The sequence below is a fragment of the Carassius gibelio genome, chromosome B19 (assembly GCF_023724105.1).
Source record: "Carassius gibelio isolate Cgi1373 ecotype wild population from Czech Republic chromosome B19, carGib1.2-hapl.c, whole genome shotgun sequence".
NCBI classification, from domain to species: domain Eukaryota; kingdom Metazoa; phylum Chordata; class Actinopteri; order Cypriniformes; family Cyprinidae; genus Carassius; species Carassius gibelio.
In genome coordinates this window covers 17,360,891-17,432,979 of record NC_068414.1, presented here as the reverse complement: position 1 = coordinate 17,432,979, position 72,089 = coordinate 17,360,891, and the positions used below count along the sequence as shown (strand labels likewise).

Here is a 72,089-nt window from a genome sequence, read left to right as displayed (position 1 = left end):
ATACCTTTGTGACAACTAGCCCCGGTCTCCTTCATATGATTTTTCTGCCATTATTTTTCATTGCAATTAATTGGAAGCCTCTGTATTAATATAATATTCAATAAAAATGTGCTCACGGGGACTCTGGATCATGTCCCGCTCCTGCTGTCCCTCTCTCTCTCTCTCTCTCTGTCCCTTTCCCTCTGTCTTATCTAATAAAAATAATAAAAGAGAGAGAGAGAATCCCTCCCTCAATCCTAACAAATTGACTGAACCCCTCGACACAGAGCCCTGTGTAAAACACGTCACTCACTTCTAATGTAAAACATATTTCTAGGGAACCTTTACTATATAATATTTTGAGATTCATATCTGTAAATCAGGTCATATTTTTTAATTTGTTGAAAATTACCAACATTAAGAATGGCATTCATCGCTTTATACGACTTTATACACTTTAAGTGAAGTCAGTATTTATGTAAAGGCTTTTTTCACCCGTCAAGCGAAGGAATATTTTGAAGTGCCAGTGTTATGTCTGTTGGTGGCATGTGAAAACAGACTTAGCATTGAACGTACTTGTCTCTCTGTGAGGTCAAGGTTGACAGCGATTTCGTAACGTCTGAGCCGTGTCAGATAGTTGTGGTGAGCGAATTCTGATTCCAGTTCTCGAATCTGTTCCTTGGTGAAGGCTGTGCGCTCCTTCCTAGGTTTACTGCTCACGTCTGACTTATAGCTCCCATCCTGGGAATCTGAAATGAAAAACAGATCACTTTCCAGACGCTGTAAATGCATAGAAAAAGAAAACGAGAAAGGAAAAAAAAAACGTTAAGGGAAAGCAAACGGGTGAAAAAATAAGATGGTGTGATAAACTGCAGGGCTCTGAAATAAAATAAACGAACAAAAATAAAAATGAAAGCGGAACAATTTGGCCTGCCAATCACCCTCTATTATGGCGATACGGCTCTGGTGTTTTTAGCAGGCGGAGAAGGGCCAGAGAACGGAGCACATGCTCTCAAATCAGGCTTCGTTCACACTCTCCAACAATCAGATCAATTTACTCTTTATTTTCCACACACGTCTCCTTTAACAGAATACATGAAGCTTTCCCAGGGAACATTTATGATTGGTCCAAGAATCATCAAAATTCAACTCTTTAAGTGTTGATTGAAGCATGTTCTGCAATATATATTTAGTTACAATAACAAATAAAATGTTATGAAGATGTGTCTATATTACTGGGGGAAAAAACAGGAATCTATAGGGTATAAAATCAGAGTTTTATTCCCTAATTTTTTAATTCATTAAATACTAAATTTAAAAATATTTTTTTTTTTTTTCTGCCCGAAGAGATTCTTTAAAACAACATTGAAACTGAATAGATTGGAATGAGCAAAGTATGTAAATTCTTAAGTAAGTTTTATAATTTGTTTTTGCAATTGGATAAAGCAATTATTAAAAAGTACTTTATTTGGCAGCATCTAAATTAACTGATTTTATTCAAATCAAGAATATAATTTAATGTCCCTAAATCAACCTAAATGCATTAGGTTTTTTCCAACCACACTCAACTCAAGGGATTGATCAGTCTGAAAAAGGTTTTTAAGGGTAATAAATCACAGGTCACCACAGTGTATCCATATGTGAATAGCAACCAAAAACATTCACAATATTACACCATGCCATTTATTTTAAATACATTTTCTTTTACTATTAGTAAACTACTGTGAGTTTGAAATTCATATGCAGCCTTTTTCTTTTCTTTTGTTACCCCACTAATTTTTCCCTGTCAAAATGTTTACTTTTATAATATTTAGAATGAAGAGTGTAATACACTTAAACGGTGTAATGCAAAACAATCAGTTAAAATGTAGTTAATAGACTGAGAGACTTTGAAACAACATTACAAAAAAAAAACACGATTTAAAGGAAAATATGTTTCCAATGAATATCTTTTAGCTTGGCATTCAGGGACGGGTGTGATTTAGATGTCCAATTTTTGGCTCCTTTGAATCCGTCATAAAAATACAACTGCTATAGAAATCCAAGGTTTTTATAGAACACAAGATTATGGGCTTTAAAAGGCATATTTCATATCCAACATCACTTTTGGGAATAATCTCTAATCTGTTCAGCCTATCGCTGCAACATCTCGATATCTGACACGGCTCAAAATGGAAACCACACTGGCTTTGATAACTGCCAACAGACTGGAGGAAATTGGATTTGGTATAAAGGCACAGCAAGTGCCAACAGGAGCCTTCTGGAAATTTCTACCACCATTGGACCGATCCATCAGTATGCCATAAATTACAGGCACCTGGATAATAAGATTCAACATATAGACCCCCTTCACAGCATGACTAAACAGACAGAAAAATATCTTAGCTGTACAGAATAAGCTAGGGTAATTCAGTTCATCTACTGTAAAAGTGAAAAAAGTGAACAAAATCTTCTTCTTTTTTCACAGCGGTGACTTTTTTCCTGTAGACATTCACTCTGATTCCACTTTATACGACAAAATCTGTGTAATCTTGCAAATAAAAAAATAAGTTGCTTTTTCTGCACCGCAGTTTTAAAGACTGCATGGCACTGTCAAACAACGACCAGGTGTGACATTTTCTATTGTTCTTGAATTTTAAGGTCACGTTTTATATAAAAATTGTCCAGCTGCAGCTCTAACTGTTTTTCCCAGCCGTAAATGGTGCGTATGTGTTTGGGGTGTCTAAAGCGCAGCTGCGGGCAACGTGAACATTTAACGGCGGCTTTCACCTGTGGTCTATTAAAGACCTGAGGGTAAATGCCAGAGTGACTTGCACCTCTGAGACTGATGAGAGAAAGAAACAGGGCAGCCCCACAGCTCCAGGCCCTGCCACTAAAACACTGCTGTGCCGGATTCTGCTCCTGTTTTTTGTTCAGTCAACCTTAAATTTATTCTCAGGCAGCATTTTCTCTACTAAGAAATAGCAAGCTGCTTTTGACCATATTAATAACTACTGCTCAGTTTGACTTATGTGTAAAGTTTGCACACTTTTCTACATGGTTCATAGATGGATTAGAGCGGTTTGTGTGTGTGTGTGTGTGTGTGTGTGTGTGTGTGTGTTGATCTGATCTCAATGTCAAAAGTTAATCACACTTTTCTGCTTATTTCTTTTCTAGCAGACGACAGTTGTATTAAATTATTCTTAGCATAAAGTTAAATACACAGTGAAATTTTTTTTTTTTTATATGATTTACGTTGAAACGATTTCTATTCAGAAACTGCAAGTTCATTTAACAAATTCCAAACAAATGACAAGTAACACATTAAATTAAATGTGAAACTTTGAAGTTAAAAAAACACAGAAAAACAGAAATGAAATTTTCTTGCAAACTCCAAAAAAATCCATTTTTACAGTGCAGTACAAATAAAATCCATTTAGTACATATAGAATGATTTTTGTTTAAAAGTGTCTTGATATGGAAAACTCTTAAATGCTATTTGAAATGTAAATTTCAGTTAAGTTCTTGAAATCTCTGATAATTATTTTCCTAATTTATATCATTTTATTTATGTCAAAATATAAAGGTACACAATTTTTTTTCAATTCTTACTGAAAATTGCAAAATAACCTATTAAAACAAATCTAAGCTATATTCTAAATAATACATTACACTGAACATATAATTTGGTGCATGGATGAATTTCACCTAACTATTTATTAAAACATATTATCAAAATTAAATTCCAAATCCAGTCCCAATGACAGAGAATAGACAAAACAACAAATATCACTTAAACTGAATTATTATTATTTTTTTTTAATGATAAATAACACATAAACCGAATGCTATATTACTAAATAAAGCAAAAGTCTTTTACTTGTGCTATTCTAAATAAATCTGATGAGTAATAAAAGAGACAATATTCAGTTCTCAAGCCACGGAAAAAAATTTGAATTATTTATACTGCAATAATTGAACAAAAATCAAGATAAAAAAATAAAATCAAGTTCACAATGCCTTTTCTACTGAACGCATATGTACATGGAAGAAAACCTTTTGAGCTGTGTACCTGAACTGTCACTCTTCCCTTTGCTATTCCGTCGCTCCGGCTCAACGGGGGACATGGTCTGTCTCCCGTATTCTCCGGTCACACATGATGCCCTAGCAGGGTCACTTCCAGAGAGTGCTGGGTTACCAGCGCAGAGGCCCTGAGAGCCGCACAGTTCTGGAGCCGCGGCGTCAGGGTGCGGCAGGCAGAGGCCGTGGCGCTCGCTGTCAATCGAGGGCATCTGTGGCACGTGCCAGGAAGGCTGATGCTGCGAGAGGTGTGGATGCTGCGGAGCAGGGTGAACTCTGTGATGGGGTCCTCCGAAGCCGCTCTCCTCCCCCACGTAGCTGCAGGGTGGCGAGGGTCCCGGGAGGTCGGGGTAGGAGACGTGGTCGGAGCGGCCGTGCAGGGCCAGGGAGGACTGGGTGAACGCCGGGTGCAAGGCTTGGGACGGGGCATGCGGGCTCCGAAGGCATCCGAACAGAGAGTGATCCATGTCTCTTTAGTATCTACAAATCCACTTAACTCCGTGAGCAGGAAATCACACAGTCTCGCACCCGTGGCTACCGTAGTCCAGGCGAAAGGAAGAGGGAGCGGACAGCGATGAAAGGCAAGGCCTCTGGTAATCCTGAGCATGCAGCCCCGTTGCCAGGCCGAAAAAGAGGGTAAACACACACAGCCTGCAAGAGGAAGCTCGGGTGACAGACGGGAGAGAGAGAGAGAGAAAGAGAGGGAGAGGGAAAGACTTAGCCGTCTGGGCCCGACTGGATGCAGTGCTTCTGGAGAAGTGGAGTTGGAGCGAGGGAACGAGGGAGGGGGGGTTGAACGGAGGTGCTGGAGGAATGGATGTTATATATATAGGGCGTAACATGAGAGGGAGGTTGGGTCGAAGGCTCCTCGCTACTGACCACATGCATACGATCTTCCTCCAGAACAGCAAGGTACAATAAATCTGAGCCCAGCCAACTAGTTCCGGCCCCGCGAAAACTGGGGTACGATATTTTGGACCCGGGCTATCCGATACCACAGACACTTTTCTAAGAAATAAGTTGTGACCAAAAAGTGAGCTTGGAATGGACCGAAGAGGTTATGGGGGGTCTTAGGGGTGGGACGGTGAATGGGGTGAGGGGTTTTGGGGTACTATCTGGTGTCTGCTTGTATGCATGTTTATCCACATTGCCAACATCCTTCGGACTATGAATAGGATCATTTTCCAATAAAACAACTGCAAAAGTGACAATATTTGATATAACAGCTTAACTGCATGAGAGACACGTTAAGTTTGCACGGCTAAAAATGGCTTATATTTTGAATAAAATCTGTTAAAAGAGCAATCATATGAATTTTGATTTAAATTCATTAACATGACTAATCAAATTCGATACTGACAGTCTGTCTACCCTGCAGTATTTCAGAAATCTATAACTAATCCAAATGGCAAGCAGGCAAGCTGTTTCAGACACAAAACGAGAAGCAGATTTCTATAAATCTCTGTAGCAATAGTTACGCTGGAGTGTTGCTGGTCACTCGCATTAAAAATATCATTGAGAACACAGATGCTGTTCATTCTCATGTGTATTTCTCAGATGGAAAACCATAATTCTCTCCCAGAAGGCTCCATGAAACTGAAGACTTGAAAGAGCGTTTTTGCCTGTCACAAATGTGTTTGGTTTTGAGGCATGAAAACTCATTTAATGACCGAAGCTGACAGTACAGGAAAAGTACATATTTTAATGAACATGTTACTGAAAACAAAAACTATTTTATTGACATTTAACTCAGTTTTCATACTGCAAAAAAAAAAAAATCAGAACAGTCAAATGAATGTTTTTGGTCAGAGCAGCAATTCATTATTATTTTTTATTTTTTTTTTATGTTTAATTTCACTTTATAGATTTCAACCACAATGAAATAACAACTCACAGCAATGCAGAGATCATAAAGGATCTCGTTTTTTTTTATGTGGTGGAAACTTGCTGAAGAAAGTGTTGCCCATGAATGCACTGTAATTACAAAAATGCGGGATTTTTTTTTTTGAAAACTCCTTTCAATGTCTAAAAAAGCTATTAAAATACAGTCTTGTGGCAATTTCATTGTTTATCATTTCAGAGTATTTTTTTTTTGCAACCCGTGTCCATGATTACTTAAGCTGTACATTTAATTAAAAATAAAAGCCATTGGAATTTTTCAGTGGATAACAAGAATTCTTTTATCCCAGTTTTACTCAATCCAGAACTCGCTTGGACTGGAAATGTAACACTTTTATGATCGGTGTAGCTCAGCTGGTTTAAAAACATAATAATAATAATAAATCAAATAAAAAGTAGTGGTAGACTTTCCACCCAGCAGTTTTAACTTGAAAGGCAACAGTATATTAAAAAACGAAGACATTAGCAGTTTCTGTTTTCGATTCACTAACGTATGTATTAGTAACAGTAACAGTAACTTATGTATTATGTGAAGTTTTCTTTACATTCAGCACTGTCTCTACATTTAGATGCCTGAGGTGAACCGAACACGCACATGATCCTGAACCCAGAGAGGAAATTAGGTTCATTTTGAGGGGAAATGACTTTAGCAGACCACCAAAAATCCGATGTGGGTGTTGCTGCTCGGCTCAGAGCGACTGCTATGTCCAGTGGTCCTGTATTAAGCTACAAAAGAAAATATAGTGTTTATTTAACAAATTAGGCCAATTAGTCGTTATGTAAAGTAATCTCCGAGAATGGCCCCCGGGTGCGTATTAATGTTCATATGATTTGGGTTGCGCCATGTCATTGCCCCCAGGCCTCTGAGCGGTTATGTGAGTCTGCTGTCTTTCGTTCCTCATTCTCTCTCTCTCTGCGGGTCCAAGGCTTAAGCCCCCATAATAGCTAACTGCTAATTTGACAGTTCCCCTGGGAAAAGGGATTTTCTGCAGGTGAGTCCTCTCACCTGGTGGTCAATCGTCGAATGTGTGTGTGACACAAGGTTGAGCTTGTCTGACAGGCTAATGCTTATTAGATTTCGTTGGATTTTGAAGAGGCCTCTCCAGCCTGTCGGAGTCAATCAGACATGTGCGAGAGGAAACCCAGACAGATGATTGTTAAAATAGAGCAACGATGCTTTCCAATATTTTGTTGTTGTTGTTGTTGTGGAAGATAATTGGGAGTTTGAGTGATATAATATATGAGACTTCTAGTTATTTAGTGTCATGTATTTTATTAAGTTATTTGTAGATTGCATCAGTTTGTCATACTATACATGGTAATTTTCGTGTCACTCTGTTCGGTTCATTTTAAAACGCTTTCTATTTTTAAAAGGCCCCGTGACGTTCATTAGCTGAGTGGAAAAGGAGCTCAGAGACGAAACCACTAACTCTGGTATCTGTTAATGCCAGACCTCAGACAGACATTTCCAATAGGATACTCTAAGCGGCTTTAGTGTGTGTGCGCTGCTTTGTAATGAGAGGATGAAAGGAGTCAAAGGAGGAGGAAGTGATGCGTTTCATATTAACACACAAAGACTGAGAAACTATAGAGTCTTCAAAAATCCCTGCTACGCTTGAGTCACTTCATAAGAGACTGTTTAGGAGCTTTACTGCTATTAAAAATAAAATAAAAAATGCTGTCATCTGATCCAACAAAATCCATTCTTCAACACTTTGATATTCTTTTTAGTTATTATTGGACTTATTCAACATTTGTTTGTTTGTGCGTATGACAATAACTGAATATCTAAAATAAATACTATTATAGATAAAAGATTATTCGGTCCCTTCATTCATAAACACAAAATTAGTAAATGGCCAAAAAATAGCAAATGTTGGTTCGTAAAAGTAAAAGTAAATCTTGAAATAGATATCAAATACATATGCAACTGAAGATCATTTTTAAATGTTTGTTTAAATGAACACAAAAGCACAATAAAACATGATGTATTATAATGATGAAAATATATTATAGAATACTTTAAATAAAATTTAAATGCAGTTTTATGTGTATTTACAAGACAGAAAATGTGACTACATTTTATAATAGAATGGTGTAAGGAGCCAGATTTCTTTCAATTTAAATTCCATTAATATTTTGTAAATATTAAATATTAAAGGTGCTGTATGTAGGATTGACACTGAGTGGTTGAACTAGATATTGTAGTCCAAATTCAAAAAAAATAAAAAAAAATAAAAATGTTCACCTGGCCCCTCCTCCTCAGACTTGACACACGCAGGTTGCCAAAATACAACTGGGTAAACTTGCAGTGGGCGGGTTTCACAAACCAAAAAAACACAGACATTCTGGGCCAGAACACATATTTTCAAAGGAGAATAACTGACTGTAGCATTGTTTTTCAGATATATATGTTAACTTAGCATGTTTCTTAAATATCTGCAAACATATCATGGCATTTTTATGCTCGAGTCAAAATATTACATACAGCACATTTAAAAATGTAAATATATTCAAAGAATTTAAATGCGCATACAGAGAAATATCAGTCAAGATCAAGATTCACTACATTTTAGCAAGATTACTTTCCTGACATTTATGTTATGTAACGTTTAATATTTTAATTTCTATCTATTCTTTTATTTTTACATACTGTTTAAACAATAAATAAAATCCAGCTGCTTCAACTTACATTTTTAAGAATAATTAAACTGGCAGTACAAGTTATTTTGATTTAAATTACGTATGAATTGTTGGGGAAAAAAATCAGCTGAAATAGTTGAATAACTTATATATATATTCCACCAACCCATTTATTATTTATTAAACCATGAGTTTTGATTTGCCATTTAGATACCGAACCTGTTACTGATGAATTTGCTATGGCCACTGTGCTACAAGAATTACGATCTAAAAATTTAAATTAAGCATGAAAAAAAGGGTATCCAATCAGAGTTGATCTGAAACTCACTGTGTTTTAAAGAGCCTGAAATGCACATAACATGTGAGGGTATGTGTTTCCTCAGCCAGACTATCTGATTGAGCCTGTAGAGTCAATGGGTCTGCACTCATGACATGCAATGCCTTTTAAAACTGAATTTGTTTCTGGTGGCCACAGAGAAAGAATAGTGGCATATGTTAGCAACTGAAAATGAAAAAAGAAAAACTATTCCAGCTTTGCTCTCTACCTCCAGAGCGACACATTGTTCTAATATTAGAATAATTCTGAAAAGTGAAGTTGACATCCTATGATTTAATGGCTTCCCTTCTCCTATTAAATTCTTCATGCAATGGCCCAGATCCTAAACTAGATTTTACTTTGCCTATGGGTTTTGTATCACTATAACATTTTTTTTTTCTTCATCTCCAAACATTTTTAGTCACAGAATTGACTCTAATGATTTTCATACATATGACTTTAACAGGCGCAATCTCAGATTTTTCCTTGCTGGGATTCTGCTGCCACGGCATCAATCTCTATTCAAGGTTATGTGCCTTGATCATTCTTGTTCATTACTAAAATCCAGCCACCAGGACTCTTTAGCAAACCATGAAGGACACATTACCTCACTGCTCTTCCACAGGGAGTTTTCCTTGGAGATTTACTGACTTAGGATTTGCTTGTTAAAAAATCTACTAACTGTGAAGGACAATCACTGTCACACTACTGATTATTAGGCCCGGAGCTATTATGAATATTTTTGTTATAATTTGACATTCACTGTAAAAATGAAAAAAAAAAAATGTAAAAGCACTTTTTTAGGTCCCTCAGCCAGCCTGGGAAATTTTTTATTCCACACACTAAATAAAAACAAAAACAAGGTCATTGCAACTTTTTATCCCACAATTCTGACTTTTTCTTGGCGGGGCCGAGAGCCATGGGGACGGAACGAGGCCGGTGGACTGATTGGGAAATGACACCTGGAGTGACACCTGCTCCACTAGCCGGTTTCGCGTCCCACGGAGGACATCGGAAGGATACAAAAGAGGATCGACGACAGTGAAAGACGAGAGAGGACCAGGCCTGGACTTTTTATCGTGTGTTTTGGTTTTGTTTGTGCGCGACTGTCATCCGCGAGGGAAAAAAAGTTGCAATTCTGAGAAATAAGGTAGAATTGTGAGATATTAACTTGCAATTCTGAGAATTAAAGTCGAAATTGCTTGATATAAACTTACAACAAAAATTGTGAGATTTAAACTTGAAATTTGGAGAAATTAAGTAGGATTGCGAGACATAAATTCACAATTACAATTATAAAGTCAGAATTGCTTGATATAAACTCAGAACAAGAATTGTGAGATTTTAACTTGAAATTCTGAGAAATAAAGTTAGAATTTCGAGATATTAATTTGCAATTCTGAAAAATAAAGTAGAATTGCTTGATATAAAATTACAACAAGAATTGTGAGATTTAAACTTCCAATTCTGAGAAATAAAGTTGCAATTCTGAGAAATAAAGTCGTAATTGCGAGATATAAACTCACAACAATAATTGTGAGGTTTAAACTTGCAATTTGGAGAAATAAAGTAGGATTGCAAGATACAGTATAAACTCACAAATGCAGTTATAAAGTCAGAATTGCTTGATATAAACTCACAACAAGAATTGTGAGATTTAAACTTGAAATTCTGAGAAATAAAGTTAGAATTTCGAGATATTAATTTGCAATTCTGAGAAATAAAGTAGAATTGCTTGATATAAACTCACAACTAGAATTGTGAGATTTAAACTTGCAATTTGGAGAAATAAAGTTAGAATTTCGAGATATTAATTTGCAATTCTGAGAAATAAAGTAGAATTGCTTGATATAAAATTACAACAAGAATTGTGAGATTTAAACTTCCAATTCTGAGAAATAAAGTTACAATTCTGAGAAATAAAGTCGTAATTGTGAGATATAAACTCACAACAATAATTGTGAGGTTTAAACTTGCAATTTGGAGAAATAAAGTAGGATTGCAAGATACAGTATAAACTCACAAATGCAGTTATAAAGTCAGAATTGCTTGATATAAAATCACAACAAAAATTGTGAGATTTAAACTTACAATTCTGAGAAATAAAGTCGTAATTGCGAGATATAAACTCACAACAATAATTGTGAGGTTTAAACTTGCAATTTGGATACATAAAGTAGGACTGCGAGATATAAACTCACAATTGCAATTATAAAATCAGAATTGTTTGATATGAACTCACAACAAGAATTGTGAGATTTAAACTTGCAATTCAGAGAAATAAAGTTAGAATTGCGAGATATGAATTTGATATAAAATTACAACAAGAATTGTGAAATTTAAACTTACAATTCTGAGAAATCAAGTTGAAATTCTGATAAATAAAGTAGAATCGCGAGATATAAACTCACAATTGCAGTTATAAAGTAAGAATTGCTTAATATAAACTCACAACAAGAATTGTGAAATTTAAACTTGCAATTCTGAGAAATAAAGTCGTAATTCTGAGAAATAAAGTAGAATTGTGAGATTTAAATTCGCCATTCTGAGAAATAAAGTCAGAATTGCTTGATAAAAAATCACAACAAGAATTGTGAGATTTAAACTTGAAATTTGGAGAAATAAAGTTAGAATTGTGAGATATAAACTCACAACAATAATTGTGAGATTTAAACTAGCAATTCTGAGAAATAAAGTTAGAATTGTGAGATATGAATTTGCAATTCTGAGACATAAAGTCAGAATTGTGAGATTTAAAATCACAACAAGAATTGTGAGATTTAAACTTGCAATTCTGAGAAATAAAGTTAGAATTGTGAGATTTAAACTTGCAATTCGTAGAAATAGAGTTAGAATTGCTTGATATAAAATCACAACAAGAATTGTGAGATTTAAACTCGCAATTCTGAGAAATAAAGTCATAATTCTGAGAAATAAAGTAGAATTGCGAGATATAAACTCACAATTGCAAGTTATAAAGTCAGAATTGCTTGCAATTGTGAGAAAAAAGTCAGAATTGTGAGATATATATCACAATTCTGACTTTATATAACTTTATACAATTTGTAACTCGCAATTATGAGTTTATATCAAAATTCTAAGTAAAAAAGTCAAAATTGTAAGATACAACGTCACAATTACCTCATTTTTGTTTTTATTCCATGGCATAAACGAGCTTCCATAATTCAGTTTCACGTGATCCCTCAGAAATCATTCTAATATAATAATTTGCTCAAGAAACATTTCTTTTTACTATCAATTTTGAAAGCAGTTGTGTTGGATAATATTTTGTAAACTCTGGAAACTGAAAAACTGTGATACAGTACATTTCAGGATTCCTTGATGAATAGAAAGCTCAAAAGAACAGTGTTTAACTGAAATAGAAATGTTTATGACTGGTATAACGTTGTTAATATTATAAATGTCTTCACTGCCACCATTTTCCATCCTATGCTCAATAAAAATCTAATTCTTAAAAAATAAATAGATAAATAAGAAAAAAATATTTCATGTACCATAAATGTTTCCTTAATGATGGGGTTACTGAAGCACAAATTATAGGAAGCTCAAATGGTGCGTCAAGCATCTTTTCATTTTTACTGTGTGGACTGTGTAAATTAACGGGGAAACACTTTGATTGTTAGACCTTTTTTCAGGCTTCGAAGAACATTCAGCCTAGAACAAATTTCTAGTCCAACTATTATTTATAAATATTTAACAAAAACAAACTGTGTTTAAATGTTTCAAACCAGAACAAAATGTCTTCCATGGAAATCGCTAATCTTTTTGACACAGTGACAAACCGAACATGCATCTCTAGTGAAAGAAACCTAGCAGAAGATACCGACAGATGCTTTCCTCATCCAGCAACAAGTGTTTACATGGCAAAGTTTAGAAAATCATGCCTTTTCAAACAGCGTACCAACATAGGCTAAACCCTTCATTCGTCCAGCTAATGACTGCTTGCATTTTTTTACCACATGTTCAGTTGTTCTGTAATCAGGCCGTAATTTACTATTTTAGCCCTCTGAGCGCTAATTCTGTTGGAAGATTAAGTGTAAACATTATTTGCGGCTGGCACCATCCTGCTGCAGCGATGCTGGGGCATATAAATATGTGAGCTCTTAACAGAAAGCCACAATCACATTGCTCTGAATACACCATTTTCTTTGCTAATGAGCCGTGTCACACCACCATGCCATGTTTACGTGGAAAAGGGTTCACCTCTTGTGGTCGCTGATTAATCTGGAAGAAAAAAAGAGGAGAGAGCGAACCACAAGTGTAACACACGCTCCATCTCTGTCTTTTTTATACTGTACACAAACAGTCTCTATCTGCCAATGCCTTCTCCATTCACTTTGTACAAATCTGTCAACGCATATACAATCAGTTACAGACACAAACACACATACATACACAGGATAAAGCTAGATTAACCTGATGATGTGTTTACATTACATAAATCTGAATAGGAGAAAATCGACATAATGTTACTTATATCACGTTTGTTTTTAATGTCTGTTATGTTTCTGAGAAAGTCACACACAGTGTTGTTTTTTTTCTTGCCTGTAAATTAATCATTGCTTTAGAAATTTTTTTTATGAAGATTAATGAATCTATAGGGAAAAAAATTACATCTACTTTGTTGTTATTTGCAGAGTGTATAAATGCTCCTTTAGGAGTCTTTTAGGAGATTTATACACACAAATTGTATATATATATATATATATATATATATATATATATATATATATATATATATATATATATATATATATATATATATATATATATATATATTATATATATATTATTTTTTTTCTGCTACATGGAAAAAGAAATAACCCAAGCATCTAAATGGAAAATACAGAAATTTTAATCCAGAAAAGAATATCTCAATGATTCAGAAACCCCTCGCTGGCCCCTCCATGTCAGAACATGTTTTTCATGCAGAGACTGAGGGCTAGATTTTATTACACATTTAATGAGACATTTGATTCATGTGCCGTGAGGGAAGTACAGTTGTCTTGAGCCTTGCTGTCTCAAATATTCCAAAAAATATGTTTATAATTATGAATAAGGTTTCCTTTAATATTATAATCCAAAACATCATAAATGTTCTGAATTGCTTGAGCTCTAGAATTGCACCCAGACTGCAGCTCTCGATTGCACAGCACCACCAAAGCCATTCATTTTCCCTGACTGCATGTATTAAATTCATGAATGACATGATGCCTTAATGATCCAGTGAGCCTCAACCACCAGAGCAACCAATCAAAAACACAACACAACAAACTGTTTTGTCACTGATAATGTGTGAGGAGATCAACGACAAGGCAGTGTAATTTTCCCCATAATCAAGTCCATGTCTACAAATAGATCTCAGTGCCTAAATGTATCAGGTTTATGCGACCACAATTCTCTATGCTTTTTATTCTTGGTTAAATCCAAAGCGTGGCTATGTACGTTTTCTTAGTGGCAGACTTTCCAGTTATGGAGTTGACACTCAGGACTGTATTTGTTGTGCAGTAACTTTGTAAACTGTTAAATGCAGAACAAACATATAATTTGTTGAGCAAGTATATACAATTTGCACTGAATTTCATTCCATAGAGATATAATTAAAGCCATGAGGGATGTGATGAAAAACAATCAGACAAAGCTGTAAAATTTGGGTTTAGTATAACAGCCAATACTGATTTACACATTTCTTCACAGCTGGAGTCAATATCAGAACACACCAACCACTGGCCCCATGATGCATCCGCATTTCAGACTTACTCCTCTATCCCACAATCCCTCTTTCTGGCCCATGGATGGTGGAAGCAGTAAAAACCTGACTGCAGTTCTTGCTAAATACTGCTGCAGTGCTGTTATTTGTCTCCTACAAAAACCCACAGTCAGCACGCTTTCAAAAATACTAATATGTAAATTTAGCGGTAAATCGTTTAGCTTTTGTTCCTTTGTATCTTACATTGTCCTAACTTTGTGCCTTTTTTCTGATAGTGTAATTCTATTTAGTTCTTATGCATTTTTTTGTATTATGCTAAATATGTAATGCGTATACACAAAATTTTATTATTTAAAAAAGAAACATTCTAATATAAAAATGTAATACTTAACCTAATCTAAGAATATTTAGCAAGAAGCTTTAGTAATGAGCTGGACCTCGGCAACAGCAGACGTCTGAGAGACTGTAATGTTAAACTGAAACCAGAGATCAGTTTCTCCGTGCACCATCATGCAAGCGAGAGAACGTGCCAAACAAGTAACATAAACAAACCGATCATTTATCTGACTGGCGAGATGTGCACGAATGCAACAATGTCAAAGCATTTCTGTATGGGGCGTTTATTCACATGCACTGTCTGTGTCTTCAAGAACCTGATTATTTAGGAATTTGGCAACAATTTGAACAAGTCCTCAGTATAAAGACTGTTCTAGATGCTCAGTTAAGGTGGATACAGCAGACTACAAAATCTGTATCCTCTGATCATTTGTACTGCAAACGTCAAACATTTGCACAAAAGGAGGTGTGTTTGCACGGAAAAGAATCACAACTAAACCAGTGCAAACAAGCATATAGTTAAACTGGACTCGAGATCATCAATGAATAAGACCCAGGTTTTGATACTGTGCTGTAAATTGGCAAAAGAGTTTAAAGTATTTGCCCTATGACAGTTTACAATATAGCACTGAAAGTTTGGAATACTGACATTTTTACATTTTAAAAAGTCTTATATGCACACCAAGGCTGCAAAACAGTTTTCAACATTGATAATAATAAGAAATGTTTCTTGAACAGCAAAACAGCATATTAGAATGATTTCTGTAGGAGACTTCTTACTTTTAATTATTTCCAATGTCCACCAGTGTAAGTGCACAGATTCTTTTAGATTGTATTCTACTCATGTACAGACCATTTGGTTTAGGGGTAGACGTGTTACAGAAGACCTTTGTTCCTGTGACATGATTAGAATAGATTCACACATGAAGACACTGATACACTCCTTCTTTCCACCTACATGTCCTTAAATTTCTCCACAGCTTTCTCTCTTGGCTCCTCTCTCTCTTTCTCTCTGTCTATTTCTCACTTCTCGTGCTGTGGTAAATCTGGGAGACCTTAGGCCTACTAGAAGCTTACTTATGTCCCTCAACGGGCCTCTTTACCCAGTCTGTAATTAGACCTGGCCATACACACACACACACACACACAGTGAAGTCAACTTCATATATCCAAATGTACCTCAAACCAGGATATGACATCAGTGTCGGTTAGAAAACATACCTCAACCAAGCAAAGAAATAGGCTGGCATTGCTGTGATGTAGACGAGAACTAATTTTGAGCCTATAGATCTATTGCACACTTCCCATCCCAGACATGTGTGGTGGAGCACACAGCCTTGACCAGTCGCCCATAGGCACCACAAGGTCAGCCTACCATTAATCAACACTGCGGAGCGGCAGTTAGACATCCATTACCGATAATGTGAATCATAATCTAGAAGCTAGGGCAAGGTCAGGTTTGTGGGAGTTAACTAGGAGTGTGATAAAATGGACATGGAAAGCTGAAAAACAAGACATAAAGATGTTTTACAGCAGATCGGTCTAAATTGTAACATACTGTGGCAGTGAAATCTCTGAGAAACACAATGTAATCTTGGAATGCCATTCATATTATGAGTTGCCTCAAAGCCATACAGATGATGTTGTGGCTTTGCATCATATTCTTATTAAATGAACTGCATTGCGTCCCCTTTGAATTATAAGGTTCTATCTGATATTTTAGTCAAAATTGAGTTATTCCCATATTGTTATTCTGTGACAACTTAATTACATTATGTGATAGTTTTCTTTATGTTGTATACATTATGGGATTTCTATTTAAAAAACAACAAGGCTCTATCTACACAGTTGAATGGAATGCAAAAACTTCAATATCTCAAAACTAATCGGAATGCAGATAGAACCTTATAATTCCAAGGGGACGATTGGTGTTTGAGGCTGAGCTGTTTTGGACTATTTTGTCTCATGCTCTTTATTAGTGGAGTCAAATAATAAAATAACACTTATATGCTAAATCTAATTTAGAATAAAACAATCTGAATTAAAATAAATTAATTAAATACAGAAAAACAAATCGGTTAACATTATTGCAATTTCTAATATTGGTTTCCTATTTAAATATTCATTCAAATATAATTTATTTTTGTGAGGCAGTGCAGAATTTTCATCAGCCATTACTCCATTCTTTCTGTCAGAGTCCTTCAGAAATCACTCAAATACACTTATTTATTGTCAGTGTTGAATCTGCTGTGCTGCTTAATTATTTATTTTTTTTGCGCTTTTTTTTTTTTTTTTTTTTTTTTTGGAACCTGTGAATTTTTATTTATCAAAGAATTCTTAAAAAAGTATCACAAGTCCACAAATATTTTTCCAAAATTTTCCAGTTTCCAGCAATGACTATAAATCAGCATATTACAATGATTTCTGAATAATGTTTTGTTTCTAATTAATAAATTATATTTTGAAAGTACGTTTAAAAAAATAGAAAACTGTCATTTTAAATTGCAACAATATTTCACAAAATTGCAGATACAAAATACAAGATACAGCCTTGATAAATATGAGCTTGATAAGTATAATAAATAATAAATATCTTATACTGTGTGTGTGTGTGTGTGTGTGTGTGTGTGTGTGTGTGTGTGTGTGTGTGTGTGTGTGTGTATGTGTGTGTGTAAATTACACTTACAAATTATGACAAAATGATACTAAAACAAATGCTATAAATTACTTTAGATATTTTTATTTTTATTTGCTCTAATGTCAAAGTAAATATATTTGTTGCTCCATTACCAAACTTTACTGTTTAAAATATCAATATTTTCTTATTTGAGCGTTATTTTTTTATTTATTTGCACAGTTAATGACGAAGCAAATATATCTGTTGCTCCATTACCAAACTGTACTGTTTAACATATTCATATTTTCTTATTTGAGAGTTCATACATTTAAATACATACTTCATATTCATTCTGAACTGACAACAAGAACCACACCATTTAAACATTTGCAATTCCATACAAGCATATTTTTGTAAACAAAATAACTGTGTAATTAATTAGTAAATCTGAATTACCTGGATTGTCTGGAACACGCTGAGCTGGAAAACACTTTTATTGTGTATGTTTAGATTGCTCTCTGCTGTTTAAATGGAGCACTGCACAAGGCTGAAATACATTGCAATAACTAAATATCGCGCCAGGTGTCACCCTTATGATATGATATGCCACCATTGAGGATTTGAACTGAAAAAAAGGATTATGAAACCCAAAAAAGTACAAAACATAAAAATGGGTTAGTGTGCAAATTAATATGCATGCTGTCTTTCTCAAACAGGTGTGGAAATATTTACATTTTGAGTTTTTATTCTGAAACTAATGAGTGTTTGAGTTCTTATTATTGCAGTTTATTGCTCTCTCATCAGTTTGCCAACATTCAGAAATCTGTTGATTAAAATTCCTTAATGTGCTGGACATTGTGGCCACCTATCGGCTCAAATGACAAATTAACTACATTCTCCAGGTTGCATAATCATTTGTTTGAAAGTTTTCTATTTTTAGAATCTCTGATGTTGATTAATAATCTGAAACCCAATCAGGGCTACTGTTTGTTGGTTGTTGTTGTTGTTGTTGACCATTTTAGTATAATTAATGATAACGTAGAACAATATCCGACATTATATGTATTAAAATAAACACATTTTCTGGTTTGGTGTTGTTTAAGCTGTGCTTGATCTTTTCTGATGGGCATGTGAGGAAACACTGCACTAATGGTTTGCACCATTCACTTGTAAGAGATCTTCATTTGTTTGGGTTATTATTAGACAAACCCACACTAAACTGTTCCAGGGAATTTAAATAGCCCTGGTAAACAACACTAAAACACATCCAATGACTGCAGAAACACCCAGTGTGCTCACCTGTTATTGCTCGCACTCGTGAAATTATTCCAAATGTTTGTGCAAAATGGTCTTTAGTTGCTAGGAGACATGTATACCTAATTACATTAATTACATAGCAACGAACAATCTTTCCGCAGTTCTGCTTTGATATGACTGATTGTACATCTGAACATATCAGCACCGAATAGAAATATCAGACATAATATTTGTATGCCAATTAGGTTTGGCTTCCATTTATATCCACATTTCAAATGGATGGGAAACTTTATAGTCTATGCTTTTTATCCATCTTTGACCCTTCAAACCAGTGGAAAACTCCCCAGGGGCCTAAGTTACGGTGGCCAAGATAGCTCAACGCTCTGCAATTTAAGAAAACACATGCAAATTGAAAAAACACCAGCAAATAAAAAAAAAACATCTTCATCAATTTGACAACACGAGTGTTGCAAATCATCACAACACATGCATATAATGAAACGCACTACAAATCCTTCACAACACATGCAAATTAAGAAACGCTGCAAATCCTGCTACAAATAGCACTGACCACAATGGAAATGTTACAAGGAGACCCCCAAAAATGTCGGACCCGGCTGGGATTTGCTTATCGTGCAGTGGCTATGGTCAGTGGAGTTTTTTTTTTTTTTTAAACACCCTGATTGCATGATTCCTTTATCTTTTGGATATTATTAGCCTAAATAAGCTGAATAATTACATGATTAAATGTAAAACATTACTTAAGATGGCTAACTTTAAATCCTCAGCTACATATAATTTCAAGGCAAATGTAAATAAATTTGCAATGCTTCATTAATTGTTTCTTAATGTGCATGTGTTGTGATGATTTGCAGCGCGTTTCTTTATATGCATGTGTTGTGATGATTTGCAGCGCGTTTCGTTATATGCATGTGTTGTGATGATTTCCAGCGCGTTTCGTTATATGCATGTGTTGTGATGATTTGCAGCGCGTTTCGTTAAATGCATGCGTTGTGATGATTTGCAGCGCGTTTCGTTATATGCATGTGTTGTGATGATTTGCAGCGCGTTTCGTTATATGCATGTGTTGTGATGGTTTGCAGCGCGTTTCGTTATATGCATGTGTTGTGATGGTTTGCAGCGCGTTTCGTTATATGCATGTGTTGTGATGATTTGCACCGCGTTTCGTTAAATGCATGTGTTGTGATGATTTGCAGCACGTTTCATTATATGCATGTGTTGTGATGATTTGCAGCGCGTTTCTTTATATGCATGTGTTGTGAGGATTTGCAGCGGGTTTCGTCATATGCATGTGTTGTGAGGATTTGCAGCGCGTTTCGTTATATGCATGTGTTGTGAGGATTTGCAGCGCGTTTCATTTATATGCATGTGTTGTGATGATTTGCAGCGCGTTTCATTTATATGCATGTGTTGTGATGATTTGCAGCGCGTTTCGTTATATGCATGTGTTGTGATGATTTGCAGCGCGTTTCGTTAAATGCATGTGTTGTGATGATTTGCAGCGGGTTTCGTTATATGCATGTGTTGTGATGATTTGCAGAGGGTTTCGTTATATGCATGTGTTGTGATGATTTGCAGCGCGTTTCATTTATATGCATGTGTTGTGATGATTTGCAGCGCTTTCGTTATATGCATGTGTTGTGATGATTTGCAGCGCGTTTCGTTATATGCATGTGTTGTGATGATTTGCAGCGTGTTTCATTTATATGCATGTGTTGTGATGATTTGCAGCGCGTTTCGTTATATGCATGTGTTGTGATGATTTGCAGCGCGTTTCGTTATATGCATGTGTTGTGATGATTTGCAGCGCGTTTCGTTATATGCATGTGTTGTGATGATTTGCAGCGCGTTTCATTTATATGCATGTGTTGTGATGGTTTGCAGCGCGTTTCGTTATATGCATGTGTTGTGATGATTTGCAGCGCGTTTCGTTATATGCATGTGTTGTGATGATTTGCAGCGCGTTTCGTTATATGCATGTGTTGTGATGGTTTGCAGCGTGTTTCGTTATATGCATGTGTTGTGATGGTTTGCAGCGTGTTTCGTTATATGCATGTGTTGTGATGATTTGCAGCGCGTTTCGTTAAATGCATGTGTTGTGATGATTTGCAGCGCGTTTCGTTATATGCATGTGTTGTGATGGTTTGCAGCGTGTTTCGTTATATGCATGTGTTGTGATGGTTTGCAGCGCGTTTCGTTATATGCATGTGTTGTGATGATTTGCAGCGCGTTTCGTTAAATGCATGTGTTGTGATGATTTGCAGCGCGTTTCGTTATATGCATGTGTTGTGATGATTTGCAGCACATTTCTTTATATGCATGTGTTGTGAGGATATGCAGCGCGTTTCGTTATATGCATGTGTTGTGAGGATTTGCAGCGTGTTTCGTTATATGCATGTGTTGTGAGGATTTGCAGCGTGTTTCATTTATATGCATGTGTTGTGATTTGCAACACTTGTGTTGTCAAACTAATGAAGATGTTTTCTTCATTTGCTGGTGTTTTTTTCAGTTTGCATGTGTTTTCTTAAGTTGCAGCGTGTTGAGATTTCTCGGCCACCATTCTAAGTACTATCTAGTATTAAAGGGTTAGTTCACCCAGATAGCAAATTCATGTAATTAATAACTTACCCTCATGTTGTTTCAAACATGTAAGACCTCCGTCTATCTTTGGAACACAGTTTAAGATATTTTAGATTTAGTCCGAGAGCTCTCAGTCCCTCCATTGAAGCTGTGTGTACGGTAAACTGTCCATGTCCAGAAAGGTAAGAAAAACATCATCAAAGTAGTCCATGTGACATCAGAGGGTCGGTTAGAATTTTTTGAAGCATCGAAAATACATTTTGGTCCAAAAATAGCAAAAAAGACGACTTTATTCAGCATTGTCTTCTCTTCCGTGTCTGTTGTGAGAGAGAGTTCAAAACAAAGCAGTCTGGATATCCGCGAACGAATCATTCAGTTCACCAAATCGAACTGACTCGTTTTAAACAGTTCGCATCTCTAATACGCATTTATCCACAAATGACTTAAGCTGTTAACTTTTTTAATGTGGCTGACACTCCCTCTGAGTTCAAACAAACCAATATCCCGGAGTAATGCATGCACTCAAACAGTACACTGACTGAACTGGTGTGAAGAGAGAACTGAAGATGTTGAACATTGACTCATTCACGAGTCAAGAACCGTTTCTGTCAGACGCGTCCGATTCGTGAACTGAGGAGCTGATGATACTGCGCATGTGTGATTCAGCGTGAAGCAGACCGACACACAGAGCATCTGAACCGAACTGATTCTTTTGGTGATTGATTCTGAACTGATTCTGTGCTGGTGTTATGAGCCCAGGTAAACTGAAGGCTTGAATCAAGGGCAATCATCGCAAATGACGCCATTACGTCGAGCGCAAAAGAACCGGTGAACCGTTTTCTTCAATCAGTTTATTGAATCGAACTGTCCAAAAGAACTACTGATGATCCGAATACCGATGCAACTGGTTCTTGACTCGTGAACGAGTCAGTCTATTGTTCGTTATCTGGCTCGGCTCGGTGTTCATCTTCAGTTCTCTCTTCACAGCAGTTCAGTCAGTGTACTGTTTGAGTGCATGCATTACTCCGGGATATTGGTTTGTTTGAACGCAGAGGGAGTGTCATTTGTGGATTAATGCGTATTAGAGATGCGAACCGTTTAAAACAATTCAGTCTGATTTGGTGAACTGAATGATTCGTTCGTGAACCGGATATCCAGATTGCTTTGTTTTGAAATCTCTCTCACAACAGACACGGAAGAGAAGACAATGCTGAATAAAGTCGTCTTTTTTGCTATTTTTGGACCAAAATGTATTTTTGATGCCCCTCTGATGTCACATGGACTACTTTGATGATGTTTTTCTTACCTTTCTGGACATGGACAGTATACCGTACACACAGCTTCAATGGAGGGACTGAGACCTCTCGGACTAAATCTAAAATATCTTAAACTGTGTTCTGAAGATAAACGGAGGTTTTACGGGTTTGAAAAAACATGAGGGTAAGTAATTACATAATTTTGCTATCTTGGTGAACTAGCCCTTTAATGCAATAATACTAAGTGATATATAAGTTAGACAGTTAGGGCTGCACAACATGTTCGTGCTGCTAGAAATGTAAAGGAATGTTTATTAAATGCTCCATCAGATTTGAGGTGTTAAGTTTAAGGGTCTGTTTGGCAACTATAACATTGTCTTATTTTACATAGCCTTACATACAGTATAAGGTTTGGAAGTGGATTTATATCTGACGCATCCTTTGATATTAGTGAATGAGGTTGTTCAGAGCTGGCATCACTTTTTTTGCGTCATTGTGTTTTTACACAGAATTTGGAGAAGTCACAGTCTTAACCTGGCTGTATAAAGAAACCCTGAGGAATAAACAAAGTGGGACAACCACACACAAACTCGCTGGGGTACACAAGCACATTGCAAAACAAGTATGCGCATCACTTTGCCAGAACATTTTACTAATTTATTTTGGAAAGAGAGAGTATGCATTTCTTTTCAGCAAAACAATGGAAAACACAATCAACAATAATCAGCTGATTGGAGTAGATAAACAGAATTTAGCAATACATACACAAAATGTTCCATGCTATGAATATGAGAATGGACCTCACAAAACGGCAACAAGCTCTGAGCAAGTCTAGCAATTAACAAACAACACGCATCGCCGTCATTATCCTGACATCAGGACTGAGCATGCTCAGAAAGCACGGACATATTCAATGGCTTTGATCTTCAAGCACACCGTGAAGATCTAAAAGACAGATAATTATAACATGCTCTGAATGGAAGGCTTTTAATGTCAGTGATTTATTTATTTTCCACTTACTGTATCCGAAAAGACACGGACATGCTTGTTTCAAGTTTGAGATGTTATTATAGTCGATTTGACTGGGGGAAAATGGTTTGAGTTGTAAAGGACTACTCAAATTATTGCATTAAACAACAAGTACTATTAGATAATAATAGTGTTGTGTTGGCGCAGTGGATAAGACACATGTCTTCGGCATTAGAGACCCAGGTTAGAATCCACTGTGAGACACCAATGTGCCCCTTAGCAAGACACTTAAACCCTAGTTGCTCCAGAGGCGTGTGACCTCTGACATATATAGCAATTGTAAGTTGCTTTGGATAAAAGCATCAGCTAAATGTGATAATAATAAAAAAAAAAAAGTATATTTATTATAATAGAAAATATACTAAAAAGAATGTGATGTTTTCAGATACTTACTTCCGTGTCAAATGCAACTGAATTAAATTATAATTTGATATCAAATGCAATTAGCTTTATAGAATTTTTTATAGAATTTCATAATTTCTTCAATCGCCTGAAATACGGTTAAAACGTACTGGCAAATGTACTGAGAAGCATTTGTTTAAACCAAAATACATTTTAATTTCTGCTGAAACTTAGGTGTCGTTTTTTTATATTATATTCGTAATAACACATTTGTGATGAGGCTGCGATTAAGATCATTTAAAATATATTAACTTTAAATGTAATTTGAATTACACACTACAGTTAAAATTATGATCAAGTAATTTACCTGTGCTTTAGTATGTTAATTAACACATCAAAATAAGTGTACATTTTAAAGCATGACAAAAGATTATTAAAACTATGATTTTATGAAGTAAAACTTTCAATTAGACTTTTACAAAGTGAATTTTTAAAATTGTTCTTAATTGTGGTTATGAATGTTTATTCTCTATTTAAGTATGCATATGTGGCCTTGTTATATTTTACCATAGAAGGGCAACATTCGGTAAGCAGGGGTCTGGAAAAATCTAACAAAATAATTATATGGAAAATTTGTAAAATAACAGTCAAAACAGTCAGATCATAACTGCACATCCCCTTTTCTGTATGAATTGTTTTAGCAAACAGCATTGCTACCAGATGGTTGCCAAACTTTATTAAGCACTTCTGGAATGAATGCTCCTTGAAATGAACATTTGAAAATGATCAATATGATTTACAATTTTTTTACTGCAAAGTGATTTAATGTTCTCAAAGAAACATTAAGAGAGAAAAAATCATCAATGAGATCATTGACACTTTAAGAAAATAAAAATGAAAAAAGATCAGCCAAAGTGTCCTTGCGAATCTCTTCTCATCTGCTTCCAGGAGAGCAGCGGACCAAGACACAGAAATCCTATCCATGACCTCTGTGGGTGGCCACAGAACTTGACAAGAGGAGATCCAGCCAGGTGATCACATAGTGGTCACAAAGTGTGCACCAAACACACACAAACACAGTCCCCATGAAATCAAACACACATTTGCAGAGCTATCAGTTAACGATTTGTCTTTGAAATGATTCAGAGTGCTTTCCCATGATTTCCTAATCTAAAATTTGGAAATTATACACATCCCAGCCCATAATATGAACTGGGAGCATTTTCTGTTCTTTTCTACGCTTCTGTGGACTATTCATTAAAATGCTTCAAACAACAGAGGCCGGATCTGATTCTATAGGACAATATATGGTTTGGCTTTGAAATAACACTTATTCTGAATCCTTAAATCCATTCCCAACCTTTATAAAACACTTTAATGAAGTGTTGAGCTTCACTACCACGGGAGAGGTCACTGGGGGCAGCTTTAGTCTCTGTCTGGGTCTTTTCAGTGTGGATAGCAAGGTTGGGTGAGGTGAGCGGGTCACTTGACCTCAGATCTGTCTGTAACCAGAGACTCTTCTAACAGATCAGGTTTAAGGTGTTTTATCTTAACCGTTTGACCAGCTGGAAGTGTCGGGCATGTAAACATCACAGCTTTTCACTCCACGGGTTCAAAAAGTTCAATATCTCTTCAAAAAGACCTTGTTTACACCTGGTATATAGATCTGTTGTCAGCCAAGATGCATCACTGTTTACACCTGGTAGTAACACGCGTCTCCCATGACCACTTGTGATCACATTTCTAGAGGACGGCCTCTGATTTCTTGACTACATGCATCAGTCACTACATCAGTGTGTTATTTAAAGAGCAAGAAAGCAAAGAAGAAAGCATAAAAAAAATAATGATTCAGAATTCGTGACAAATGGATATTTTGAGCTGAATTCCTGACTATTTTTAAGTCTCAAATAGAACTTTACAGTGACAGTCTGTTTAGTTGTGGGTATATTTAATGTGATTCATGTCATGGACATCACACTTTTTTTGTGCATTTAATAAAACAAGACAGTGGTAAAAAAAAAAAAAAAGAAAAAAAAAAAGAGTAAAGAATGTTTTTAAAGGTGAAAATCTTTTTACTTGTCTTGACTTTAAAGGCATCTTAAAAACCCAGCACTCATGCTTTAAAATAAGGGAGATATGCAATAACCAAAGACATTCTTCTATAAGTGTTAAATTCATCCATGATTTACTCACCCTCAAGCTATCCTAGGAATATATGACTTTCTCCTTTCAGACTAATACAATCAGAGTTATATATATAGTTATATATATATATATATATATATATATATATATATATATATATATATATATATAATGTTATATGTTAATATATTATATATATGTGTATGTCCTGGCTCTTCCAAGCTTTATAATGGCAGTAAATGTTGGTGCATCCAGCCATCATAAAAAGTACTCCACATGGCTTTGATTCTTGTGAGACTATTGCATTCTCACCAGAGCTTACGTTAAGCCTACATCCTACTTCATCTGCTGCAAAGCCACTCTCTCATAAACCTGTGTGTGACAGTTAGAGCTGGTTCACACCTGGTCACTTCATGCATTTTCACTTAATGGATCTTCAATGCAAATTTAACAGAGCTCACATCAGCAAAAGCAACAGATAAGCAATGCATTTTATTCATTATCAGCTAATTTCAAGATCAAAGACTGCAATAGGAGAGAGCGTGGCATCAGCACTGGAAAGATAAGTTCAATCAAGACAACTCTCTGAAGATTTTAGCATGGTAATGATGTTAATGTATTTGGTCTTGGCAGAATAGATCTGTTACTCTGCTGCTGAATTTTTGCTGCTGTCGGTTATTGCTGTGGATGTTCCTGTGGCTCAGTGGTAAAGCATTGCATTAGTAGTGTGAAAGGTTGTGGGTTCAATTCCAAGGGGGATCACACATACTGGTAAAAATAAATAATAATAATTTATAGCCTGAATCCACTGTAAGTTGCTTTGGATAAATGTGTCTGCTAAAAGCTGTAGTTTTAGATTATTGCTGCTGGAAGCAAGTCTGGGAACTTGCTACTGCCAATAAGTATGGTAATACGGTGCTAAGAGTATTTAAGACATACCACTGCTTCACAAATATCATATATAGCAACTGTAGCAGATCTATACAGGTGGAGCTGGGGAGATGGAGGGTTTCAGAAGAACTATGAAACCATGCTGCAATACGCTCTAGTGAATGCTAACCAGCCATTTAAATGGATTGTAAAGCAGTACGCTCACTGGCTGCATAAGCAACATGAACCAATCAGCTTGTGCCAAGTTGTTTAATGCTGAGAATATCATCGGTTTTGTTAATTCCCGTCAGGCTGCACCTTATTTTTACATTTTGGGAGGAGTAAAATTTGTGTTTTCAACAACCAGATGCATTCACACATGTCCAGTTCTGTCTGGCATTCAGACCAGATCACCTCCTGAAGTGGTTTGAAATCTGAAGTGGATTTAAATCTGTCTTAAATGTTTCAGAGGGCATTTACACCTGGGCCCGTATTCATAAAGAATCTTAATGCAAAAAGTAGCTCCTAGTGACAAAATTCTAAGAAAATTCTTAGAAATGTGGGCCTTTACTCTTAAAATTAAAGAAAAAAATCCTAGTAAAGAAAAAAGTAATTCAGAAAGCATCTTAACCCTTAAAAGAGGTCTTAAGGTCAAACTTGTTAGGAGCACAGATGAGGACTTTTAAGAGGCTTAAGAGTTTCTTTAGCAGAGGAGAAAATGGCAGAAAGACGAAGAGGCAGAAGAAATGTGTTGCAGACAATGGATGACAGCGAGTTAATAAGACGCTATAGATTAGATAGACACTATCACATTTTCAAACTGTTTTTAAATTCATTTTAATTAATCATTTTAAAAGTTTTAAAATTGCTTGTTTTATTTTTGTTATTATTTTTCTTCATGATTATTTTACTTTCTTTTATGTAAAGCACTTTGCATTACCATTGTGTACGAAATGTGCTATATAAATAAACTTGCCTTGCCTTGCCTAGATCGTGCAGCGATCATGTATATAGGAGGCTTATAGGTGCGCACAAGCAGGGGGAATGAACCATTAATAGTTTGTGCTACGCTCCCATGTCTGCTTCTTGTCCCTTGCTGTGACACCCGGCCCGAATTTTCCTTTAAGAATGGCCTTGTGTTCATCCACTAACTGGGCTAACAGTAAACACTGTTCCTCTGTCCAGTTTGGCATTCTCGTCCATCTTGGTTTTGATTCCATGTTTGACACATTAAAACCAATATTCAAACCGCCACTTAAATAGGACAGCAGTCACTGTAATTGGAAAGAGTGCAACAATTTTTATCATTCTAAGCCAATTAAATACCTTATTGGAAATTAAAAGCATGGTAAATAAAAAAAGGATTTATATACAGACATATAATGTGTGTGTGTGAGAGAGAGAGAGAACTCTTTTTTTCCTTCTTGGACAACCAACCAATCACAGTCTTAAAAACATAGCAACGGGGTTAACCGTCCTCACTAAGTTTTTGTCTTTTCCTTACTCAGAGTTGCTCTCAGATCGGTCCTGAATCGCTCTTAAGCTAAGACTCCTACGTAAAAGTTTTTAAGCTAAATTAAGAGTTTTCTGAGAGGAATCTTAGAATCTTTATGAATACGGGCCCTGGTCTTTTCACGATCGGATGGCTATCCAAATAGAGCAAATGCATGAAATGACCAGGTGTAAACAGGTCTTAAGCGTAAGCTTGAGATGATGGTTTATTAAGCTGATTCCCCCAGAACTGCTTCGGTTTACAACAGTGAGTCTAAGCTAGATTCAAGTGATTACTACGGTTTGAATATGGATATTTTGTTCTTTTTTTTTTTTTTACAAAAACCCCCACAAAGCCATGTGAGACACTTTTTTTTTATGGAAGGGTGCTTTTAATTTCACGTCTTTTGGACTGAAGTGATGCAACACAAGCTCAGTGCAATCATAGAGTTTGAAAGATCAAAGACAATTATCAATATAACTCTGACTGGATTCGCATGAAAAGAAGAAAGTCACATACTCCTAGTAAAACGCAGCCCAATTTTCATTTTTGGGTGAAATAACCCTTTAAGGATGAGTACATCATGCACTGTAAAAAAATTTATAAATCAGACCTATCGAACTCAAATGTTTCTATTGACTGATCACATCTAGCACTCTAGATGGGCCATTCCTAAAAAAAAACATCTTTCTGCATTTAAAAAAAAGTGAGATGCAAAGCGTTGCAATTAAAAAGAAAAAAAGCCTAGACCATTTTATTTTTAAGTTTAACTTTTATTTAAAATATACTCAAGGTGCTGTGTGATGGTCAAACATGGAAAAACATGGAAAAACAATAGAAAAGCAGAGCAGTGGAATGCAAAAAACTGAGTCTGTGTGAACAGGACTTGTTTAAATTGCAGTTAACCCATTGAAAAAAAAGCAATTGTAAGCAATCAACAAATAAGAAAAGCACCTTTCCACAGATAAAACGGCCTTTGTTATGTGTTTTATACATTTGACAAAACACAGTCCTGAAGAACATCTCTTGTGCTGTTCATGCTCCAATTACATATGTGTTTATGTTCATATTACAGCACGCTCGAAGACTTTGGCAAAGACTTTAAGATTTCATCCACTAAAAGAACAATCTAACTGGCTGGCAAATCTTAAAATCAGAAATTAAGAAAAATATTTGCCCCATATAATATCACAAAGTCTGCATATGGAAAAGATATGGAAAAGATAAGTGATCTAAAAAATCTATATATATAATTCTAGTTAAACCTAGAATTAACTAACTGATTAATTCTGAGACCTATTACATTAGCAGAAGACATTGCTTGTCTCGAGAATATTCTTGTAATGTTAGCTCACAATTTTTATTATTTTGGGAAGCATTTCTTTTTAGGTTTATTTTACATAACCATGAACTAACTTTCCCAGAACATTTCCCTAAGATATTACTATAGCAAAATACTATAGCTACATAAAAAATAAACACAATTTTTAACTCCAAAATAAATGAAGTAATTTAATAACACTTTATTTTTTCACCTACACTTTATTATTATGTTAATTATGTTATTATTACAGTTTGTGTATTTAAATTAAATATTGTTTGGCATAAATGGATATTTGACATCCAGTGTCTCAAGTGTAACCGTAAGCCCATGGTCTGGACAAATCAGCATGGATTGGCATAATCACTACAAATGCATGGTCATGTGCATTTTCAGCCATCTCCAAATCTAGTCAGTCAGATCACAAAATCTTCTGGACCCTGATCTTAAGGCCAGGGGAAAAAGGGGGGAGTGATGGCCTGCCGAAGCCCTGCAATCATCATGACCAAATACTAAAAACTGTCAAGCCACAGCACATCTTTACTGGCAGAGGCAAGAGTGACGGATTTCTTACACCTCTACAGAGCATGTGTGACAAAGTTGTATACCCATTTTTACCTTAAAAAAAAAAGAAAGTGAGAGAGAGAGAGAGAGAGACAGAAGAGCCACATTCTCTTTGTGGTGTGATCCCATTCAGGCAGGTTTCAGAGTGAGATGCAATACAGAAAACCAAAGAAAGCCCTGGCTCCAAACATGAGGTCACAGGGCGAGGAACAATGGTATCATGTGGTTCCATACACATAGAGCTGACACATAATACTTAATGAGGAACAAATAGTGCTGTTTTTTAACTGCATTTCCTCTCTTCCTGGATCAAATGTTTCTACCAACAAAAACAGTCTCGTGCATTTGCCGTGATGAGTAGTCTCATCATTACCCAAGATACAGAGGATCAGTGGATTCGGCACTTAAAAGAAGTCCCACAAAGCAGTCTATAGACTTCAGCAATGACCGTGGGGCACTCTGACTGTACTATGGGAAGCATTTAAAAAAAAAAAAAAAGATGTGCTACATAATGCCTGTTTTAGCTCCCTCCACTCCCTTTCACGATTTTACATAAAAATGAATGGATGTCAACAGTCTCAGTGTGTCTCAGATTTACAGGATTATCATTTTAGGGTTTTCAGTATTGTTTTTATACATTTTCATTTTCACATCTGGGCCCGCAGGCGTTATATTTTATTTTAGAGCTATACAGTGGAGGGGAAGATTATGTAACAATATTCTCCTTTTACATTTAAAAAAAAAAAAACAAGGTAAAAAAAAAGGTAAAAAAAGAAATCATGTTTGGGTGAATTACTCCACGTGAAACTATCCATGGAGAACCTTGGAAAAAAATTGTAAACATGTTTACAAACATATGAATTGAATTTGTATGTGCATGAAATGGTTTGATAGTTATCTATCAGAACGAACTCAATGTGTGAATATAGAAAATTATAATTCTCCTTTTCTTCAAGTTAAAAAAGGAGTTCCACAAGGATCTATTTTATCTCCTATCCTATTCTCTATTTTTTTTATTTGGATTCAGGAGTAGATTCTGCAAATGTACATCTATATGCTGATGACTCAATTATTTATACAGCAGCAGCATCTATAAATCAAGCTCTGATGAATTTACAAAAAGCATTTAATGCTATACAATATTCGTTGGATAAATTAAAATTAGTTTTAAATTCAAAGAAGACAAAATATATGATTTTTAACCGCACTCACCGTAAGGATACAGACATACAAATTTCAACTTTATGTGGTTCAGAAATTGAAAGAGTCTGTTCTTATAAATATTTAGGTATATGGCTAGATGAAAAATTAGCATTTAATGTTCACATTGATCAATTGCTGAAGAAACTTAAATCAAACCTAGGGTTTTTCTATCGTTTTAAAAATTGTTTTCCCTATGAGGCCCGAAAGAAGCTGGTTGAGAGTACTTTTTTAACAATAATTGACTATGGTGATCTTGTTTACACGCATGCAGCTTCCTCTGTACTAAGGAAATTGGACTGTGTCTATCATGCAGCATTACGTTTTGTATGTGGTGCAAAATACCGTACGCATCATTGTATTTTGTATGAATCTTTATCATGGTCCTCTTTGTATCATAGGAGAAATTTACACATGAATGTATTTATTGCAAAGGCACTCCTTGGTAAATTACCATCTTACATTACAAACTTTTTAACTTTTTATACTAATGGTTATGGTACCAGATCGCAGCTGCATCTTTGTTTAAAAGTCCCAAGAGTATTCACTGAATTTGGAAAGCATGCTTTTTCTTTTTATGCCTCTAGGGTTTGGAACGACCTACAAAATGTATTGAAATTAGAATCCTTGCCATCTTTGAGCACTTTTAAATTTATTCTGTATTCTACATTTAAAGAGTCTTGTAAATGCTTTTCTTGAACTTCAATCTATTTTTGATTTGTTGGATTGTTTGTGTTTTAATTATTTATTTGTCTGAAACTATGTGTGCTGGCGTTTTTGACCAGGTCTCCCTGGAAGAAGATATTATTAAACTAAATAAAGGATAAATAAAAAATGTGCAGATACAAAATAATATAAATGAATTTCTAGAAAAGTCGGTTTTGAACTTACGTGTAACAGTAGGTTATAGTTCATCCCAAAATGAATATTCCATTATCATTTACTCAACCTCATGTCGATCAAAACTTGAATACCTTTCTTTTGTGGAACCTAAAAAATACATTTTGAAGAGTGTTGGTACAACAAACAAAATTCTATTGCATGGGCAAAATACAATAGAAGTCAACAGGATTACCAAACAGTACAAGCTGTCATTTTTGGCTGTACCATCCCTTTAAGGAACACCCACAACATGTTTTTTTTTTCTATTTCTTTCTTTTTTTTTGGTGCATGTTAACACGGTCATTGTCAAAAGAAGTTTAAATAGATATCATCTATTTAACTTTTAATGGAATTTATTTTAAATTGATTACACTGTGTACACCAAACAAAGTAAACCAGTTGTTACAAAAGTAAACCATCAGACATTTATCCAATTCTAGAACAGCATTGTCTTCAAAATACAAATTTTAAGAGGAAGGTCATGATTACTCATGCAGACATTAACTGATATGAACATAAAAAAAAAAGTTACAAGAAAAGAAAGAAATGAGAAGAAAGATGAAGAGTCCTGGAAGCTCTCTGCCTGCAGATGTTGGCCTAGTCCGGCCCACCCACGTTGGCCCCAGTGATCTCTGATGGCGATGAATGATGATGTCACAAGAGCTTAGGCCAGAAGACAAGAGGAAAAAGCTTATCATCACTGATGCAACAAAGCGTAACATGAACACACACACTCATACTGTGTATGTGGGCATACGTTGCCTAAACAAACACACATGCACACACTCAAAACCAACTAGTTAAGCTGAAGGGGCAAAACTAGAAGATCCATGAATTTTTAAATTAAACAAGCCTTACATTTTTAGATGAAGGTATTAAATATCCAATGAACAGACCATTGGTATGATCTGAAGCAGTGTGCATAATTATGCAAATTTTTCTTTTGCATTTCATTAACATTACACCCATGGCATTTAAAGTCAAATGCATGGCAAAAGGTATACGCAGGAGTAGCTTAGCAAATGTACTAAATGCTTCACTATGAGGAGTTGACTGCTTTAAGGGGTCAAGGAGACATGCTGAAACTTTCCTGATTGTGTTCTTAGCAAAATAATCTTCTCCTGGCTGTTTTCAATATTTACATGGGTGGTCAAGTTTACCAGTTTATTTGTTCATTTTCTCTGCCTCAACTAAAATGTTTGCAATATGCCGTTGTATTTAAAAAACAACAACATTTGGATAACCTGCTTTGCCATTGTGTCCCAAATTTGTAATTTCCAAAATATAACATTTAAATTTCACTCTCTGGTGGGAATTACCACAGGAATGATTACACAGCATCAGAGATATGCAAACAAATACGCCACAAATATAATAACGTTTTCATTACTGGGAGATTTAGCTTTGTTTATTGCTGCAATGATTTTGGGGGTATAAGTAAATAAATAGATACTAATACTAATAATAAATAATCTGATACATGATGCAGGGTTATTTTGCCCAATAAGTCTTGCAGCCACAGCAGAGTCTGATATTCATTTGTTACAGCTATGAGCGGCTTATAAATCCTTCTCTGGTGCCTTGCTTGGATCTTCACAAATGTTCCAGCGACGGCGTTTTCACTGCCAGTTGAAAGAAATACACAGCACCACCTCAAAATAGTCTCAGAGGAAAGCAATATATTTGTGTGTCATTTTCTCTTCCCTCAAAATTACTGCCAACTACCATACAACACTGTATTCTGTATATCCCTCAATACTACTGCCAGCTGCCATACCAAACTTAAGTGACAGAACCAACACGTCTTTTAATGACAGAAAAATACGCCATTTTGCCAGAAGACCCTAAATCTAGGCATCGAAGGAACTGATCATCAACTCTGCATTAACAACAGAGTTGTTAAGTGTGTGCACAGTCTCTACTGTCATGAAGAGATGAATGAAATAGAAATAGCAGTTGGGCAGAGAGTACAGTGATTATAGTCCCAGGTAGTACTAATATTAGGCCTAAAGCCTTAAGCTAAGAGCCTTAGTAGCCAGGTACAGAGAGATTTCTCTTAGTGCATGTGTCACAGGTAAAGAAGAAATAGGCCTACATCTGAGGGGTCTTGACGAAAGGGCTAAATTTTAGCTACACAAGCTATGTGTTTTATTATATTATTAGTAGTTATTATTCCTTATGCAATAATAATTTTAAAAAAGTTTACAAATAAATACATTTAAGGATTTGACTCCCTGGTCTTCATGAATAGCAGGCTAAGATAATATATTGCCATCAGTTTCTTCATCTTGCTTGTTGATGGTTAAGGTAAATGTTGCAGTCTAAAATAATCAAAGAGCTCACCAAGCAAATACGTGGTTGAAATGATTTAAAAATTACCTGTGTATAATATTAAAGCTTCCGCAGAAAAATAGTCCACTACAGCATCCGGCCGAGCAAATGACGGACTACAATATATTTAAGGAATATTAGCCATTAACAGCTCTAAGCGAATTAGCAAAACAGAATTAACAGAATAAAGCAAATCCACAATGTGACATGAGAAACTTTAAAGTAGCGCCGGATTCTTTCATCTGGATACAGCGTGATACAGCGTTGCCAAGCTCGAGGGCAAATATTAGGAAATATCAGACCGCTAAATGTGTTTATGACCAATCAGGATCAAGCATTCCACAGCACCGTGTAATAAGCCATTTAGTTAATCTAACCTAATTATGATTAATCAGTATGTCATGTAATTAATGTGATTAAAATGTTTCATTGAATTATAGTCCTATAAATGAATAAATAAATCAGGGGCAAAATAGATTTTTGTTTTGTTGTTTGAAGCGGCTTCTTTTTTGTGGCTTATATATATATGTAAATCATCGCTATACGTATTAAACACATCCATAAAGATGAACTGTTTACTTAACATGTTACACAGCTCAGACATTAGCGTTCAGCAGGTTTGTTCATATCCTCATACTGCTCTCGGCTGAGACATGCCTGTGGAAATAAAAACAGATCAATGTCAATAACATAATGAAAAGGGCAGGAAAATCACAGTGGAATGTGGCATCACTGCTTGCCAAATTAAATAAAATCATCATACACTTATCTAAATCTTTAGTTCATGTTGTTCTTTCCTTAACAAGCTACCTGTATTGCCATCTTAGCAATTCATTATTAGTTACCAAACTGCACACAGTTTCTAAGACAAGTCCAGTTTCCAATTCATTGTTTACTCAGATTGTGTATCGGTGCTTAACATTCCATCTGTCATTTTTACTGCATTCCGTTTCTGCTCCTACGAAGCCCAAACAGTAACAGTTTCATAATTAGATGTATTAACATAGCAACAAGGGGCCCCAGAAACACTGAGGGTCTTTGTTTTACAGAAGATGGGCTAGCTGGAGGATGAATGCATCTCTCAAGAGCATCTTGGTTGAATGAGAAACAGGTGTGACGGCGTCTGGACGCTTTTTCTCTCATGTCTGTGAGTTGGGCTGCTCTTCAATATCATACAATGTAAGTGACATTCGTTGACCTCTACATGAAAAGCTTTGCAGATAATGGTTTAAATGTGATGTTACAAGGCCGCTATGGTTACAAGAAAGTGGGATGCATCCATAGTAAACACTGAACAGAAAAAGTCCCGACAGTGGCCTTGAGACATCTCAGAAATCTTTGTTTTGCTTTGTGCTCTAAAAGACATGAGGTAAAACCATCAACATCTCCAACTTAGGTAAAGACCTGTGATTGCATCTCATAGCCGTGGGCTATGCTGTAGCTTTGTGTTTTGATATTTTTAATGAAGCAAATGTGGTTGCCTTATTTAGTCCAGTTCTACAGTAGATTTTCTTACATTCACACAGTGCAAACCAACACTTTATTAGACCTCTTGTCTGGATGTTAGCGGGCTAGTTAAAGGAAGGATTAGTTTTGTAGGTGAACTTTCCTCTCTGTGATCCTGCCTGGCCCTCTTCCTGGTTATAACTAGAGTTTAACATGATTAATTGTGCATCATTACTGTGAGAATCGTTACCACATGCAGAGAGCCAGAGCTGAGAGGAAGAGTCAAATATATCCTCATTAGCCATTCCACAGGTGTCCCCTGCTGGGTTAAATCACCAAAATATCAACTTTGAGAGATTTTAATATCACACATTATTTTGATTTAGCAAAGCGACATTATGAAGTCTAGTGCACCTAAACATGTATTCTGTGTCTATTTGTTGCAATAACTTAAAATGTATCACGGATAATCCATGATTTTGACTCCTGGAAAAAAAAAAAGATCATATACTGCAGATCACATACTCAAGTCCTCAGGTCCATGTACAATATTTCCCACAATGTACTGTGGCATGAATTCATGTGGATTAAGGCCTGTTCTCACCAAGAACAATAACTATAACTATGAAGTTTAATCATGCTAATTTTACGAGAATAGTAAAATCCACATCACAGTTAGTGAAAACAGCATAAAGCACAGATTTCGTTAAAATCACTTTTTTTTTAATTTCCTGATGGTGAATGATAAAGTCAGTCAGTATTGACATGACATTAAAGGAATAGTTCACCCCCCAAAAATGTGAGAAAGATAGGTGGGTTTGTGTAGGGTCTGGAGTGGTGTGGATTACTGTGATGTTTTTATCAGATGTTTGGACTCTCACTCTGACGGCACCCATTCGCTGTAGAGGATTCATTATTGAGTAACTTATGTAATGCTACATGTATTGCTCCAAATCTGTTCTGATGAAGAAACAAACTCATCTACATTTTGGAAGGTCTGTGGGTGAGTACATTTTTAGCAAATGTTCATTTCTGGGTGGACGATTCTTTCAATGAGCTTGAGCGTTTAAAGCAGCAGATAACATTACTGCAATGCATGCTCACAATAAATAGAACATTATTGTGCATTGGTATAGACGGACGACATTCAATTCATGATTATACAATACATGATGCAAAAGACACAATTTAGTTTTTGGTCTAACTCTATGTTTAAACAACTTCTATTTCAAGTTGACACAAAACAAATATTTAAGGCAGCACTGACAGGTGAATTTTGTTTGAGCTTTTTTTGCAGTAAAGATGTGTGACTGGGAGGTTGCTGTGTTGTTTATAGTAATGGTCCAACTCCAAACCTTAGGTGAGGTGGAGTTACGGCTATTTTGGCACATTGCACAGTGTTGACAGAGTGAGTTATACATCACTTGCAGGAATTAGCTGAAGTCCAGCACTCCACTGCTTTATGGTATATGATTATAAATGTGTAATTTTAAACAAAGACAGTTTGTTGAGAACTGACAAGTGTTGTGAAATGATGCACAGCAACATAAAACTATATTGAGTGATGAAACCGTGTGAGAAGCAACAAATTAAATGGTGTGTAAATTACTCAGAGAGGATTTAGATGTTTTTTCTATAACTAGTAAAAAATTAACTGTTGAATTAAAAGAAACAGTGAGATTTGTTCTTTCGAGACAAGGGTATAAAAATGATTTATATCAGTGTGTCATCATGTAAATGTTTGGGATTTTCTTGGTCCACTATTCACAGCATAAATCTGAATGTTAAATAGAGTAAGGTTATTTGAAATAGCAAGAACAGGGTTTCTCAAAATGGCTTAAGTGAACAAGAAAATGTGTTTTAGGTCAAATGAGTTTGACAAAAATATTTGGAAATCTGTGGTTTAGCCACAGAAAATTTATTAAAAACAGTAACAGCAACTGCTTGTACAGAAAAATTATTGTAGATTTTGTAAGCCATATTTATGCCCAAGTAATACATTAATTTTGATCTTTTACAATAATTCTGTAACATACAGTTCTACTTGTGAATGTAGTTTACTTAAACTATATCTCAATTTCCTGAAACAAAAGCCATGAAATTTCACCCCATCTGTTTTCCAAACACAGTTTATAGATCTTATTGTGAGCAACTCATCCATGATCGTGTTTCTTTTTCTTTGTTTAATGTTTTGAGTTATGTTTAATTAAAGTGTCACCACTGGATCTTCTGGTGAAACGACAGACTTGTCTCTAGTGATGTATGCCGTATATTTCCTATCAAACGTTGCGCAGAACCAAGTCCCCACCCTTTACACAACTAACCTTGCAAATTTTGGCAAAGCCAATGGAGTGTGTTCTGAGCTCAGAATCTTGAGTAAACAAATAGCACACATTACCAAGGGATAGCGTGTGTTTGAATACCACAGTATGTGGGAGTATGCCGAGTTTTGTGCATCAGAGCAACCCTCTCTTTAGGGAATGTATTTGGTAATAGAGCTTATAAATAACAGCAGGTGGTCCCCGTACCTCAAACTCTCTGGAGGTGAATCTGTTGTCAGGAATAATTATAGAGATGGAGAATCAGTACAGACAAAAGCACCCGTTTCTGCCTGCACCTGTCAACACACCAGAGACATCAGACAGACGTCTTCCGTTAGACTCATGATGTTACCTGCCTTAGTTTCTCAACCTCATTTCATCTCAGACAGCACACCCAGGACCGCCTATAGTCCATTTGCTGACCTTCTGATGCATCTTGCATAGAAAACTGGAAAGCATTTTCTTGACTACACTGTAAAAAGATTACTTTGAAATTTACAGGAACTTGCTGGAAGCAATTGGCAAGTAAGTTGCTGTAATATATTCCACAGTATGCTGACTGTATAAGTTTAATCACAGTAATTTACTGTAAATGCTGTCATTTTTTTTACAGCAAAAATCACATTACCATTAATGAAATTAGAGTAATAGAATGCTGTTTTTTAACAGCAAATATTATTTTAATATTTTTAGTTGAGTGAGATAGAAACAAGATATAAAAAGGAAAAAGTTTAGCATAGCTGCTGTTCATATTATTTCAGACAAAATATGATTTATTTCATCACATATAATTTGAGTGTAAAGCTATCAGATTTGTTGTGTGAATACTTGGCAAAAAATATGTATTTTAATGTAATTTAAAACTAAAAGACTGTGTTTGAGTCCCAAAAATTATCTGGAAGGTCATTTCAAAGTAAAAGAGCAAAAAACTTTGATAAATCAAAACTTTGATAAATCCTTGGTATTGTCAATAGTCCAGAATTTTGTGACCTCATTAAAGGCCAAGCACCATAGCTGCCCCTGTTTGTGCAAAAATCAGCACACTGACACTAATGCTCTCAAAACTGATATTATTTTGATTAAGTGTTACATGTTAACCCTTAAATGTATTATTTATTATTTGTAAATGTATTAGTTGTCATCATTATTAAGAATGGACTACACGAGCCAAAGTATCATTTAAATGAGTGGATCATCATAACTGTAATTTACACTATAGTTTAAAAGTTTGGGATCAGTAAGATTATTTACTTCTTTGAAAAGTATCTTCTGCTCACCAAGGCTGAACTTATTTGATTAGAATGAAGTAAAAACAGTAATATTGTGAAATAGTATTACAATTTAACACCAGTTTTCCATGTGAATATAATGTAAAAAGTTATTCATTACAGTGATCTAAGCTGAATGAAGCTAATGTTTCTTTCTTTTTTCTTTTTTTTACAGTAAAAATCACATTACCTTAAGTGAAATCAGACTAATAGATACTGGTTTTAACAGCAAACATTATTTTAATATTGTTAATTGAGTGTAGTGTAAAAGATGATTTTTTTTTACACAAAAAACAACATTTATTGACTTTAAAATGTCAATATACATAAAAATACAAATACATAGACACTACGTTATATCACACCAAAAAAGGACACGCTATTCTAACGTGGAAATGAATTATCGCATTAACAGTTGCAATATTAAGTGTAACCATTAGCCTTAATAACAAACATTAAACATATGAGAGAAAACGAATTACGAGATCTGATGACTTTTAGTCTGAGGCCGTTTCGCCTGATTAGTTCTGACGTGATTTTGTTGAGAAATAGTGTTGTTTAATTTGTGGCGTGATGCCATTTTAACTGATATCTGAATACAGATGAGCTCTGGGGATGTCCTTAACTGTGCCCCTTGCGATGAATAAAAACATAACTTAATCCTCAGAAAAAATGTTGTGCAGTTTTAAAATATAACCTGTTGCTGCGTTTTCTTTCAGTTTTAAAGCAGTATCCTCTAACAAGAGAAAAATGAATATGCGGCTTTAAATGGCTAATCTACAAACATACACAGACTCAATTCCAGAATAATTTTTATCCAGCAGTGTACTTTACCAAACTAATGATGTCATCAATAAAATGTTGCCAGGAATGAAGATATAAACAAATTTATTTCCTACTTCTCTCTCACGCGTGCATTCACTCTGAAAGTGAAAGACATTAACTTTACCAGTGGAAACTGCAAATGTAACAATATATGATAAAAATAATGAAAAACTTTACCTTTCTGAGGTTAAGTAATCCATTTTAGAAAAAAATCCCACTCAAAATGACTATGATTCACAGGAAAATACTTTTACTGTAAAATGTCCCGCTATTGTAATTTTACCCATCATGCTTTGCAAATGTACAGCAAAATACTGTAAACATTCTACAGTATGGATCTGTTCATTTTACAGCAATAATGCTGTGAAAACTAGAGAAATTTGTTACAGTGTACCCAAAGTTTCTTTTAGTGCAGTTTCTACAGGATCCACAAAGTATCTCATGTCCCAGTGACTTGCAGTGTCACCTTCCTTGGGATTCCTGGATTCACAACACAAGGAATCTGATTCATAACTTGGGAATATAACCTCAGGCACAGCAACACGACTTTCAGAATGGCAGAGTGAAAAGATACGGGATACAATGAAGCAGCTTTAACATGTTGCAGCCAAAAAGTAGCTGCTGTGCCTGCAGGTGAGGGCAGCCATTCACAACAGTGCAGCGTAGAGTTACGAACACAGTGAGAAAGAACTCGCTTCTTCAACTTATTCCTCATTTGTTACATAGTTTCTGTCAGTCCATGTAATTCTACAACCTTGCCTTTAGCGAGTCAGCGGAACAAAATGATACAAACCAGCATAATTAAACTACTTAATTTATTGTATTAACGGGTATTCAACTGTGAATGTCAACTTGAATTTTTCATAAAATTCTATAAAAATATATGGATGTAATTCTATTAAAAACTACTATATATGAAATGCAAATATTTACATAACTGTAGTAATGAGTCCATTTTTAAAGGAATAATTCACCCAAAATGAAAATTGTGTTATTATTTACTCACCCTTAAGTTGTTATAAATGTTTTCTTCTGTTGAACACAAAATAAGATATTGTGAAGAATGTTGGTAACCAAACAGTTGCCAGTAGCAAGTAGTAGTTATTTTTTCTCTCATACTATGGAAGTCAATGACTACCGGCAGCTGTTTGGTTACCAACATTCTTCCTCAGGTTTGGATCAAACTGAGGGCAAGTAAATTATGACATTATTTTTATTTTGTCTGTCATTTGAAATAGTATGCATAATTGCTTTATGTAATTAGGTTATATATATATATATATATATATATATATATATATATATATATATATATATATATATATATATATATATATATATATATATATATATAAAACATTACACTCAGAAAGTGCAAATACTCTCACATATACACAGTCCTAAAAGAATCCAGATCTGAAAATATAAAGAAAAACAGCTGTCATCTTGATGCAGTCCAAGTCAAGAGTCATTGCATTTCAAAGTCACTTTCCTTCCATGGGCAGGTCAAATCTGAGTTGGTCAAATCTGCAGCAGAATGGCTCATCCTCAACAAACCAGAGGCTCATGTATTTATTCATTTTTAGAATTAGGCTTTGAGTTTTTATTTTTGCTCTTTTTCTTCTTGGGGCTCTGCAGTGGATGATCCCGTGAGGGACTCTGAGGGGCATGAGAGGACTCGTTGTTTTGGCGCGTGTATCTCTTGCAGGTGCAGGATGTGACGGCGGTGATCTTGTAGGTGCGCGTGCTGCCGTCCTGGCACTGGAGTTTAATGCGCTGGATGCGTGTGCGCTCGGTGACGCAGCGCCACTCTTGGGCGTCCCGTCTGCTCCAGTAGTGACCTCCACCGATCCAGTTGGGCAACAGGTGGGTGGGTAGACATTCTCCAGCACACACTAACTCCTTGACGGGATTCAGGCTGGTGCACTGGCCGTCAGATATATATTTAGTTGATCTCAGCTCCCTGCAACCAACCTGGTGCTGTTCTGCAAATGGAAAGTTCATGCTTTAAAAAATCAGTGAATGGAGAAGGAATAATATGATGCATTGCACTTTAAGTTACTTCTACAGTAGGCTAATACAATAGCCTGAACTCTAAATCAGTTTTAAATATCACTATTGAAATTATACAACAGCTCATGTTTTTAAAAATATCTGCGAGCAACCACATAGATTCGGATGAATGGAATTTTGTAATATTATTGATTTGAACCCTTCAAAAGTATGATGAACGCAAGAGTAAATACGTACCGGTTTGGTCTCGGCTCTCCGTTCGTCTTCCTCCGTTGCGCGCTCGATTTAAGGAGGCATTATTTGGAGGCTGGTGAGATGATGCGACCATGTGCCCATTGAACTCTTCAGTGGCATCATTTTTGAAAGCATGACAGCTTTTTATCAGAAAGCAGAGCAGAAACAGCAGCTGGTATTCGCATGTGCTGAGGGGCATTGCAAAAGAGTTCGGTTCTGTGTCTCTTTGAAAACTCGGAGAATTATTATACCTACCTGTTTCTCATCCATGTTTATATACCCGCCCATTCCAGAACAGCAGCAGTGAGTGGAATAATGAAGTGTCCTGGAAATGGGCGTGTCCACGCGATGTAGTACACGCCCACCTACAGCTACAGTATTTGGGACTGTGGAAAATTGACTGGAAGTTGGAAAGCTATACTTTTTTTTTTAGCTAATCGTCCCAAAAACATGACATGAAATCTGACAAAATGTATTATCTGTAATAGGCTATTTATATGTATGATTATTAAAACCAACAAAAATACGTATAAATTTTTTTTTTTTGGTGTAAAACTGCTACATTATTAGAGAAACGCACTTGCTGTGAAAAAAATTAGTTTTTCATTTTACTCTGACCCTATTTATCTGCCTAACTTTTAAATGTTACTTTTATTCTGATATAATAATGTTATAGGAAGTATTATTATTATTATTATTATTATATGACAACAACAAGATTTTTTTAAGTTGTCTAAAAGAATACAAAACAATCAAATTTTCATTCAACAAAATGAAAACTGGATGACATTTTTCGATACAGATAATAATTTTTAATAATGATTTCTTATAATCCCATGGCCCTGCAGAGGACAATCGGTTTGGAGAATGGATGGGTTCTTGAATTTTTCATATTTTGCAGTATTTATTTTATTCTATTTTTTTAAATAAAGAATTAGCATCATGGTATTTTATTTTTTACTAATGCAAAGAAATGTATTATTATATCTTATGTAACTTATATCACTATTATTGTATTGCTTATCTTAAGTATAGGGAACACCTATTGTGTAGCTCAGTTGATACATGTGATCAAGCAGTGCATTGCAACACTCAGAGAGACACTGTGCTGAGGATGTTGCGCTCTCAGGTGTGAATGACTTTTCAAGCATATTTAGATCCTCTACATGTGAACCTGATACATTGAACTCTAGGTACAGGCATGCATGACAAAACCTATGAAACGGGATAGGCCTGGATTATTTTACCCCAAAATTATCCAAACAGGTGCCTCCGATGAGCTCACCAAATGAATGTGCATAACACAAACGACATGGAGGAAACACAAAAGCCCAATGCTTGCTTTCTTCCACCGAAAATGTGTGGCTCCCCCAAAAAGTTTCTAGTTTCACTCACTCCTCAGGCATTTATGATTAATTCACTATGCTTGCCCCCTGGTACACGAAAAAACACTTTAATATTGTGCTGATTTTCCCCCTTAAAAAATGTATTTCAAAAGCCACTGCTGTCAAAATGATCTCTTATTACCTAAAAAGCACTGTTAGTCATATTGGTAAAGGGGGGTTTATTGGGGATCACTGAATATGCAACCTCAGGGCTTGAAAGAGGAATATCAAAGTCATGCGATACGATGCGGCATTCGCTAATTTCTGCATCTCAAAAACCGGATATTTGAGATAGTCCTTTCATGCACCTGTAATGACCGTGACATGCTCATAGATGGAGACAGGAGAGGGATGAATCTCTGGGGAAACAGAGAGGTTACGGCACTGAGTTATGGGAATATTGACATGCGACGTGTCAACCATGTGCTAAATAGACCCTCGTTTGGCCCACAGGGTGAGATAGTCCCTTGGGATGAGGGGATGTGGAGACTTGGAACAAAGCACTAAGGAACAGACACAGCCGTCTATAGAATTTGGAGCGAGTGCCTTAGGATGTGTGCAACAGGACCAAGTGTGGGAAAGTCCACGGAGGAGATCCCTGCTCTCTCAAAACTCACTGTATAATCCAGCTTAAACTGGACACTTCCCAAATATATATATATTTTTTTAAATATGTTGGTATATATTGATTGATGATTATGATAACGATGCATATTAATTAATTTTTTTTAATCTTTTTTAAATAAATAAAAAAAACATCATCAGATGCCTATTTCATTGGGTGATCAGTACTGAGATCAACATTTTACCTGAAAGAGATTTATGTTTGTAATAAAAACTGTGATTCTGATCAATTCAAGTATGTATGCTATTCATTCTAAGAAAGTAAACAGTACACAGCCTGCTGATGCCACATTTAAGATCACACTTGATCTTCAGAGGATAGACGCTGCCCTCTAGCGGAAAACTTCTGCATTAAAATGTATGCGTTACATCAAATTCTTTATTTGATCAAGAAAAAAGTTTAGATAGAATTAAGCCTTCAATATGAATTATTTTAGAGGTTTTACTTTAAAAGCAAATTATGTAAGAAGCAAAATGCAGATAAAAAAAAACTATGTTATGAAACAAGCAAAAATAGAACTTAAACAAAAGCACATAAAGGAATAGTTCACCCAAAGATGAAAATTTGCTGGCCTCAGAACATCCAAGATGTAGATGAGTTTGTTTTTTCATTGGAACACATTTGGAGAAATTTAGCTTCACATCATTTGCTCATTAGTGGATCCTCTGCAGTGAATGGGTGCCGTCAGCATGACAAACAGCTGATAAAAACATCACAAAATCTACAAGTAAGTCACATGACCCCAGTCCATCAGTTAACATATTGTGAAGTGAAAATCTGCATGTTTACATGTTTTTTTTTTTTTTTTAGGCGCTGCCTCTTATGAGTGAACCAGTACAGCCTCTGACACGTCGGCCCACAGTAGACCACCTGCAAAGAGATCAGAGCATTATGGGAAAACAGTGTATCAGCAATATGTGAAACTCAAACATAATGACAAAATAGAGCTTACTTTATAATACAAATAATAATCTTTGTATAATGCAACTCAACAGTGAACTTTAAATTCAGTTTTGAAGTTAGATATCTTTTCATATGAATGTTCTTCCATTTCTGACAACATTTGGGGTTCTTAATTAAAATGGGAAAGCAGTTGCTAAACAGCAAGTTGAAGTCGGTGTACTTTGCAGTCATTACGTGTGATTAACGGTAAAATAAATCACATTCGCAACTTTTGTAAGTTTGGCAACAAAATGATCAGAAATGTCAGTATTAAGGGAATGAATGTTGATGGCAAGCTATGATTACTTAAGGAAAAAAGGAAACACATTATACCATTTTACAGAAGGAGCACTTCTCTCCACATGCAGCACAGTACTCAGTGTCCATAAGCACCATCTGGGCTGTCGGTGCCTGGGTCAGAACCGAGAAGACTGTGGGGTCATTCCCCTGGAAACAAGAAGAGAGCTTGTGAAAAAGAAAAATGTCCACACAGTTTAAAAATCTGACATCAGCCAGCAAGTTATGAACATCTACACTAGCATTCAAAAGATTATCTAGTAAATTAGTAAATAAAAAATGTTGTGAAATATTATTACAGTTTAAAATACGTGTTTTTTAATTTGAATATTTAGTCAAATTGAATTTGTTGATGCAAAGCTGGATTTTGAGCATCATTACTCCAGTTTTCAGTGTCACATGATCCTTCAGAAATCTCTCTAAGATGCTCATCTGCTGCAAGAAACATTTCACATTCTTAAAAATGTTGAAAACAGTCGTGCAGCTTAATATTTCTGAAGAAACTTTGAAACGTTTCTTTGATTAATAGAAAGGCAAGATGTAACTTAATAAAGTAAGTATTATTTAAAATAAATTCCATATTATATGACCCTTGCAACTTTGTTTAAAATGATAAGGTGTCCGTTTTATATGTTTCAAAGTGTACTGACAATTTCCACAGGCACTATACTTCGGACCAGCTGTTGCAGCAGGGTTGCTTCGCAATAGGGAAACTTCCGGATACAATCATGAATGAATTTCTCCAGGTACTGAGGGAAGCCATCACTGTCTCTTCCTTTCAGAAGGCTTGGGCAGAAGAAAAATATGTTTTCGTGACTCCATTTGTAAGACTGTCTGAGAAGGAAGGACCATAATGATGATGTCACCTCTTCAACAGGGCATCCAGGTATTCATCACGTTCCTGCAGGAAGGCCAGACACTTCTGTAGCACGCAGCTGATGTAGTGCATCTTCATGGCCAGTACCTCATTCATATCCTGCTGTTTCACACACTGCTCACAGAGCAGATCCATCACACGGTAGCACTTCTCCAGTGCAATCACATCCACCAATAAGGGGTCCTCCTTCACCAGCATCACCATCTGAAAACGCATGATGGAAAGAAGTGCCCCAGAATATGAGAAGTGTATATAGAAGGGAAACACTAGCCTGTCTTACAATGCAAGTTTCATGGAGGAGACAAATTCTCACGCTACATGATTCTGTTAACTGATCCCCGCTGAGACACCTTACTCATCAGAAATCACTGGACGTGAGACAGCTGAGATAGCACACACAGATGCCATCCGAGATCCGCCACAAAGCACACACGCAAGTCTATGCTAGAGCAACTGTGTATTAAATTACTAACACACACCTGATTTGACACTCACAGGCCCACATTTGGAAAAAAGTTTCTGCTGATTCGCCAAAAAAAAACTAATATTACCTATTTTGATGATGCTGAGTTGAAAAATTTGTGTTTTCACAAAATGAGAATGTAGATTTTTCAAATTATATACACAATATGTATCAGCTTTAATGTATTTATCAGAATAACAAAAGCAGTCAAAAGTCAAATGCCAAACACATACTCTATTGTCAAATAACTTAACATAAACACAAGATTATAAATATAAATATAAAAAAAAAACTAATTTGAACAATTTGCTTCTGTTGCTGTGTGGATTTTACTACATCCAAACAGGAAGCAATTTTTCTTAATTAACAAACTGCGCATTTCAAGTATATCCTCGCAATGAAAAACTCTTAAAACTACATTCTGCGACACAAAAACAATATTATTTATAAAATACTAGTGTATTTGGGCACCCGCCATGACGCTTGCTGTGAGAAATACCGTAAGCAGAGTGATACAAATGGTGAAGAGGTTGAAGTTATGTAATCACTAGAATATTGCACTGCTCTCATCCAATCAGATTCGAGGACCAGAAAGAACTGTGCTTTAAGGGATAATACAACTTCTTCACCTTACAAATGGTTGTCGAAGTCTTATTTTGTGAGAAAGTCTGACTATTTTTGCACTATTTGTGAAATCAACACCTCAACATTAGTAAGAAACAAGTAAAGGATTTCAGTCAGCAAATATTATGCAAGGCGCTGTTATTTATGTAGTTCATTGCAATGTCACATGCAAATGTCATTCTCATATGCTATGCAATGAAGGCTGTTTATCAGAGCTGTAGTTATAACAGATTTATAAAAGAAGTCCAAGCCTATGTTGAAATGCAGGCCGTGTTGTTTCTCTGTAATATCACAAGGATATATTTAGATGGAATAAAAGCAGGAGGGGTGACAGTTAGTGCAAACTGATGCTTCCTCCAGTCATGTGACCTTGTATGGTATTCTTATGGGCCGGTGTTATAAAAGCATAGGTCCATGTGTTTCACTCACATTGTTTGGTTTGTGTGAGCATGGTGCCTTACTGCTGCTTGAAATCTGAGTTATATAAACACACTTGGCAGTTCTTACCTTGACAGGATTGAAGTTAGTAGTCATGATGATTTTGTGTAGGGGTTCTGCTAGTTTGGGGGGTAGTTTAGGTTCAATCTCTGAGCCCTGGATTTGGTGTAGTAATCCAGCCTCGCACGAGAAAGGAAATTGTTGATTACTGTCACACAGTCATGCTGACCCGCACAGGGCAGAAAGATTAAGATTATTTATTAATTAGAAAGTAGTAAATGTGTGTATGCAAATGAATCACTCATCCACAAAGGCAGCCATCTGAGCAGCAGTCCGTCCCACAGAGTTGACCAGATCCGTCTCTGCTCCAGCATCTAAAATCATTTCTGTTATTTCTGCATTACCTGCTGGATTATTCAGATTAGATGAGCTGGGAAAACTTTAGATGCCATTTTCAGATTATTAAACACCAACACTGTTCAAAAGTTTGGGGTCAGTAGTTTTATTTTTTAAAGAAATTATTTATTTAGCAAAAATGCATTAAATTGATCAAAAGTGAAGACATTTGTCATTTAAATGCTGTTGTTTTGAACTTTCTATTCAGCAAAGAAAAAGCAATAACTCTTTTCTCATGTAAACACAGTACTTCAAATCAAATTGATGTGATTAAGCTCATAATCATTAAACATATTCATAGTAAAATATGTGGTGTATACAGATTGCAATCGCAATTAACATATATGTAAACATATTACTGTGATTAATTCCTTACACTGATTATTGGAAATAATCTAATATTTTTTATTATAAATGCAATCTTGGTGAGTTTAGGAGACTGCTAAAAACTACTGCTTTATTGCTTTATAACTGGACGATTGTATTGTTATTTTATGAGCAGCTGATACAAATGCACAGGTCTGCACAAGTCTGCTTTGCCCTTATAAGCCGCATGCATGAGAGGGGTCACGCCATACTAAAATGAAAGGAAAGGAAAATGCTTCACTTTTCATCTGCATGACTCAAAAGCAAATTACATTTAGTCTTGTTCAGTTTTGAAAATCCAGGAAATGTGTCTGCAGGATGGAGATTCTGACAAAACACTGGCACTTGTTGAGAGTGACATGAGCTGAATGATGTCAAAAGACTGCGTTGGTGGCACAGCGAACAAGCTGCACATCTGATTTTGACAGGTGGTATACACTTATCAACTGCTGTTTCTAATCATTCAGCCCCAAAAGACCTCAAGTAGTCTGTAGGTTACATCTAGTGGCATGTCTCTATTATCACACCTCTTTAATGACCACCTCTGCCACTCAAGAGTCTCTGCCATATGCCTGAACATATGTTGTCACCTCACCAACCCACCAGCCACTGCACTCGTTTACATAAGGGCTGATTGTCAGAAAACAACTAAATAATACCACTATTTACAATGTCAGGCCTGTGTCTATGTACAATAGTTAGGCTGCAGAAAAATAGCATAAGCATTAATAAAAGTAGCAATAAGTATGGGTTGTGTTTGGCCAGCCGCCCTGTGTCTGATTTTATGTTTTGTTGTGTTCCAGCTTGGTGCACCCAAATGAGCCATAACTTGTGCTTAAATGGCCTGTAAATTACTACCCATATTCATCATCTTTATGTTCTTACCTCATCCAGAAAGTTAACACGCACGCTTGGATTGCTGAGGAGCTGGGTGGCCTCTTGTACATCACCTCTGAGAAAACACAGAGTTTACTAAACACTAGGAACATGGACAACTCATGATTAGTCACCATCTTAAATTTTCCCTGGATGGTGTACATACATAACAAACTGTACTTTGTATAAATACACTTAATTTTAAGATATTTATATTATCTACCTTTTTGAAATTATGCAAGGATTCATCAAAATACTGTTCTAAGATAAACAGAAAGTTTCATTAAACTGGTTAGTTTATAGATAGATTATGTGATTAGGACATAGATTATAGTTTAAGAATATTATGTGAACAAATCTTTCATTTAATATCAAAGTCTGTATAGCATGAAACAGGCACTGTTTATACACTGCTGTTCAAAAGTTGGGGATTATTTTTAATGTTTTGAAAGAGGTCTCACACTCTGCAGGGCTACATTTATTTGATCAAAAATACAGTAAAACAGTAATATTATGAAATATTAAAATTGTAAATATCTTTTTTTCTATTTGAATATACTGTAAAATGTGATGCAAAGCTAAATTTTCAGCATCATACCCCAGTGTTCAGTGTCACGTGATCTTTCAGAAATAATTTTTATATGCTGATTTGCTGCTCAAGAAACATTTCACAATTATTATCATGGTTGAAAGCATTTATGCTGCATAATATTTTAGTGGAAACTTTTCTTTCAGGATTCTTTAATAAAGTTGTTAAAAACAGCATTCATTTAAAGTAGAAATATTTTGTTCTAAATGTATTCACTGTGTTATCAATGTAATGCTTTTTGCTGAATAAACGTATTAATTTCTTTCCAAAAAAAAGGGAAAAAAAAAGAAAGAAATAAACTTTGTGAACAAAGAAACTTATGGTATCAGAAAGGTAATGTAACCAAGTCCCAAAGGGAACAAATTAATAAACCTGCAACCAATTCGATAGGATAATTTATATAAATAATATATAAGCAGACAGTTTGTTTTTAAGAAAAAAAAATCCAGTACCTGAAGCAGCTACCTGTAGCATCACTCTCTCTTCAGATGTCAGATCAAATTTCTTTGCAGGGGTCATGCTCGTCATATTGACACCATCAATTGCTATTATTGTTAAGGATAAATAGTATATCGATGTGAAAATTCTTCCTCAGAATACGGACTTTATAATCCAAACTCCAAGTAAAAAGAGAACATCATTGGTTCATACCACTTTTGAAATTGATACGAGGGGAAGGTGGATCCAAGAGTGACACGATGTGAAGAAGCCGTAATGAATATTTAAGGATGTCAACATGTACTTTATTAAACAGTATATTTTATAAATATGTGTTATTACTATTTTTTTATTCAAGAGGATTTAATTATTAATAGCAGTAGTAATTAATGTCGTGCCAAACAGGCTACCCCTCTCGAGAGTAGTTCAGTCCAGCTGTACATTACTTGCCTGCTCAAACAGTGTCTCGTGAGATACTGTGCGCGGAGCGGTGCTCGAGATCATCACAGACAGAATCACAGACAGGTAAACGTTATATACAATCACATTATGACATGTCATGATGCGCAGTGTTATTATTATTAGCCTGATTCGTGTCTGATTCTCTCGTGCTTCTGAGCACCTTCTGAGCTTGTACGAGTTTTGAAGCGTAACCTGCTGGTCTTGAAACTGTATAATTAATTTAACAAGCTAAATATGTCCAAAAGTGATACATTTGTTAGCAGACTAAGGCATTTAACTAATGATGGAGTCGAATTACTTATTTATGAAACCGTGTTGTTGATGTTAAACACTTGTGAACCACAGGTCGTCAGCTGGACACAATTATTTTTTGTTTTACACGAGCGCACAACAACGTTCTTCTATTATTTCAGTGGACCAAATAAAAAGTATGCATTATATAATATATATATATATATATATATATATATATATATATATATATATATATATATATATATATATATATATATATATATATATCTTTTACATTCAGCATTAAACAATCAATAGTCATATTTTGTAATACAAAATATCTTTTAAAATATGAATGTCAACAAACTAATGCATTAACTGTAGTGTAATATAGTTATTTATAGGCTTCTATGTATAATATTTATATCCTATCAAAGCTTCTGTCCTGTGTTGTGTTCCAGAACCTCATTCCTACTTTGAAACCAGGTTGCATTCTCTTCCAGCAATGCCAGGCATAGCCGGAGTCTTATTCTTGGCACTGAAGCACTTATAAACTGGGACCGGTGAAAATAGCTAGAATATAAACCTACAGCTATACAACAGCAGCACACACAAGCCTCCAAAAAACATATTCTTGTGGTTGTCAAGTGCAGTTTGATGTTTGTCCTTGTTTAATTGGTTTTATGACAAGGAATGTCACTTATACATTGTGAGAAAGTGGTGAAATCAAAGAGCCGTGTTGAATAAGCAATGTGGTACATTAACTGGAGAGTGATTTTGATGGTTTTTAAGCCCCACTTATTTTTCGGGGACTGTTGTAATCTAAGTAAAGGGGTCCTATTATGCTCTCTTACAACATATAAATTTTGTTTTGGGGTGTACTAGAACATGCTCTCATGCTTGGTGGTTCGTCAGTATTGCCATATCAATCTGAGTCTGATTCAGCCCCTGAGAATATTGAGCAAGAGGATCACGCTGAACCTTTGCATGCACAGATATGAACAGACTTGGAGAAAAACTGACAGTACAACAGCTCTTCTTCTTCGTCCTTGTGGTCTTGTCTGATGCACTCAACCAAGCATTCTAACCATGACCTCACCCCTGCCCACCCCCAAACCATTGGAATTTTCATAGGTGGGAATTATTTTAATGATGTTCTAATGGGATACTTTGTGACATCATAAACACTGGAAAACAGTGCTGTAGTCCAAACGAGCTATTCATTGTAGTTCTTGAAAATGTTTTTTTTTTTTTTTTTTTTTTTACGAAATATCCCTCTTTGGAGTAGACTTTGAAATTTGTAACTTTGTAATTTAAAAAGTGAAAAAGCATAGGCCTAATAGGACCCCTTTAAGACCTGACCCTGACCTGACCTGACTTTTTATTCTCCAGAGTTTCTGGAGATCTGACCAGTCCTGTGAGGCGTTGTGCTCTGGACATCCTCCACTTGAGCTGATCTAAGGGCCGGTTACTGCATTGTTGTAATGGATTATGGTTTGGTGACAGTCAGCTAAATCATCCCCTTTGTGGGTTGATATTTATAAATCACGCAGGACTTGAACGATTACATATTGTTCAAAACTGCATGAAAGTACTGATCCATGATGTAGAATGCTGTTTAAAAACAATTGTTCTGATTTCAGTTAATTATTACTGTGAGTCACGAGTTCATGCAGCTTTGATGGCAAATCAAGTGTATTCTTTGTGTGGTATGAAATATGTTATCTGTTATTTTTATTTATTTATTTTTTGAAAGAAGTGTCTTCGGGTCTTTTGCTCACTAAGACTCTCACTAAGATTTTTTTTCATATACTGATTTGGTGCTAAATAAAAAACATTCATATTTGTATTAACGTTGAACTCCTTTGATCTGCTTGAACATGACTGATTCCCCCCACCCCAAGGATTCTATGATGAATAGAAAATTATTAAAGCACAGCATTTATCTGAAATAATTTAAAATGTTTTGCAATATTGTGGGGTTTTTTTATTGTTACCTTTCCTTTGTGAAATTTAATGCATCCTTGCTGAATTAAAGACCCCAGTTATACAGAATTATACAGACCCCAAACTTTTGAATAGTGGATATAAAAAATATATTTTAAAGCTGACTCTCAAAAATAAACCTGCCCTCATTGAAGTTTTATTGTAGTCAGTTTAAATTCTTAAAATTTGATTTATTTAAATCCGTTCAATAATTATTATATTACATATATTATATTAAACCTATATTAAATATTACAAATCACAAATCATTCTCACACCTCTGACCTCAACTTCACTTTGGTATGGTGAAACATTCAAATGCAAAATTTACTGCAACATATACTGTAGGAATAAAGGACATCACAGAAATTTTGGGGTTTTGCTGCCTTTATTTACCCCATATTTTTTGTAGATTCTTCTCATAAGTTTACACACAATGTTGACCTGCACTCTGTCACTCTGCGCATCAATAAAATTGAGGCAGCTGATGGAAAATGTTGATTTTGTTTGTGCATATGTTTGCATGTGTGTATACTTTGTGAGTTTGCTTGTATACACACACACAGACACACACACACACACACACACACATGCAGAGGGCTGTAAGCCGTGATCAGACATGTCCTTGCTGTAATACGACACATGTCCCAGACCTGGGTGACTGAAGTTTACACTGTCAGGGATGAGCCCCTCTATATTTAGCACAGGGCAGCGAAAGGCTTGCAGGAGCACTGGCTTCTACTGGAGCACTCACTGCGTGCAGGAGACGACCGCTCAGCCGATGAGCTTTTAGATCGCAAGCTTTTTTTCCTCCTAGTACAGTGCGCTATTATAAACGAGGTGTGTGAGAGTGGGGGTGTAGTGTTGGGGAAAGCACAGATTACAGGGTCAGGAGTTGTTTCATTGTTTTGTTTTGTGGGGCATCTGGCTTATTCAATAATGGATCTGTCATAGAACAAAAATGGGTCATCTATGTTTTTGTTGCTGATTTGAATATATTTTATGTCTGTTTCTTTGCATGTGAATGTGAAGGACTTTTATGAATACCGGTAAGCCACAGAAGCCAGTGCTTACAGGCCAGCGGTTTAAGACCAGGAAAAGGGGTGAGTCATTTTTTATCTCAATATTTCCTATTCTACCTCTAATAGAAACTAATTGTGGGCTTTACAAATGATTTAACTTTTATAACTTGTGTTGACCATTAAATGGCAAATGTAAAGTGATTGTTTGTAATATTTGTTCACATCCAGAAACACACACACACACACCTTAGATGTGCACACATGTTGCAGACACTCACTCAGCAATGCAGTGGCAAGGGTCTTAATTCATGTTCCATTAATAGCTTGTTTGTGTGCTACTGTGTACTTGATGTCCCACACAATACTGGTGCCAGTGCAGACCCTCTGCCATTCTGATCTTTTATCTTATTAGTCCTGCAGTCTCAGAGCCACAGAAGTTTACAAATAGCCTACTGCAATAGCTGAAGCATTAGTTTAAGAAAGTTTGGGGAAGTGGGTGTTCACACAGAAAGCATTTTTCTGTTCAACGGTGCTACTTTTCCATTCTTTCTTTATGTAAGTGTTAAAAGAAGTTAAAAACTAAAAAAAAAAAAAGTTATATACAGTATTTTCCATATTCTACTTCTTGAGTCAAAGCAAAAACACAATTTTGTGTGAATGGCCCTGTATATTTTTTGTTTATTATATGTTTTAATATATAAATTGTTTCATTTATGCATCTCCAGTCACAAAATTCTAGAAATTATGATGACTATGATTATTACATATTGTTTTTATTGTTGTGGTGTGTTGATAATTGTTTTTTACATAATTATAAGTACAGTATAAACAGTAATACTGTGTAATATTATTAAAATAAGTTTAAAAAAAGGATTAAACTTAAGTCTGTTCTATTTATATAAACGTTTATATTTTATACTTTATATAAAAGTTATTTATTGCTACGATGGCGAAGTAAAACTTTCTGCATGATCCTTCAGAAATCATTCTTATATTCTGACTTGCTCAGAAAAAAAGAAATCTTATTATTATCAATGTTGAAAACAGTTGTGTTGTTAAATTATGTCAAATGTAATTTTTTTCTTAAAATAAAGTTGAAAAAGATTCTTCTTTTTTCCTAATCTTTTCAACACTATGTCTTTAGAGTAGCACATTACCTTTGTATAGTCCACTTTAGATATTCTACTGACCCTAATCCTAAACAATCTACTAAAACTCTAATGAGAGTTAGCTGACATGCAGTTTCAAAGTTACTAATAGTTAGTAGAATGGCTAAAGTGGAGTAAGTAAAGTAGAACCATCTTTACGTTCACTTTTGATCAACTTAATGCATCCATGCTGGGTAAAAGCCAATCATTTGACTGATAGTGTATGTTTAAACAATATATAGGTCAATCTTTTTGCAAACAATTTATTATTTTACATATAAAGAAGTCATACAAGACTGTTTTACAGTTCTAATTTGAATCCTCCATGTAGGTGTATATGATACGGGTGAAAGGTGAACACCGTTAGACTTTACAGACAGCTTTGGAACGTTACTTAATAGCTTTTGACTGTGACAAATGTGGGGGCGTTTTCAACAGGGCATTAGAGTTATGCTTCAATGGCTTGTGTGGTAGGTGTGACTGGCTCTTCAAATGTGAGATCTCACAGGAAGACACTCAACATGCTCTTTAGCGTGTGCTATAATCAGAAATCCAAGCCAGCAGCGAGGCGAGGGAACTCATTTACATAATAGTAGGTATAAGTGCGGCTTGCATATATCGGTGTTCGACCACCTGCTTTGTTGTCAAGCATTCTACACAGATGGATTCAAATCAAGAATCAAATCTAAATAATTTAAAGCATTATATTCTACATCATAATTGGCTAATGTGAATCCTGAATCTCTGCTGCGGTAACCTTGACTGAGAGTCTTTCTTGTATTTCCTCTCTCACAGATGAAAAGGAGAAGTTTGAGCCTACGGTTTTCCGAGACACTATTGTTCAAGGCCTCAACGAAGCAGGTGGTGATCTTGATGCTGTAGCCAAGTTTCTGGATGTCACTGGGTCGAGACTAGACTACCGCCGCTATGCCGACACCCTGTTTGACATCCTCATGGCTGGGAGCATGCTTGGTGAGAAGGTCCAAAACCTTGTGCATAATTTGGGATATTGTCTTAATACTACTTTAATTATTGCTTTGTAGGAGATTAAATTTCATCATTGATGACACCTCGTTACATGGCTTTCTTATGATCTTAAAGATACTATTTTGTTTTCTAATTTCAGAAATATGCAGTTAATAATCTCTTAAACTTTGTTGTGATTAGGTTAAAACAAGATATTTTAAATTGTCAATAAAATAAATCAGCTATAAAAACACGTTGTAAATAGAAACTTTTTATACTCCCCAGAGTGTAAACACTGGATAGATTGCCAAATCAGTTTTTTTGATATGTTATAACAGGGTGCTTAGCCCTTGCATTCCTGTTGCCCTGTAAAACTGGGCCTGAAGGGATTGTTAAACTTGAGGGTCCTTGGCATCAAATAGTTAACAAAACAAAATCTGTGGACAGCACATTCCCTCCCGCTCTCGCACAAAACATTTAAGCACAAGCGACAATAAATAGCATCAATAAAATGCAAATTCCAACTGCTAATACGCGAGTAATTCACATTCAACACACAATGGCTCACTTACAGTGGACACTGTACAGTGGACACTTACAGTCAGTCGGTGAAGGACTGGAAAAGGTAATAAAAGTGACAATGCCAAAATTATAACGAAGAATCGCAAGTTTTCAACCACAGCATGAGACACCATTAAAGCGGATGCTAATATGAAAGTAGATTATGGACTTGCAAAGCAAGTGGGTGTACCAAGGGAATACGCAATTATCGATCCTTAGAAGTTTTAATACACAAACAACCCCAGGCAAAAAGTAAGCATACAACATATACATGGCCCACACTACACCACTGGTCACAGTCTTGCAGATGTATACCTTACAGTTTGACATAAAAAAATAAAAAAAAAATTGCTGCTGCCTTTCAGCCAAGATGTCACTGGGGCTATACTTTACAATCTGACAAGCAACATTCGTAAAGGACTGCTAGTAAACAGAATGAGGGGTCATAAGCTCACTCTCCTGTGACAGCTGGCTGTTGCTCCAACATTTGCAGCACATCTCTGGATCAAAGTGTTTAGTGCAGTACGTCTAGGCCATCAACTTACAAATCCCATTGATGGTTATAGATTTCTTCCAAGATGGTACCACCGATGTTGGATGCTGTCCAGGTTGCTCCGCTTAGATTTTGTTCTTTTATTTAGTTTTTGACTTACTTTTGCTTTCTCTTTTAACACACATAAAGTCTGATCATTTACGACAAAGTAATACTTCTGGACATTGGACACCGCTTCACTAACCTGTTTCAGGACACTTTATCCTCCAACACATCATGGCCATCTGAGATTTTCCGGAACGCAGAGATGAACAATAGCCACTTGTATAACCACCCGAGGCGAGGGATCAAGAAACATCATGGGAAACGCACTGGGATTCACAAGAGCCTGAGGAAAAAAGACTACAGTCCTCCTCTACCGAGCATTGTGCTTGCCGATGTCCAATCTCTGGAGTATAAGATGGACAATCTTAGAGCCAGGATAAGTTTCCAACAGGACATAAAGGACTGTAACATCCTTTGTTTGTCTGAAACATGGCTCATGACCTTGGTCCCGACACTGCTGTAACGCCATCTGATAACTTCTCTGTTTTACGGATGGACTGAACAGCCGTGGCTGGTAAATCCAAAGGTGGAGATGTGCATTTAATGATTAACAAGAAATGGTGTGACCCCAGGAATATCTCCATTCTGTCATGATCCTGCTCACCTCATCTGGAACATCTATCCATTATTTGCAACCTATTCTGTCTACCCTGGGAGTTTTCATCGATCATTATTACTGCTGTTTACATCCCACCACAGACTTGGCTTTGTCTAAGCTTCACAGTGCGCTCAGCGGCTACATAAACAAACATCCTGACGCTTCTCTTATCATTGTTGGGGACTTGTAACAAAGCCAACCTCAGGCAGGTCATGCCAAACTTTTATCAACATGTATCCTGTCCAACCAGAGGACTCGATACACTGCATCATTGTTACTCTCAGTTTAAGAATGCCAACAAAGCCCGCTCACTACTGGCTTTTAGCAAATCGGACCATGTAGCCATTTTTTTCTCACACTGGAATATAAACAAAGGCTTGTTCAAGAACCCCCGGTGCAGATAGTAGTGACGCGCTGGTCCTCCCACTCTGTCATGCTACAGGCGGCTCTTGATGATGTAGACTGGAACATGTTTCGGGCAAGTTTATGTGATGTCAGTGAGTTCACAGATGTAGCATTATAGAGGTCATATGATGCGATTACAAATTGCCCTTTCTCTTAGAAGTGTTACAATCTCTTTGTGCATGAAGAAGATCTGTAAAGTTGCAAAGATTAAAGTCTCAAATCCAAAGAGATATTCTTTATAAAAGTTAACACTCATCCACACCCCCCTCATTCTAACATGCCCCCACATATCTACGTCAGTATGTGGGAAGATTTGCATAATGCTGCCCAGATGTTCATGCAAAGAAAGAAGGCGTAACTTTAATTCTCAATGTAGTATTGTTGTTGCCACCTCCGCCATGTCGTATAGACGCTGTGTGTTTGTTTGTGAAAGCTAACTACTTTGTTTGGCCTTTGTCCTCCAGCCTCTGCTCACTCAAGGCCGTGGTGTGTGAAGCTGTTTCGTTGTTCTTTGTTTTTGCCTTCCAAGAGAAGTCATGACTAGAAATCATGTTTATAATGGGTTTTATGTTCATGTCTTGTCACTCTGGCTGGACAAGGCATCACAATATGTTAAGAGGCATAACATTTCCGTCACACGCTTGAGGTTTTCAGCCAATCACAACGCACTGGATAGCTGGCCAATCACAGCACACCTCACTTTTCAGACGATGAGCCCTGTAAAAAATCAACACGTTTCAGAAGGCGGGGCATAGAGAAGAAACAATAATGTACAGTATGTGGAATTTTTTTTTTTTTTTTTCTTAAACTGCATAAACACATTTCATTACACCAAATACACAAAATAATAATCTTTTTAGCAGCATCACATGACCCCTTTAAGCTTTGTAAGCATACTAGCCGAGCAAGCAACTGAAACAAAAACTATAAGGACCTTCTCTAATCAGAAACCGTGGTTGGACAGAACAATCTGTGCTATGGTTAACAAATGCACTGCCGCATACGACGGCTTTCTTTTGTTGGGTAACATGAACGAATACAAAGCATCATGCTATGCACTCTGATGCACAGTAAGAGCCGCCAAACTCTGATACATTAAAACGAACATTTCCAGCTCAATGACTCCCAACGCATGTGGCAGGGACTAAAGAGCATCTGTGTCTTTGGAAATAAATCCTCTGCAGAGGTGAAAGCAGATCCATTGCTGGTTGACGAGTTAAAATCTTTCTACGTCTGCTTTGAAAACAATCTTAGCAGCGCGAGTCTGCCAATCAGCGCATCAGGAAGCAGCAGTTAGAGCAGAGATAATCATGTGATCACTGTGTCGGAGGACAAGGTTCGGAGGCCCCTAAAGCAAGTGAACGTCAAGAAAGCAGCCGGACTTGAAGGGATTTCTCTGGGTGAGTGGGTGAGAGGGTGAGTAGCTTCAAATAAATTGATGTAAGCATCTCCGAGGACCTGATTTGGACTACCCACATTCAAGCACAGGTTAATAAAGCCAAGCAAAGACTGTACCATCTGTGACAGCTGAGGAAATCTGAGGTCTTACAGGCAATCCTGAAAACTTATACTCAGGGTCTATAGAAAGTGTATTGACTCGGTGTATCTCAGGGTCTGCTCTTCCGTCACTGCAGGACATCTACCTCAAACGCTGCAAAAAAAAAAAGAGCCATTAAAATCATCAAGGACTCCAACCACCCTGGTAACTGTCTTTTCACTTTGCTGCCATCTGGTAAGCGCTTCCGTAGCCTGATGGCAAAAATTGACAGACTTAGAAGGAGTTTCTTCCCCCAGGCCATTGGGCTCATATACTCAAAACCAGCGTCTTAAAATCTACATGTCTCCACTTTATAATCACTTAATCAGTAGAGATCATTCTCTACCTCATATTGACATACTGACAGTGTCACAACATGTTTGCAGATTCGCCTCTTGTACATTCCTGTGTATCTTAATATTTAAGACTACAGTATACTTTCATGCACATTTTATTCTTATATTTTCATTGTTTACTTTTATTTCATTCTTTCAAATCTATATTCATGTATATTTTCCTCTGTTGTATTCTTTAATAATTTCACTGTCCATGGAGCGGACCTGACTCACATTTCACTGCTGGTTATATATTCTCTATATAATTGTTTATGTGACGAATAAAAAATCTTGAATCTTGAATGAGGACAGCAGGGAATACACAACATGATTTTAGCCTGTCTTAGTTGTCTCCTAGGAGCTGTCACAGCCGGTTGGAAATCTTCAGATCTTTTGCACATAAGCAGGCTGAGAGAGTGAGTGGCCGGCTTCACTGTGGGACAGGAGCAGAGTGTTGAAGTTGGTTAGCGCAGATATGGGAAGCCAGAGTAGAGAATGATATATTAAAAGGGTTTTTGTTGTTGAATATGCATTTTGTGAGTTTAAAATTGTATGCATTTAAAGGGTTGTGAAGCACATATGCTGTATTAGTGTATTGAGCCATGTTGCTCACATAACGTTACATATTATAGTGCATTTAAACCTATAATCTATATAAATGTGACATTAATATATTGTTCAAAAAAGTATGCGTTAAAAATAATTAAGACAATTATGCAGATGAAAATGAGCATCTGGCTAAATCTGGTACAATGCATTAAATGTAAACATTTGTTAAAAATTGTACATGGTTTGTTTCAAAATGTTTCAAATAATTGCTGTTCACTTAAATTATATTCATCAAAGAATTCCAAAATAATGTATCATGGTTTACACTAGGGCTGTCACGATATTAGATTTTTCATATCACGGTTATTGTGGCCATAAGAATTCACGATGGTGATATATCGTGATATCTATAGAAACCTTGGGGTGGGGAAGATATCAGTCAAATTATTTTTTACTTTGTTTATTGAGTTTTTCTTTTTCACCCAACGAGCATAATATTGATAAATGCAGGGCACAAGACTCTGGCTTTCTCCGTCGTCTTTGAAGCTCTTATGAAATAACAAGAGAGAAAATACTGTCAAGTTCAACAGTATGATGAATAAATATTAATGTTAACACTTTACAATTAGATGCCATTTTTAAAACATTAATGTATTAACGAACATGAATGAAAAATGAACAATACATTTATTACACAATTTATTAATCTTTGTTAACACAACTTGTGATTTTTAACAATGCATTAGTAAATGCTGAAATTAACATGAACTAAGATTAATAAATGCTGTGGAAATATTGTTCATTATTATTTATGTTATTTATATATGTTAACTAATGTAATTAACTAATGTTAACTAATGAACCTTATTGAAGAATGACCACAGATGAGGCATTAAGTGCATTGCACTGTGACCAACTTAACATTTTACAGACTTTAATGTAGCAACGTGGTCGCTCAGTTTTTCAAGATCCGTTTTAATCGTGTAACGTTAACTGTTCATAGATTTGAACAAAGAAAGAAATAAAGTGTTAATACGCACAGGCCGTATTGATTGCAAATACAAAAATAAGACGAGTAAAGAAAACGCGGTACTTATTAAAATAAACACCCTTTACTTAAGTATATGAACACAAAAATCCGCTGTTAATAGGTTATATAATATTTCCCATTCTATGACTAGTAAAATAATAACTACTTACTCTGATGAACACAGCTCTCCTCGGAGTAGCTGTGAGTGCTGCGTCTTCTTCTTTTGTGACAGGTTTTACAGTTAAGGCACGATACTGCCACCTGGGCACTCAACCAGGTACTGTTACCAAGTATTTACATGTGGTGTCATCATAAGAGAACTTTTCATTTTAAATATTGCGGTTATCACTAATACTGGTATATCCTCACACACTAAATTAACACGATATCGATAATTGTGTATTTGAATATCACGGTTATCGTCAATACCGGTATATCGCGACATCCCTAGTTTACACAAAATATTAAAAAGCACATCTGTTTTCAACACTGAAACAATAATAATAATATTTATTGAGCAACAAATAATCATATTAGAATGATCTCTGATTCTGAAGGATCATGTAACACTAAAGACTGGAGTAGTGATGCTGAAAATTCAGCTTTGATCACAGAAATAAATTACATTTTAAAATATATTTAAATAGAAAACAGTTTGAAAAATGTAAAGATTGTTCTGTTGTACTGCAAGCTTAAGATACCTGTTATAATATAAGAACATAATGTAATAATCATAGTTATTTTATTAAAGAAATGATTAAGTGCAATCCTATCAATGCTCCTATACTCAATACTCATTACTCCTGCTATTTCTTGTTTTTCTTTACTCCTGCTGATGATTAGCTAGTAGGTTAATATCATTCTTCTCACTAACTACACTTTTTGTTCAATCTGTGTGGAATGAGTTCAGTTTCAAAAACTGGTAGAGATGTCTTCAGGATGGGACAGTCTCTGTCAACCCAATTAGAGCTAAAAAGTTTACTCTGGCTTTATATAAAGCCCTAATAGCTGTGAGAGCACATGAGAGAGGAAGAACAGCAGTCAGATTATTCCAGCTTGGAGATAGAGCCCTCATAAGTAGAAGTCTGCTGTTAACTCTGTAAAATAGAGATTAAGTCCAAATCTTCTGACCTTTGCCCTTATTAGTCCTTAACAAAGATTGGTTTCTCTGAACTCTGTGAAAATAGACTGGGATCTATTACACAAATGTGATGAAAGCACTACAATCAAGTTAACATGAAAGCATGAGACAGAATAAACTCCGTTTACTTCCTTAATGCACATTTTTGTACTTATAATAACTAAAAGCTATTTATTTGTAGACATACATTTTTCTTCATAGTTTTCACCAAAATAATTTGCTAGTGTCTTTAAATCTGCATTTTTTTGAAACCACTCAAAGTAAGACTGCTCTAGAGAACTTATTTACATGATTCAATCAGTTCATTAATAAAATTTGTCCTGATCTACTGTAATTTATTAAGACTTTTTAAATCATTGAATATACTGTCAATTCAGAAATATGTCACATTAAGTATAATATGTTAAAATATTTGAAAAGGTTTTTGCAAAGTAATTTGATGAAAAAGAAGAATAACAGAAGATCTACGACGACCTGTTAGAGAAAACTTTTGAATAAATAAAAATGAATTCAAATTAGTGCTGTCAATCGATTAAAAAAAATTAACTAATTAATCGCACAATTTTTTAAAATTAATCGCGATTAATCGCAATTAAAAGACTGAAACTTTTTGGATATGTAAATGTAAAATGTAAATAATTAATGTAAACTCAAGACAAAGAAACTATTTAAATTCAAAATATGATTGTTTATTGGAATTTTTGTTTAACTTGTAACACAGATTTTCTCATGTAAACAACATACCTGCAATAAACCATCAATATCCTCCAAATTAACTGTTGGCTTGAAAGCCATATTTATTACAGAAATAAAAACACAGGCATGTAAGTACCATTTGAATTTCAAAACAATCAATGCCAATAAAAAACAAAAATGATTTCCATGTTGAATTCTAAGTGGACTGCAAAAAAATTCCAAAGTGTAGTCATTGCCAGTGCTTTAAGTGGGCCAGTATGCACAGGTACTCAGTACCGCCACTTCCAAATATAGCTCTTGAGCGTACCGCCACCTCTCCGTGCGCCCAGAACGTGCTTGTAGCGTACCGCTACGCTCATTTGGACATCTGTTTTAATAGAGGTTTTAATCTTTTACCTGCACTGCCGATTTTCAGAGCGCCCTTCACAATGCAATCTTCCTAATTCATCCCACCGAGAGCAGAAACTACATTACCCATTCACCCTTAAGTTATACAAGTGAATAGCGCATGTGTCGCTTTTCCCACTGTTAGTGTCAACAACTCAACGTGGCCGGAGAAGGTGTGTGAAACTCGTTGTGAGTTATACTAAAGCAAAATCTTGAGTATTTATTGTCTGATAAACATTAAAAACTGTCTGCGGAGGTTGAGTCGTCCTGCAGCCCCCGCTGGCTGCTCATTGGCTGCAGCATCTTTTTTCTAAGTTCTAAAAAAATACCGTAGACGGCAAGGCACAAATTTAGATATTCATTTATCTAATTAATCTATAGCCTATGCACAAAGACAATATGATCTTTTTGTCCCCTTTTTGTTTTAAAGCTTGATGAAGAGAGAGAGCGCAAGTTGCTGCAGCTGCGAGGAGGACAGTGATGCACGCGTACAGGAGTGATTGACAGTTCGCGGCACTGTGTACAAAAAATACTCCGCTACACAATTATTTCGTTATTTTCGTTTAAGCTTATTAACGTTTTTTTTTAACAATGACATTTGAGTTCATGATTTTAATGTTGCTGTTTCTTGTGGCAGACTAAATGAAGAGTAATGTTTCTTGTGGCAGACTGAAGAGTAATCCGGCAGAGTTTTATACTGAAACTTTCCGTCTAAAAGTCCTTCCTTGTACTTATCCATATTTCTTTGCACGTTGAACACACAAGGCCACAACTGGAAATAAAAAAAACTGCAACCGCGTTAATTGCGTTATTTTTTTTTAACGCGTTAAATATTTCAAATTAATCGAATGCGTTAACGCGCTAATTTTGACAGCACTAATTCAAATATTTTGAATATTTTTGCCAAAATAATACAAAGCCTCTAAAGGAACACATATGTTTCTTTTGTATTCACTTGCAAAACTTTCACCCTGAGAAAGTTTGTATATGCATGAGAGAAAGAAAATGTTTTGCAAGCCAATGCAAAGTTTCTCAGGGGAACAATTTTTTCTTCCAATAGTATATTTTTTCATCTTCATGCACTCTAAGCTGCTCTGTAGAAAAGCCAGTTTAGTGTTTTATGAAATGGTAAGATGTGAAGTATTACATTGACCAATCAATGGATCAGTGGCTCGACAATCTAATCCAGGGATCTGAAGTTAACTGTGTGTATGGTATTAACCCAGACACCTGTGAATTAGTCCATGAGGCATTGCATTGTTATGTGTGCAGAGCACATTGAGAAACCATGTCCTATTTTGGGGTGGAAGCAATGCTGTAATTCAGTTTATTTCCTTATTTGATTAAATGCTTTGGAAATGCATCTACTCTGTAGTACAGAGGCTAAGGCTTTTTTAACTTGACCTACACTACATCACTTATCTTATACATAAAGCTGTACTGCACATTATGCATTATACATAAATAAAACTGTTAACATTGCAAACACCGCATATGACACAGAGAATTTAGTATTCTGGTATAACTGTTGTGTTGTTGCATAGCTTGTTGCTGTGACGTCAGTAGACACAGTGACATTTTCTCAGTAGGGGTTAACAATGACAGCACTGTGCTCTCAAAGGATTTACAGCATTAACCTGTAACCTCACTTTCCCTCTCTCAGCTCCCGGGGGAACACGCATTGACGATGGGGACAAGACCAAGGTGACGGAGCACTGCATGTTCAGGACTGAGGAAAACCACACTGCTGTTCGCAACTATGCTCAGGTGAACACCCCACTTCAGCCCGTTCAATGAGATGCTTTTTTCCATTGTTGCATTTGAAAAATGAGCAGCCGAAACAAAGATAGCAGGAAGGCAGGGGAATCCGGTTTCAAAATTGCATTAGATGTACTTAGCCCCCAAATCCTCTGGGTTGAACCAGTATGCCACTCGTACTGTGTCGTTTTGAAATAATCCCTTGGATTACATTGTATCTCCATCACCAGCTCCTATGAGGTTAAAAGTGAGTTCTTGTGTCCAGGATTTTAACATATCATATCATGTCATATCACCAGGAATCAAATTTGATTTGATAAAATAATAAAAATAATAATAATAATAGCATACAAGTATAATATAAAATAGCACATTATTATTATTACATATAAAAAAATATTCATTTAGGTATTCTTAACTTATTGTTTTTTTTAGATTTTATTATCATAGAAAATAATATAATAATAATAGTAATAATATCTAACAAATAATATAATATATAACATCTCATATATGATTAATAATATTAAACAATAAAATGTAATTATATAATAATATTACATAGTATATAATATTATATTACATTGTTGCTATTATTATTATTATTATTATTATTATTCAATCTAAAAATATTTATTTAGGTATTTTTCTTATATTAGTTTTAGATATTATTATTATTATTATTATTACCACCATCTAAACAAAAGTATAATAATAATATTAATAATATCTAACAAATAATATGTTGTACAATATCACATATATAATATTAGATACTATTGAACAGATAATAAATATAATAATTATTATCATATAATTTTATGTAATATGTATTATTTTATATATTATTATGTTATTATTATTAACATCATCTAAAAAAAATGTAAAAAATATAATAATAATAGTAGTAGTATCACATATATATATATATATATATATATATATATATATATATATATATATATATATAACATTTTATTTTATTGTTTATTATTATATAGTTGTATAATAACCACTGGTGGTTGAGGAAAGTGCTTTGGGTGTACAACAATACACAATAAAGGGCTATATAAAGGCATCATTCATTAATTCATATATAATATTTTGTTACGTTTAGATATTTCAATATATATAAAAAAGGATATTAAATATGAATATCTATAATTCTATAATATATAATATTACATAACATTTACTATTATTATATTTTGGAATTTTATATTTGTTTTTAGGTTTTATTATTATTATTATTATGCAAAATGTATTTGACCCCTACAAAAAAAAAAAAAAAAAAACTTTTTTTCACCTTATTGTGTAACTCATATATGATTATGCCTACATACAGGTTTTCAATAAACTTATCAGAAGGTACAAATATCTGGAGAAGGCCTTTGAGGAGGAAATCAAAAAGGTAACTGATGTGCATAATATCATGTTCTTGCTATTATCAGTAATGATATGTTCCACATATACTGTATGTTTTGATCCACACGTTTTCTCCCCATATAGCTTCTTCTCTTCCTGAAGGCCTTCACTGAGTCTGAGCAGACCAAACTAGCCATGCTAACAGGCATCCTGTTGGCCAACGGCACTCTGCTGCCACCTATCCTCACCAGCCTCTTCAGCGATAACCTGGTCAAAGAAGGTTTGTGCTTAAGGTCTTCTTATATTTATTCGAAAAAAAAAAAATTATATGGAATGAATTATTTGCTTGAGAGATTTTTTTTTTTGGGGGGGGGGGTTGTTTGTTTTTTGCATTGGCAGTGAATTCTTCATTTGACTAGTTTAGATGTGTATTAGAGTATGTGCTGTCTGCTTGTAGGAATATCAGCCTCTTTTGCGGTGAAGATGTTCAAAGCTTGGATAGCAGAGAAGGATGCCAATGCGGTGACATCTTCCCTTAGAAAAGCCAACCTGGATAAGAAGCTCCTGGTATAACTGTTGATGCTCATCTGCTCTGTGTTGGCTTACACACACGATCAGTTCTGATACTGAATTCATTAACCTCTGAAAATATATGAGGAGATAATTAACCATTTTGCATGGAGATGTACATCACCCCTAAACTCACTCATGACCTTTATGCACAGAGTACAACAAAATCCATGCAGATTCTACAGCAAAAATAAAGGTTTTGATATTCAATCACAGGTTATAAATAATTGAAAACAGTTTGTACACAATCACAATTAAGAACTGGACTGACCTGTAATGATACGATTTCATGTTTTGAATCAAATGCTCACCAAGGCTGATGAAAAAGTATTTAGAAATTAGAAAGTATTTCAACATGGGACTATTGACACACTTCACCTTCTAAGTCTGACAGGTTAAAGGTTCGTCCCAGTTCTTCCTGTAGTTAATCTGATTGTGTCATCCTTCGTGACTTCAGGAACTCTTCCCTGCCAATAAGCAGAATGTGGAGCACTTCTCAAAGTACTTCACTGAGGCGGGACTGAAGGAGCTGTCAGACTTCCTGCGCACGCAGCAGTCTCTGGGCACACGCAAGGAGCTTCAGAAAGAGCTGCAGGAGCGCCTGTCGCAGCAGTGTCCCATCAGAGAGGTGAAGCATGCACTCGTGTTAAACACTGCTTCTCAGCAGCTCTCGCTTCAAGATCCAGATTTTATATTTGTCATTAAGGATTGTCACATTAGTCCTTAAAATGTCCCATATGTACTGGTGTGAACTGTGCTCAGATGGTGGTGTATGTGAAAGAGGAGATGAAGAAGAATGATCTTCAGGAGCAGGCTGTGATTGGCTTACTGTGGAGCTGCCTCATGAATGCTGTTGAATGGAATAAGAAAGAGGAGCTGGTCACCGAGCAGGCCCTCAAACACCTGAAGGCACAGTATCAACACCTAGACTTGAAAATCTCACACTGATATTTGCAATCCTCATGTCTATATTCATTTATCTAAAGGATGTTGGAGATGTTGCCACAGTTCTTCTGGATTGATGCTGTCTCAGTTTGCACTGTTTCTTCATGTTGTTCCAGACAGACTGATGATGATCAGATCAAATCTCTGTGTGGAGCACTGGCTGCTGCCAGACAAAAATCTCTGGAATATTATAATTAACGGCAAAATGAATGTTTGGAAATGTAAACCGATTTTCCTACAGACACACTATAGCAAAATATAGAAATAACTGACTTAAAACCAATTTTCTAGCTTGTGAAAATACTAGTGGCCTAATAATTTTGGCGTGTGTGTGTGTGTGTATATATATATATATATATATATATATATATATATATATATATATATATATATATATATATATATATATATATATATATATATATATATATATATATATATATATATATATATATATATATCGAGAGAGAGAGAGAGAGTATATTTTTTCTACGGATTTGATTTTTTTATATATTTTACTTCAGACTGTTACAAGTCAGGTTATGTTTTTCTTTCCTAATTAATTTTTTGTTAAATTAGTGTCATATTTTAAAACGACCTCTGCAAAAATAGGTACATTAGAGTCAAGTCAAATGTATATAATGCTTTTCCCATACACATTGTTTCAAAGCAGCTTTTCAAAAATCCATACAAATCCTTAAGATCGTCAAGCCTTATAGTTGTATTTAGCAGATTAGAGCGGGACAATAATATAGTTTACATGTCATGACAATTCAAGCAATATATATATATATATATGTATATATATATCAGTGACAATAGAGCTACATTTTGCAACAAAAGAAAAAAGAGATTTGACCGAAGATTAGTGATTATTAAATATCACTTTATGTGAGCATATGGATAAAATTTATATTACATACATCTTTACATATAAAGTTGGAGATACATCCGTTTAAATATTTTGATGATACAGCAATCAAGTACTTAAGATTCAAGGCTTTTGTTCTTTAATTATGTAAAATACAATTTCAACTACTGTATGTCATTTTAAAAATCAGTTTGTTTTGAACTTATTTTATTTCCAGGTTTCTCTAGCTGATTGGTCCACGAAAGAGCTTGATTGTTGTGTCAGATGATTATGTAGGCAGCCTCAAGCCATTGCGGCCTAACACATCACATCAAGTCATGTGCTTCCAGTGTAAGAGAGAGATAATGGTGATTGTTTCTCTCTCCTGTAGCACTATGCACCTCTCCTGGCTGTGTTCAGTACTCAGGGCCAATCAGAGCTGGTCTTACTGCTCAAGATTCAGGAGTACTGCTACGACAACATCCACTTCATGAAATCCTTCTCCAAAATAGTGGTGCTCTTCTACAAAGGTACCCATGTCACATCTGATCAGTGTTTTAATGATAAATTATAGATGAGGTAAGATATGATGTGTGTTTCTCATTCCACAGCTGATGTCCTTAGTGAGGAAGCTATTTTGAAATGGTACAAAGACGCCCATGCTGCCAAAGGGAAAAGTGTGTTTCTGGAGCAAATGAAGAAATTTGTGGAGTGGCTTCACAATGCGGAGGAAGGTGAGGAATTCTGTTGGATAAAAATACCCTCTGCCAAACAAATATGTAAATCTCGAGCACATTATTTCTGAATTCTCTCTCCCACAGAGTCTGAGTCAGAGGGGGAAGACGACTAATCATTTTGAGGATCCTGTAGATTTTCTGGGTTTTACACTGTCAGCTCTCTGTGACCTGCTTTTTAGTGCTTTTAGGCTCTTTGTCATTACATTTGTGTCCAGAGTCACATACAGTACACTGAGGCCCAATCCAGGGAAAAGCTTCTGATCTCTGTATAAAGAGGGGAGGAAGCTACATATAGACAGCCTTTAAAAGCAAACACTTTAACATGGATTTTATATTAATGCCGTTCAGGTACTGCGTTTCCTGCAACTGATTTTCATTTGAACAAACACGTGTATATGTCGTATGGGACTGCTGTGAATCTTTTTATGAATAAAAGGTGTTTTATATGTACTCTATTTCAAGAATTTGCCTTTTTAATTTGTCTGACTCATCTTTATCTTCTCATTTTTAAGTCACTTTGGAAGGCATCTGCCTATTGATTAAATGTGGCTTGGTTCTTTTAGTTCTGAAAATTATGCCCAGGCCAAAACTGTCTCACTCAGATATTGATTAATGTGTTTTAAACATTGACATGAAGAGAAGAATTTTGAATTCCATTATAGAGTTTGTATATGTGTAACACTTACATAAACTGGTTTTCCCGTTAAACACAATCTTATCTATACACTGTATCTAATTTGCATATTAAAGTGTTGTTGGGACAGCATTTTGAACAAAGAATTGTAATAATGGGAGTAACAATTGGCCAGATTTTCATAATATCTAATATTTCATAAGAATATTGATATATAATTTATTTTTCCTATTCATTTGTTGTGTCTCCCAAAATGTGTGATAAACATGCTTTTAGTCACAG

General features: G+C 35.5%; 3 protein-coding genes and 1 pseudogene across 5 annotated transcripts in view; 1 reads left to right on the top strand and 3 right to left on the bottom strand.

The window, feature by feature from the left end:
* The window catches only part of meox2b (mesenchyme homeobox 2b), an 8,838-nt gene extending 4,023 nt beyond the window's left edge, over nucleotides 1-4,815 (bottom strand). Inside the window, exons 1-2 of the mRNA XM_052584921.1 lie at nucleotides 4,031-4,815; nucleotides 556-728 (exon numbers count right to left, since the gene is read on the bottom strand). Of these exons, the coding sequence (XP_052440881.1) occupies nucleotides 556-728; nucleotides 4,031-4,505 (648 nt within the window). The 5' untranslated portion in view covers nucleotides 4,506-4,815. The remainder of the gene's footprint in view (nucleotides 1-555; nucleotides 729-4,030) is intronic.
* Nucleotides 4,816-40,704: 35,889 nt separating this feature from the next.
* On the bottom strand, nucleotides 40,705-43,280 carry sostdc1b (sclerostin domain containing 1b). The gene is made up of 2 exons (XM_052584919.1): nucleotides 42,981-43,280; nucleotides 40,705-42,715 (listed from the first exon to the last, which is right to left on the bottom strand). Exons 1-2 carry the CDS (start codon nucleotides 43,174-43,176, stop codon nucleotides 42,303-42,305), a joined length of 609 nt encoding a protein of 202 aa, XP_052440879.1. The 5' UTR covers nucleotides 43,177-43,280; the 3' UTR covers nucleotides 40,705-42,302.
* A 2,067-nt stretch (nucleotides 43,281-45,347) lies between these two features.
* LOC127979607 (ankyrin repeat and MYND domain-containing protein 2-like) lies at nucleotides 45,348-51,383 on the bottom strand (annotated as a pseudogene).
* A 384-nt stretch (nucleotides 51,384-51,767) lies between these two features.
* On the top strand, nucleotides 51,768-71,628 carry bzw2 (basic leucine zipper and W2 domains 2). 3 transcript variants are annotated; one of them, XM_052584916.1, is made up of 12 exons: nucleotides 51,768-51,818; nucleotides 55,008-55,078; nucleotides 56,941-57,117; nucleotides 66,612-66,715; nucleotides 68,052-68,117; nucleotides 68,216-68,351; nucleotides 68,529-68,638; nucleotides 69,099-69,269; nucleotides 69,404-69,550; nucleotides 70,828-70,966; nucleotides 71,048-71,170; nucleotides 71,258-71,628. In XM_052584916.1, exons 2-12 carry the CDS (start codon nucleotides 55,015-55,017, stop codon nucleotides 71,284-71,286), a joined length of 1,266 nt encoding a protein of 421 aa, XP_052440876.1. In that variant the 5' UTR covers nucleotides 51,768-51,818; nucleotides 55,008-55,014; the 3' UTR covers nucleotides 71,287-71,628. The 3 variants fall into 3 exon arrangements, with proteins under 3 accessions (XP_052440876.1, XP_052440875.1, XP_052440877.1); XM_052584915.1 differs by lacking the exon at nucleotides 51,768-51,818 and adding an exon at nucleotides 54,669-54,815; XM_052584917.1 differs by lacking the exon at nucleotides 51,768-51,818 and adding an exon at nucleotides 54,838-54,862.
* Nucleotides 71,629-72,089: the final 461 nt, after the last annotated feature.

Coding starts and splice junctions, on each gene's coding strand:
- sostdc1b (XM_052584919.1), bottom strand. CDS start 43,176: ATGCCCCTCAGCACATGCGAATACCAGCTGCTGTTTCTGCTCTGCTTT. Junction 42,716..42,980: donor GGAGAGCCGAGACCAAACCG/GTACGTATTTAC, acceptor TTCCATTTGCAG/AACAGCACCAGGTTGGTTGC.
- bzw2 (XM_052584916.1), top strand. CDS start 55,015: ATGAATACCGGTAAGCCACAGAAGCCAGTGCTTACAGGCCAGCGGTTT. Junction 57,118..66,611: donor CATGGCTGGGAGCATGCTTG/GTGAGAAGGTCC, acceptor TCCCTCTCTCAG/CTCCCGGGGGAACACGCATT. Junction 68,118..68,215: donor TTGAGGAGGAAATCAAAAAG/GTAACTGATGTG, acceptor CTCCCCATATAG/CTTCTTCTCTTCCTGAAGGC.